At 44.9% G+C, this 72,089-nt stretch overlaps 1 protein-coding gene across 1 annotated transcript; it reads right to left on the bottom strand.

Annotated features, from left to right (window-relative positions):
- Positions 1-53,521: 53,521 nt before the first annotated feature.
- On the bottom strand, positions 53,522-71,694 carry GP1BB (glycoprotein Ib platelet subunit beta). Its single transcript, XM_088476708.1, has 2 exons — positions 71,623-71,694; positions 53,522-55,168 (listed from the first exon to the last, which is right to left on the bottom strand). Exon 2 carries the CDS (start codon positions 55,164-55,166, stop codon positions 54,540-54,542), a length of 627 nt encoding a protein of 208 aa, XP_088332834.1. The 5' UTR covers positions 55,167-55,168; positions 71,623-71,694; the 3' UTR covers positions 53,522-54,539.
- Between the last annotated feature and the right edge of the window lie 395 nt (positions 71,695-72,089).

Below are 72,089 nucleotides of genomic sequence, written 5' to 3'. Positions count from 1 at the left end.
AAATTAGGGGTAGGGGGCTGGGGAAGCACTTCCGCACTAGGTTTAGGTTTAAGAAAAATATATATACTTGTATAATGGCCCCAATTAGACAATTTGTGGTACATATGAAATCATTCTATGGGGGTGCTGCCAAAGACAATAAGTAGGAGTTTACAAAAAAGAGAAGAAAAGGGTATTGTCTCTTTGTTGGCTCACATAGAGGATAATTATATATAAAATATAACTTTTATTAAATAAATTATTTTTAAAAAAAATTTGCCTTATTAGTGAAATATTCCAAGAAAAAAATATAATAAAAACATTGAAACAAATGTGTGTCATCAATTGACATTAAATTATTAATAATTCATTTGTCTCTGTGTCCCTTTCAGTTATGTTTCTGAGTAAATATTCTATTAAATGTTGTTGTCTCCAGTGTCATTAATCATAACATATATTTATATAGTTGAAATCAATTAGCCCTGCATGTACTACCCACAATTGTAGTTAGATATACTGTGTTGAAACTAAACCAAGATATAAGTTCCATTGGTGATATTATGCTAGCACACAGTTATCTAGCACACAGGTTCTCAAACTAGGTCCTCAGGACCCCAAACAAGTCTTGTTTTCCAGGTCTCCTCACAGAATCGCAAGTGAAATAATTAGCTCCACGAGTGGACCTTTTAAAATGTGTCAGTGAGTAATGAATGCAACTGTGCACCTGCTGGGTGTCCTGGGAAATGTGCACTGTATGGGGTCCTGAGGACCGAGTTTGAGAACCACTGATCTAGCATTCTAAAAGATAATCGCTAGAATCTGATTGGTTGCTATGGGCAACCACTGCATTTCTAAAAACCTGCAATTTAGTAAATATACCCCTTAAGGGGGTATTCAATTAAACGCGGGGTTCAAAGCCATGCTAGAGCTATTCAATTAGTGGGGATTACCCCGTGTGCGAGTCCCCGCAATCAGACTGAACCTCGCATCTCATGGAGCAGCGAGGTAAAGACCGCAGAAAAAACAACAAATCGGGAATCCTGATTTTTATGTGCGGTAAACAGGGTAGTTTATTGAATAGCCTTAGCCGCCAATTATTTGCCGGGTAAACCCTGCAGCTAATTGAATACCCCCCTTAGTGTCTATCAAAGGTTGCTACCTAACTAAGAAGGAGCCTCTACATCCCCAGCAAGCATCAGTGACACAGAAGAGACTTTGCCACTGTAAACCACTGTCTTAATCAGAGGCGTCACCGGGTCTGGTGACACCCAATGCGCAATCTGACTGCCCAGTGTTCCCATGCACGAAGAGGAGGCATGGCCTAAAGTAAAGGGGGTGTGGCCTCGAGGGGATTTCGATTACGTCACTTCAGAGACTGGGCTGTCAGCTCCTCTTCTATAACAAGAGCCGGGTGCTGCAGGAGAATGTCACACTGCAGCGCCCGGCTCCTGTCACTGTAGAGGATCCGGCATTTTGGTGTCACCCCCTCTGAAGGTGACATCCGGGTGCTGTCCACCCTCCCCCGCACCCTTCTCATGATGCCACTGCCTCTAATAATAAAGCAATCAAAGAACAGTAAAAATACTTTGTCAGTGTTTCCTCCACTTTTGGTTTTGTTTTCCTGATTTGCAGCAGTGCTTCCACCCTTGGGGTTTGTCCCTGGTTCTCTTGGTTTGCAGCAGCCAGTTTGCAGAGAAATCTCCAATGTTAAGTTATAGTGTTTCTGTGAAACCCTACTGGTACTGTGGTACACTTACATGGAGTACCTGAATACTGTCTCTCACCTCTTCACGGTGACTCTTCTTTGCTCCGGCTATGGCGTGGGTATGGCATCCATGACCAGCAGGGCCCCCGAATACTCGGGTGCTTAGCACAAAGTACCTGATGGAGAGAACACATGTGGACAACAGGTGCAGTGCAATAAAGAAATGTAGGGCGCCAGACCATCTCAGAATGCAATAACCAGAAAACTTTATTTACACTCCTCCATATCCTCCAGCACAGTAAGCGTAACGGTTACAAGCTCTACTTCGACAACTTCCTCCAGCACAATTCTTGCAGCAGATGGTAAATGCTGTATTTTACGCTTAATGGTTACAGAAGATTAGTTACGTTCCACTCCAAACGAACACCTCCAGCACAGAGTTGAACATATGACACAGCAGTGAAATAGTAGCACATACCCGGTGTTGCTGGGCTCAGTAGTTCTACGTGTGTCAGCCCAACAAAACTTCATACAGCATACAGGGGACTCCAGATTCGAAGTTCATCGCACTCATCTCTCTCCTCACGAGAGACTGCTAACGTGCGGCACATCCTATTACACAGGGACCCTCTCTCCTACCATCACCCCGCATACACCTTCTTCAGGCATACTAACGTCCTGTATATTCCAGGACTCTGCCTTTAGTACAAGTCCCACTATCCAGGGACCTTTCATCTGATATGCTGGCAACTTCATGCAGACCATTAACCCTTTCACTGCTGGGCTTCTCTACTTCAGCACATGGTTACACAGGATTCTTCCATAGGACTCCCCTCTAGCCACACTGCCATTTTGCACTGACCCCTCCCTCATTATGGGGCACTTCTCCAGGGGCTATCAACCAGGGATCCAGCACTATGCATCACAGACACACACCCTCTCATCACATGGGCTGTCTCTTCACAGGAGATCTGTCATCTTCCACTGTGGCATCAGGAAGCACTTCCCCTGAGATCCTCTGCAGTGACTTCCTCACTCGAACAGGCACTCTGCTTCCAGCTGCTACCTCTGCTGCACTCCCCAATCCTCTTCTAATAAGGGAGTCTCATTATTAATAGTGCTGCTTCCTCATATAGCAGCTCCCTTGCAGGACTGTGGGGAAGGGTGACTCCCCCCCTTGTCTGTATCCAGGGACTTCAAGACCCCTTATAGCCTAACTGCTTCTCGCAGGGGCCCTTTCTGTATTACAGGGGCATTCCCCTGTACATATAACATGTGGCTCATGGTAGCTTGCCATGCACCCTCCCCTGAACCTCAGGGAACCACAGGACCTCCCGTCCCGCGACCCCAGCCTAAGATGGCCACCCTTCTCCCTAAGGAGCTATTCACGCTCCCGCAAGGCCACACCCCCTTTTCCCGGTGAGGCCATGCCCCCTTTGCAGCCTGCTTCCTCCTGTCCTCCTGGTGATTGACAGATGATGTCACTGGGAAGCGGGGCTTAATTACGGGGGCGGAGCTTAAGTCTGGCTCTGCCGGGTATTACATTTCCACTTTAGGATTTTTTTTCCCGGTCGGATAGACATTTCCTTTTCAATTTTGAAATTTTCTTGCCTGTAGTTACTTTTATTAGCTCCCCTGTTATGTAATTACCACATCATTTTATGGACAAAATTTGACAGGGAATTTGACCAGGAAAAATAGATAGAGACCAGAAAATCTGACCGTTTGAAAGTGGAAACACTGCTGTTAGGTGAAATCACACACAAAGTGCATTGGTTGGTGGAGCAGGAAGGATGAGTTGGGTGGAGCGAAATATTTTGTGTGAAGTTTGGAGAAGGTGCTCTGGTACATCTAGCTTAGCAGTGCATTGCAAAAACTATATTAGAAATTATATTATTAAAATCACCGGCAGCTGGTTGCTTCGTCACACGTTCTCATCTTGCTGCTGTTATATAGAAAATAGTTTAACTTTTTCTTAGTATGCTTAGTTTGCTTATCGTGTAAATTAGATTGTATTATTCTTGTGCTGCTCTATCTTGTGGATGTTTTGTAACTAACTGCATTTACCATGTTACGTTTTAATTGGTGCAGGGTTGTTGTCACTATGGTAACTAGACGCTGAGAGGTGTGTGTGAGAGGCGTCTGTCAGCCGGGACGGTGACACTGTGACGTCATCTCCACCTGACATCAGCAGTCATTTGGCACATGGATGAGTAGATATATATATATACATTTGTTATTTGTACTGTATTGTTTGTGGTCCATGAGGAAAGTCTCCTGCTGGAGATTGAAATGTTGGAATAAAATGACCTGTTGGTAAGTTACACAAACTTGGAAGTCCCTTGAGTGCCACTTGTATTACTTCATTAAAATTAGGTGAAGAGGTGAAAATAGCTTTTTTCAGGGGTGTTGCATTCTTTGTGGAAGGGCACTTATCCATTTTCACTCTGCAAAAACATATTGATTTTGTATAAGTTTGATCCTGTACTTGTAAAGTTGTCTGCATCTGTGATCCCATTTGCAGTAAAAATGGCTTCAGCACCTCAGTTCCTGCAGCCATTCTGTGTGACAATAGGATTATTCAGAAGGTCGATTATCCACAGATCTGCCTCCGATGCTGCGACTTTGTATGTAGCTGCTTGGATTTGCTAAGCTGCCAGGTGGGTGTCTCCAGGGGCGCCGAGAGCCGTTCTGGGCCTGGGGGGTAAGAAGGGGCGTGGCCTAATTGTGGGAGGTGTGCACTCCCCCTTAGGGAAAAAAACAAAACAAGCTCTGCGCTTGCGACTGGGTCTGAAAAAGGCCCTTTGTGTGCTAATACAAATACTTCATGCCAAAGATTTCGGATTATTGGACAGTTCCAAAATATATGAAAGATATCCCCCTGCTCCGAACAATTTTGCCAACAAAATTTTGACTGGGAGAGCCATATCTTGTGTAGCTTTTCAGGTGTAAAATACAACCTATATAATAGCTTGAATTGCATCTCTACATGGTTAGAACATGTAGAGAATCTGTGAGCTGTTAGATAAATGTTTTACCATTGTTGGGAAGTGAATACAATTTGTAAATCTGTTTCCCACCGTAATTGTGCAGGAGATTTAGTGAGGGTCTTGTCCTCTATATATAGGGAGTACCAAAATCTTATAGCACCTCTAGCAATACCCGATGACATTTTGGCTAAAATAGTAGAGGGAGGCAAAGCCAGAGAGCCCATGATTTGCAACACATCAGAGACCCAGTGACTAATACGTAAATTAGTAAAAAGTTCACTTGAGGGTAAATTGTATTGCGTCTGTAAATACGAAAAGGGACACATAGAATCACTACACTGTACTTCGGCAATTGTGTTTATACCTCTAGGACGCCATGGTGAAATATGTAAATCTGGAATTAAATGGGAAAGGGCCAAAAGAGAGATATTACGGGTGGGTAGAATCATACATCAAGAGACTCCTATAGTAGCATCCCATGCTGTAAGGGAATCCAATATTGCTCTAGGGGAGTCTGTCATAGATGGACACAATTGTCTAGGGGTCCAAATCATTTCTTTTAAGGGGAATGACCAGACAATATTTTAGATATTTAAATAATGGGGTTCCAAACTACCTCCCTGAGGTGGGTACAGAACATTGAGCACTGTGTTCCTGTGATCGGAGAGGAAGACATGTAACAAATAGGTTCCTTGTGTGAAGAGCATAACTAACCAATGAAACAAGATAGGCAGGAAGTTTTTTTTATTTACGTTTTTTTTGCAAATGTAACAGTATTTAGGGGATCATTTATTATGGCGGTCCCCGATAATTAAGTATCCAACTAGCTGCGAGTAGCAGTGGTGGATACAAAGTTCACAGGGGCAATTCATCTTTGCTCCAGCTGTCTCCGTGATCTGGCTGTTTGTGTGCAGGCAGCTGCTGCAGCTCACAGTGGAGGGTGACTCTATCTGTCTAGTCCTATTCAATATATACAAATACATTGATCCAGCTGCAGTAATAGTGGGGTCCGAGGATCTTAAGGGAAGGCTCTCCCCAATTTGATACATTGTGGGACAAGTACTTAACGGGGCTTTTACAAAAATAAAGTCTTACATATTAATTGACCTGCTTTATCTTAAAATAGTCACAATCCGCTGTGATGCGGACACTTTATTAATGTAGCAGGATATAACAAGCAGTGACCATGGTCAGCATTGCTCCCGTTATGAGGCAAACTGAGGCACCTGTCTCAGGCATCAGGTTATGGTGTGTATACAAATTCAGAGAATTATATTAAAAATGCAGATCTTCTTGGTGGACAGGCCAATGTATGTATTGTGTACCCTATTGTATTTATTTTATTAACTGTGTTTTGTATAGTGCACACCTATTACGCAGCACTTTACAGAGGATTTACAGTATTATACACCATTCCCTGCTCCAGTGGAGCTTACAATCTATATTCCCTATCACATAGACACTAGAGATATTTTTCTCAGTAGCCTATCAACCTACCTGTATCGCTTTTTGGACTGGGAGAAAACAGGAGCACCCGGCGGAAACCCACTTAAACACATAGAGAACATATAAACCCCACACATATAGTGCTTTGGTCAGGAATTGAACCCATGATCTCAGGGCTGTGATGCAGTAATACTAACGACTACATTAACCATCCTGCTGAAGTAATTAAAATGGGTTCACAGTGTTCTTTGTTTTTGCTGATTTAGCTGAATTGTGAGCGTGTGAGAGAAGCACTAGTGGCCACTTCAGGCTGCAGAATGGCTGGGCCCTCCCCTAACAATGGTAAATAAAACATAATACTAACAGATGCTGCTGACCTGCTTATATTTAGATTAGAAAGTTAATCTATTTGGCTACTAACGTTAATCTGAAAAACACCCTCAAGGACCAAATAGGAATTTATCTACTTTAGATGTTTGCTAGTGCCAAGCTTCAAACAGTCTGCAAACGCCAAAGAGTGAATCCAGATTGCAAATACTTTGCAAGTTCCTCCAGCATAACTGTATAACTTGTAATAAATGATTATCTACAGAACAGTGCCCCCTGCTGTTGTATTATAATATAACAGACTGTTGAATATTAAATACCCAACTTTAACTACGCATTAAATTCATAGCAGAGTTCATTCATTCAAAAGTAAATCACAGACAGTTTGGGCATCTCATACCCCATGGCACATGCATATTTTCATACAGTAGTGACTTTAAAAATAGAGAAGTAATCTTTATTATATCACCATTAAACATAGGCCAGAGAGCAACAGATTGGTTTTAAAGGCTGCTATTTCTAATTTTCTATTCACCATAATTTTCAAATACAATTTTGTCTTGCAATTTAATATCATATTAATATATGTTTTATTCGCTACCGTCCAATTTCATTCTACTATCTTTAAATGTTATTATGCTAAGATGAGTCTTCAAACTGATCCCCAAGCCAGCTGGCTTTAACAGCAGCCAAATACAATCAATGACGACAAATTCTTATTGTCGGCAGTTGTTACTTTTATTATTATTTAAAGGCTAAAACCAACATGATAGTTTTGTACGGTAATATAAAGTATTTGCTCTCAGGATTCAGAGTGTTCCCTGACGATAGAGCCCAAGGAGAAGATCCTCTGCCCTCCTTCTTTGGATTGCCTGTTGTACATAAAGTTGGTAAGTAAAACTTTGCACAGTATTTTATCTCAGGTCAACTAGTCACAGCTACAATAATATTTTGTTTGCTTTTGTGTGTACTTAGCTTTTAATCATATGCAGGGTCAAGTTTACATTCAACATGAAGTTCAAGGTGCGCCAAGAAAATGTATGGATTAGTGGGGAAAGAAAGTAACATCAAAAATAGGTCTTAAAGATATTCTCTCTAATATGGTTGTAAGTCAGAAAAGAAGCAATGTTAGATCTAATGTTCTCCCAAATTTCTGGATTCAGGTAAAGGGTTACTTAAAAGTCAAATGTGTCCCACCGCTAATTGATAAACTGAAATTTTTATGCTTCATTTAAATCATTATGCTGAGTACCAAATCTTCCGGAAATAACTCCTGATACCTGAAAAAGTATTTGTGCCATAAATCATCATTTGGAAGAATGAGGTATGTATATGGCTTCCATTTTGCAGGTATGCTATGAAAATCTGCCTCCCCTTAGTGCTACCAGTAACAATGGAAACATGTTTATAGTTCCCTGCTGTCCCAAAATAGTTGGTATAATCCTGAGTTGAGGGCTCTGTTCCGCCATCATGATTGGGCAGGAGATGTACTAAGGTCTGGAAAGTGGTCAATTAGAAAGGGATAAACTACCAACCAGTCAGCTCCTAACTGTCATGTTACAAGCTATGTTTGAAAATTGACCATTAGGAACTGATTGGTTAGTAGTTTATCACTCTCCAATTTATCACTTTCCAGAGCTTAGTACATCTGTCCCTGGGACTGCATTGCCCTGATCTGCCTGGCAGTTGGAAAGTTCCATTCACCATTGTGCGTGTGACAGCGAAAGAGTGATTGGGTGGGACCAGAGATGGATAAGGGGCAGCCTAGCATTGTTTAGACTTTATCACCCCACCCTCTGAGACGACCACATGCCCCCTTCTTAGTGTGACTACACTCCCTGTCCCGATCCTTGCACTCACAGTGCTGGAAGTTATGCATGTCTGAGTGCTGATATCCTATTTCAAGTTTCAACAGTTTAGCTGGGTACACACTAGACGATATATTGGACGATGTGTCGTATTGAGCTGAATTGGAACGACATATAGCCCACATCAACTAGTGTGTACGCACTTTTACGAGCTCCCATGCGTCGTTTCTCGCATCTTCTCATCTGCTGTACTGCACGCCAGATGAGAAGATACCTGTATTGATTTTAAGCAAATTGTGAAGTGTGTACGCCTAACCAGACGACCAGGTGATATGTCGTTCCAATCTGGGCTCTGAAGACATCACCTCAGCCACTCCCATATCCTTCATTTTCTCTTCCTACAGTTGGCTCGTCGCATGCTGTTTTCCAGAAATCATTAAGATGGTCATATGGTGTTTAAAAAGCGAACAATATAAATCGATAACGATCTAACGACCAAACGATGCAAGATATATTGTTCCCTCATTTGGAGGATTGCAAAGTGTGTACACACACTATCGTTTGTTCTAGGGATGAAGGAAAATCGGAACGACCATTGCGTTGTTTGCACATCATCTAGTGTGTAGCATGATTCTATTAAATGGTGATAATATTCTGCATCTGCTCAATGATATTAAATATTCTTTAACAGTATATATGGTGGAGTTATCAAGAGATTACTGTTCCAGTGGTTATTACAGCACTTTGCGTACACCAACTTTCTATATGAGTTAGACATGCACCTGAAGACCTACAGTATGTTTGGGTTTCAGAAAATAAATCTGTCAGCACCAAATTATAGCACACCAATACATATGTTGGATAAAAAGCAAAAAACAGCTAATAAGTAATGAAAAACAAAATACAAATTGCAATTCACATGACAAAATATAGACCTAAGCAATGATATTAGAAAGAAAATGTATTCACGTTTATTTAAAATAAAGATAAATAAAATATTTATAATGGTAAAAAAAGTGCACAAAACAATCCATGGAAGAAATGTAGGCTATGTGACTGTACAGAGAATGTACAGTAATTGTATGTGCAGTAAATGAGAGATTAATACATATGAAACTAGACCAAGAGCAAGTCACTAAACTAATAGACACAATGTCAATGTGAAGGTAATAACCAGAGCTGCACACATAGGATAACAGTAACAGGATATTGGTTTGAAGGAAAATAAATCTATCTCAATATATATGTAACCAATGAAAAGTGACACCCTGAAGAGCTTCTGACAGATACAGTAATAATTTACTGGGAAAGTCTTTGTATTTGTATGGTTCTCTTCCGTATGTTGCATATGTATGATTAGCATTGGTGACATATTGTCAGTCCTGAGGATAGGATGAGCCTGGATCCTATGCTCCATTCGTACATTAGAACCACTGGGTTTAGTCAGGAGATAGCAGAAAGTAAATTGTTGTATATTATCTAATGATAAAACGTTTCATTAGGTGCAGGTATATTTAAAGTCTCACTTGTCAAATGTAGGAAATCATTATGTTTTCAATACTATGATGCCTTTTACAATGTTGTCTTATTGGCATGTTGTTGTTGTTGTTGTTGTTGTTGTGCAACTGCTGTATTTTTCCTGTCCTAGCTGTTGACTTTATTTCTCATGTTGCCATATTCTGTGCGCCTATCTCTTGCATTTGAACTATGTTTATACAATATCTTTCAAATGTTTTTAATTATGTAAAACAATATATAAATCGGTTTTATGGATCAGCTGTACATCAGTGCCTATGTAATCTGTCACAGAGATGCATCACAGAAAGAGAACAGGCTAACTTCAGTGTGTATTATGATCAAATCTCCTATTAGTGTTATACATGACAGTTTATAACTCACCTAAACTTCTAAAGGTAAATTGCCATATAAATTGTACATTTCCAAAGATAAATAAAATATTTATAATGGTAAAAAAAGTGCACAAAACAATCCATGGAATAAATGTAGGCTATGTGACTGTACAGAGAATGTACAGTAATTGTATGTGCAGTAAATGAGAGATTAATACATATGAAACTAGACCAAGAGCAAGTCACTAAACTAATAGACACAATGTCAATGTGAAGGTAATAACCAGAGCTGCACACATAGGATAACAGTAACAGGATATTGGTTTGAAGGAAAATAAATCTATCTAAATTGCCATATAAATTGTACATTTCCATCCCCCACCAAAAAAAATAAAAAATTACAGAACTGGATCTCTACATTGCAAAGTATAGAGCAGGGGCTTGTATAAAGCGTGTCTTGAAATATTGCCATGGAAATCTCTAAATATAATCCCAGTGAGATAACTGAGATAGCACATCAATGTAAATAAACAATGTATTTGATTAAGATCAGAAAATAATGACTGGTTGAATGATTGGGAAAATGCTTCTTTAAAGTAATGAATAATAAAAAAAAAGAGATTAACTGCCGTTATGGAACTACAAAAGCCAGCATGCACTGTCAACCAGGACTCACAGAGTTTATGGTTTTCCTGCTAATGCTTATATTTTCAATTAAGCTAAAAGACACTACCCGCACAATCAATTACAAGTGGTTATCATGTAAATATAGCTTGTGATTGGCTGAGATTTTTCTATTAATCATTATGGGCAACATATTTAATGGGGCTTTTTGTGCCCATTGAAAAGGAATTGCCTATTTAAATGATTGATTAAAGCGGCAATATGCTCAAAATAAATTTTCGTGAATTTAAAATAAATCGATTTAATGATTGTTTGGAATGTTTTTGAAATTAACTAAAAATTTGTTTATGGTAATGTGGTTAATTTCTGCCCAATATCTCCCATTGATAGATATTCCCCTAAATTGACATTTATTATATTGTTACTTGAACTTGGTGTATATATAGGTAGATAATAAAATAATACACATAATGATGTTTCTCTAATCATTATTGATGTTAATAACCTTATTAAAAGCCATGCTAGAGAATAAAAATACAGAAAATAAGAATAAGTAATCCTGACTTCCCATAATTCCATTGTATTTTTGCTCTTTTGACATGCATGCAAAACTGACTTGAAATGATGTGACCTCCTAACAGTTTGTGACTGCTTAGACATAATTAAACAGATGAGAAACATTTATTTTTAATATTAAAGCCACCTCTATCACCACACAAGCACTTGCAGAAACCCCTGTTAGCTGGGCAGGATAATATCATATATTTAGGCTCTTTCAAAGCAGGACATATGTTTAATATGTGCATTACAGTACTGTTTACACTACCTAGTGAATGTATATAAATAAAATATTCATATTTTGATTAAAGGCAAAGTTTGAATCCCCTCCTATCAATATCCAGACCCTGAACTGCTGCTAACCACTGTTTACTAGAAATGGATGTATCAGCACTTCATTATTTCACTGTTCATTGCAGAGACAGAATAAACTAACAGCACTATTAAAAAACAAAACAGGTATCTGCAGTGCTGATTTCATTTATTCCTTTTATATAGAAAACACATTAATAAAACACACACACATTCCTTAGTATTGTAATGTGCTAGCCATTTTGCTGGATATGTTAAACACGGGATGTAGTTAATAGACCGGTGGACTACATGCTGCCAGTCTATATCCCGACAACTAAAGCCTGATGGGGGACTTAAGATAGGCGTAGAAATACTGACGCCAATCTTAATGCCGATGCCGGAACACAGAAGGACACTGTACCGATCGAGTTTAGTTCGGGCGTCCTAGCACTTAGCCATTAGGTACTCCCAGGGGGCTTAGGGTTAGGTACCCCCCGGGGAGGGTTAGGGTTAGGCTAGGGGGAGGGCGGGTTAGGCACCACTGGAGGGAAGTTAGGGTTAGGCACCCCCCCGAGAGGATTCGTTTTAGGGTGCGGGAAGGGAAGGGAGGGTTAGGTTTAGGCACCCCCAGGGGGGGATTTAGGATTGGGGACCACCTCAGGAGTCTTAGGGTTAGGCCCCACTAAAGGTGGGTTAGGGGGGGAGAGGGGAGGGTTAGGGTACTTACCAGCCCTAGTCGGGATCTTGTCATGTCAGGCTTCTGTAGTCTGTATTTCATACTCATTCCGTTAAACACAAACTGGCTGGAGGCATAATTTTTAAGAAAAGCAGCTCTGTGTTTACCAAAATAATATATACACACATCTTACATATTTGTTTTACATCATTTCTGGTATTTTAAAACACTGCTGACAATCAAAATAAATTACATAGCTACTGTATGTATATAAATATATATAATATATATATGTATTTATACTGTGCTGGCTGTCGACACAATATTTCTGATAGTGGCCCCACACATTCAGTTGTTTTCCCATTAATACATCTTATAACTACCAAGCTAATGAAATGCTTCAGTTTAGCAAATGTATGGGTTGCAGATGCAAGTTATGTACCTATGTGTCTGAGAGTTTGTCATCATGGGCATATTTATAATGGGTGCAGGGTGTACTGTGCGGTCCAGGGGCGGCCCATACTGCACTCCGTTAACGATACTTACCTCTCCATCAGCGCCAGAGAAATAACTGGAAACATGCGGTGGCGAGAGGAGGGGGCCACACGGAGACTACACAAGGGCCCCCTTCTCTGTGAAACCGCCCCTGACTGTCATTATTGAGAAAAGTCCAGTGGGAATTACATTTCGTTGTATATGTTCACTTGTTTATGCAACAGAATGTAACTATTTTAAAGGCCTGGTTTTGTTTCTTTAATATACTCACACATTAAGTAAATGTTTATATTGATAATAGTGATAGATGTTTAGAATGGAAAGAAGTGGACAATTGTCTATTAGACATGTAATGGGCTCAGAGGCAGTCAGTGCATATTAGGTCAGTAGAACACGCACACCCCCTGCTGCTGAAAGCTAGGACTGCACTCAGCTAGCCTACCAACGGGTGATGTACAATTCTATTTCAACGTTTCCTATATTTTCAAATATTTATTTTATAGGTTCTTCATAGTCATCAACAGCACATTTAAAGGGACCATTTATTTCAGTTACTACGGAGCCACCCTTTTTCTAACACGAGCAGCCCAAATGTACTGATACTGAATTGTTTCTAATAGTGAAGCTCTACTGCAAAACTGGAAGAGAGTTGTCCTTTTCCATGTCTGATGTGTCAGAGAGTTTTACCAAATGCAAAGAAGCTCCACTTGGGTGTCCATTCTGGGAACTGCTCCAGCTGGACATCCAAACAAAGCGTCAGAAAAGAGGCAAATACACAGACAACCAGTTTGCCTACTTATGGGCAGTTCTTGTGTAACATGCAGTTTGTGTTGGTTGTCTAGCCAGGATTAGAGAGAGTATTGGTAATCAAATTGCTGCATTGACCAGATGTGTGCTATATGTAGCACACGCAGATACCTGAGTAATCTTTTAAAGTACACCTGTCATCAAAAATGTATATTTTTGATGGTACAGTATACATTATCTGTAACAATATACAGAACATATGTAACATAGCTTTTATTTAAAAAAATCTTACTTCTGTTATTTACTTCTGTAGCTGTCTCTTTGCTGCACTTAAATTGGCAATCTCCATCCTAATGCAGTCACTTCATTATGTACAATACAATATAATGTGGACGCTCTTAAAAAAATGTGTTGACCATTTATGTGTCAACCATTTTCATGTTGACCTTTTGACCATGTCAACTATTTGTACCTGTGGACATTCTTCCATGTCAACCTTTATTGTGTCAAACTTTTGTCACTGTCGACTTATTGCCTGTCTAACATCTGCTGTCTATCTAGACATTATCAACCTTTTAACTATCTATCCATAGTCCTGATATCCTTTTTAGACTATACTCTCCATTATAATATACTAAATAAAGTATTTTCTATCCTGAATAAAATTTTATTAAGATGTAAAGTGGAGAAAGAGAAATATGTGTTACAGCTATAAAACTGCTATTATATGCAGTCTACCCCCAATACCTTATCACCATAATTTGAAGTAATCGGGAAAGTATATTCGCCTGAATAGGAGCCTGTCCCGTTGCAGAAGCTGGCCAAAGCAGAAAGTAAAGTGATCCTTAATATTTGTGGGCACCCCTTAAAACAGTTAGCCCACAAATATTATCTGACAAATGGGCCCATACAGTATTTTACAGCATATATTTACTTTTTGCATTGTGTTCATTTAGTTTATAACAATGTATCTTTAAAGCTTTATTTAAGAGCATACTTATGTTTCAATATTAAGCATTTAGGGCATGATTTACTAACAAGTTTTCTCACCAAAACAAGTGATAAATGTCACTGTGCATTATAAATGGTGCTCCAGCCAATCAGCTCCCAACTGTCAACTGTTAGAAAAATGATAGTTGGGAGCATTGGCTGGAGCACCATTTATCATACACAGTGACATTTATCACTCGTTTTGGTAATAAAACTCGTTAGTAAATGGGGGCCTTAGCATGATACAGATAAAGGGGTCTAGTTACTAAGTAGTGTTAGGAGACAGAGTGAAAAGTGATAAGGTGCCAGCCAATCAGCTCCTAACTGCCATCTCACAGGCTGTGTTTGAAAGATGACAGTTGGGAGCTGATTGGCTGGCACCTTATCACTTTTCACTCTGTCTCCTAACACTACTTAGTAACTAGACCCCAAAGTCACCCCACAGCCCTTGCTTCTGACTAGTAGCGTGCCAGGAACGGCACCCTGCAGCCAGGACCACTGCTGCGGTGCCGCCAAGAGCATCCTTTAGATGCGCCAGCATCCTTTAGATGCTCCAGACAGGCACCATGCAACCTGTACAGTTGATCTGGAGCGTCCTCAGATCCTGCCCAATCTTCTTTCAAACTGGGTGAGGCCATAATGATACAATTGGCTGTGAATTGCATTGGCTTGGTACCATCCCCCCCCTGAATGATGATGTGAATCACAAGAATTTAAAACCTGCTACTGTAGCCTGTAATGAAGGGAAATTTGGCATCTATGTACAGACGTTTATGAGAACAGACATTGGCCCTGATTCAGAGCCGGACGCTCTGACAGAGCGCTCGCTCTGAATCAGGGCCGTCCTTCCTGATTTTAGAGCGGCCTCCTGTACGCTCGCATAGCTGTGGGTGACCACCCACAGCTATAGCGAGCGGCCAAAAAGATGGTCGCGATGGTCAAGACCATCGCGACCATCGGGCTTGCATCGAGACCTTTGTGGTAGGGTCTCATTGCTGCAAGCCCTAGAGTGCTTTCGGCTATAACAGAGATGAAAGCACTCCCACTTACATCACTTGTAATGTCAGCGGGGCCTGCCCCAGACGGTAGGCGTTCCCATGGGAACGCCTCCGTCTGGCCAGCCACGCCCCCGGCACGCCCATCAAAGGGGGCGTGCTGTCACTCACCATCGACAGCACACCCCCTTTGTACCGAGACCGATAGCGACGGCTTGCCCGTCGCTATCCGGGTCTCGCGCATGCGCACGACGGAGCCGGGTCCAACGTGCACATGCACACTGGCCCAACATCAACCCGCTTGCGAGCACTCAGCGCTCGCGAGCGGGTCTGAATCAGGCCCATTGTCCAAAGCTCTTCCACAGCACAGGTCCAAAAAGGAGGCAAATACGTTGCAAAGTCCACCGAGATAGTAGTGCACATTACCTGTGTACATATTCGTCAGGTCAGCAGCAAAGTGTCCTTGAATATAATGAAATATTGGCATCTATGGTCAATTAACATTGACACATATCCTCCAATGTGTCCCACAGCAATATATGAAGGTGTACAACTAAAGAGTTATGTGTTCAATGCTGTAGGTTTTATATAACCTTTGTCTAATAGCTTTTACCTCAATAAATGTCCCTATATTATAATACAAAGAAATAAATCAAATATATGTATCCAATGCATCAAATGTGACAGCAAGAGGAAGTCCCTCAGATTGTTATCACACATACACATTGGGCCCTTCCCTTTCCAAACTTGTCCACCAACTTTTCTTTACCCACTTGGCTGTAATCAGGTGTCTGTCTTGTTTTTATCTGGCAAAAAATCACAGGTCAAATAGTGTAGCTGCTTTTCACCTTTGCTTGAACATGGTTTGAACTCTTGGTGACAGGGGACACTTACTAAGGGACCTGTCATCATTAGATAATCCCAGGATCTCTTCATGGGCCCTTGGGGTTTTATTCATTCCCCTGAAGTTTCCAGAGTCTTTTATAGCTGCTCAGCAGGGACAGGCTCTCTGAGCTAGTCCCTCATTGGCAAAAGCACCATATGGCTTTATGTTATGTCATGTCCTTTACACCTTATGTCATTGACTGTCTCTCTCTCTCTCTCTCTCTCTCTCTCTCTCTCTCTCTCTCTTCTGCCACTTAACAACAAACAGTATGAAAAAACGCTGCCAGAGTGCTTTGCGGTGGTGTTCTGCGGGCATGACTAAGCATACGTAAATCCGAAATCTATAGGCGCCGGTTGGCCGACTAAGATATTATCCGATTTTGAAAAACTAAACGGCAATCATCATCTCGAGTGGTGCCCCCAATTTTTTTTTACCCTTACAATTGATGCGGAAAATGTTTAATTTTTGACCCACTTTTCAACCCACCCTAATGTACATATACAATTTTATTTTACTGCGCTTGTCCTTGTACTGTTACAATAGCCAACAGACTAAAGACAGCACTTTAATCCATCCCTCGGTTGCCCTACAGAAAGCTAATTGTTCCTAAAAGTATCTTTCTGCCAGTAGGTTATCAGCTAGTATTCAACGATATGTAGTTGTCCTGTCAACCATTCCTGCCGACTATTCATCCCTCCACTCCGAGAGAAGATTCATCCACTTATCTGGGGGTCTAGGGGGGATAATGGAAAACTCGTGAGTCTCCTAAACCTTCCTGGAGTGTAGGTAGGTATGGTATCAACATTCAGAATGTCAAGAAGAACAGTTTGAAATACTACTTAAACCATTTCACTAGTTGCCAGCACTACAACTGTAAACATAATGAGTAACCATCAGATTTACAATTAGACTGCTGGTGACCCGTGAAATGCTTTATCGTGTTGATCTCCTGGTGCCTGCGTTCCAGGTCCCACATACATACTGCTTGTTGTCATTCTGAATTTCGCCTAGACTTATGTATCCTTGCAGAGCAACTAATAAAAAGATGCTGAATAAAATGCATAAAGCCCAAGAAGTACGAGCTGTTACAGATGTCAGTGAGGAAGCTTTGCAATGGCAGTGGTTGCCATCCTACAACATTGATGTGCAGTTGACAGTCAAAGTCAGTAAATCCCCCTGTGTCGTCCATCATTGACACATCCCATGGCCGAGCATGTACAATGTGCACAGTGGACCAGAACCAGAAGCGGAGTGATGCGGAGCCGGCTCCTGGCAAGAGCATTTTACTAAATTTGTGCGAAAATTTACATTTTCACGTTGCAAATTTAGGCGTAAGAATTTGATCACGTCCGCATTAAAAATGTATATTGTGGTAAATAGGGCCCTAAAAAAGGTACGTATGTAGACAAATGACCAGAAACTATGGCTAGTATGTGCTGCTTAGTGGTAACTAGAAGAGAGTGCTATATATATATATATATTTTCACACTGCAGACAGCGCTTGCTCTCTTAGCCCCGCTCCTTCCTATGGGAAGGAGTTCCAGGGATGCGAAGAGATATCCGAGCGTATCACTCCGCCGCATCCTCACTACCTCCCTGCCGGCTTTGCGCATGCGTGACCCGAGGTCACGCACGAGTAGCCAGGACAACATGGAGCAGGTAAGTAACACAGCTACAGAAGTAGCTGTGATACTAACCACGGGGACAACTGCTTTTCAGTGACGATGAATTGGTCCGGTGTGACGTTTCCCTCGATGCAAGTTGGATACTTAAGTATCCCTCGCAGCGAGTTCAATACTTCATCAGCGGAGGCCCTACGGCCCTCGTTGGTGAATAGGCCCCAGAGTTGGGAAAAGTGTTTGTTCTAGCTCACTTCTAAATTTCAGTGTAAAAACAAAGCTGCCCAGTCTTTGTGTGCTGCATGCAAAAGCAGCCCATATTTTCCCTGCATGCAAAATACAAATAAATGCATTTGTACCCCTTGCAGTGGTTTGTCAGGGAACAAAGTTGATTCTTTTTTGTAAATTTTTTTGCTTTGCTTTTGACCATGCATAAACCGCACAGTGGGTGTGATTCAGAGTTGTATGTTATTACACAGCTGCATAGAAGCTGCTGTGCAATACTATACAATATGCAAATGCTACAGGAGGCGTCTGGTGTAAATCGACACCTCCTGACAGCATTGCAGATATGAGTGCTGCGTCCTAAGATGTAACCCTGAGGTTACTCCAATTGCCCCTCGCAGCTCAAAGCCGCGGCCAGGAAGTCTGCGACAAGAAGACGCGGACCCTAGCCTCAGCACTCCCAGAATAGGGGGAGACACGCCCCCATTTTCTTTAAAGGAGGCTGACCCCAGAGCCAGCGCAACCCACTCAGCATAGTCTGCATTGCAGGGAAGTACCAGGCTGGAGAGGCGCTCTCCCTGCAGCTGCTGCTGAGTCCATTGTTAGTTCTGCCGGCTGCCGCTGCGCCTGTCAAATTGTATGACAGGCAGCGGCAGCCGGCTGCAGAGAAGCTCCCTGATGAGAAGCTCCCACCCCTTGCTGTGTTCCCCCTCCTGGCCAGTCCCACCCTTCCTCCCCACTTTCACGTTGCGCTGCCTGTAACTGCCCTGATGACTGCTGTGCTGTCAAACTGAATGATGTGCAGGTCTCTCACAATCGGAGTAGTAGGAAAACCATCGGGTATGCTTACATCTCTGAATCAGGCCCAGTGTGCAGGATTTTATTTATTCTTTGTTTATTTTCAGGTGATGATTTCAGATGTTTCATGAAGATATGACATGGGAAAGCTATAAATTATTTGTTCCCATGGGTACCACTGTATGGCAGGGTGTGTGCACAATTATATTATGTTATAGATTCAGGGCCTTATTCAGAGCCGGACGCTCTGACCACAGCGCTCGCTCTGAATCAGGGCCCTCCTACCTAAACTTGGAGCGGCCTCTTGGACGCTCTCATAGATGTGGATTACCACCCACAGCTTATACGAGCGTCCATGATGATGGTCGCGATGGTCAAGACCATCGCGACCATCAGGCTTGCGACGAGCCCCTGCGGTAGGGTCTCGCTGCCGCAAGCCCAGGAGTGATTTTGGCTCTATCAGAGCCAAAATCACTCCCACTGACATCACTAGTGATGTCAGTGGGGCCGGACCCAGACGGTAGGCGTTCCCATGGGAACGCCTCAGTCTGGCAGCCACGCCCCCGGCACGCCCACCAAAGGGGACGTGCTGTCACTCACCGTCGACAGCACTCCCCCTTTGGTGCAAGACCTGGTCCGGGTCTCGCGCATGCGCACGACGGAGCTCCCTCCGTCGTGCGCATGCGCATTTGGGTACCATCGACCCGCTAGCGAGCATCCTGCGCTCGTGAGCGGGTCTGAATGAGACCCTCAATCTTTACCTTAACAATACACACTACGGGCCTTATTCAGAGTCAATAGCAAACTGAATTTGAGACTTTTTTCACTCTCTAGTTGCAATTTTTCACACTGCACATGTGTGTCTTTTCACACCGCACATGCGTGTCTTTTCACACTGCACATGCCTGTCTTTTCACACTGCACATGCGTGTCTTTTCACACTGCACATGCGTCTTTTCACACTGCACATGCGTGTCTTTTCACACTGCACATGCCTGTCTTTTCACACTGCACATGCCTGTCTTTTTTATCTCAAGTCTGACTTGAGACTTAAGGCCCCCATACATCAGCAATTGATTGCAGCAATCGTGCAATTTGCAATCGATTGTGTATAAAAATCTTTCCCTTTTTCAATCGATTGCAGAATGCAGAATTGCCACAATCGATTGAAAAAGGGAAAGATTGCTGCAATCAATTGCTGATGTAAGGGGGCCTTTACTGCAACTAGGGGGCTGAGACCCAGTGGCGAGAACCAGGGTGAAGCAGAGATAGCCAGGGTGGCAGGTGGGGCACTGTGCTTCCTAAGCCCACCATTTTCTTCTGCTCACCCACCAGCCATATTGTGGATTGCAGCACCCTGTTCTCCTACACCCGAGGTTCCCAAACGCGGTCCTCAAGGCTCCCCAACAGTTCAGGTTTTAGCAGGGCTTGATTTACCACTATGGAACCTAGGCAGCTGCCGAGGGCCCAGCAGGTCCCAAAGGGCCCATGGCTGGGCCCCCCAAAATCCGACCCTGGAGAACCTGCTGTGCTGTCTGTGACATCACCTGCTGCTACTAGCACCAGCCGGGGCTAGAGGATTCGGGAACAAACATACAGGTAGTGAGTCTAGTTGTAGCAGCACGTCCGAGGCCCCGCCCCTGGGGGAGGAGGAGGTGTAGTTGAAAGCCAGGGCCGGACCTATCGTTAGGCAGGAAGGGGATGCTGCCAGTGATGAATGGATCACCGCTGCGCTCGCAGTCAGTGACAGTGACTCACTGTCACTTACTTGGTCCCCCGCTATGCCGCTATTATAGAGGCTAGACCACTGGAGCTACTCATAGAGCCATGCAGGTCTGTGGTATGCCGGACAAGTAAGTTTGCTGGAGCTGGCGGGGTGGGGAGAAAGGCGCTGAACTGTGAGGGGAGGCTGGGAGGTCTAAGCTGAGAGAGTTCTGTTCTGTGAGGGAAGAGAGTCTATATGCTAAGAGGGGTCTGTGAGGGCAGGGGGGTGGGTCTGTGCTGAAAGGGAAGGGAAGGTCTGCTGTGAGGGTCTATGCTGAGATGGGTGTGTTCTGTGAGGGGAGTGTACAATATATGCTAAGAAGGTTCTGTGAGGGCAGGGGTCTGTGCTGAAGGGGGGTCTGTGCTGTGAGGGGTCTGTGCTGTGAGGGGTGGGGGGGTCTGTGCTGTGAGGGAAGAGGAGTCTGTGCTGGGAGGGTCTGTGCTGTCAGGAGAGAGGGGGTAGGCTTTGGGGGGGTCTGTGCTTTGAGGGAAGGGGGTCTGTGTGAGGGGAGGGTTAGATCTAAATTGAAGTGGGCTGCAGGATCTGTGACCCATGACAACAGGGAGAGGAGCAGGGTTCAAAACATGGGGCCCAGAGTGTTCACTCGCCACAGGTTACTGTTCCCACTCTGTGTCCACATGGATAGTAAAAGTGGAATGAAAATATAGTTCTATGGATTGTTTGAAGGAGGGGGGCCCCAATCCGGTATCTTGCCTAGGGCACACTGATGTCTAAATCCGGCTCTGGGTTTTAGAGATATCCATGGATGAGCACAGGTGACTTAATTAGTACCTCAGTCAATTTGATATAACCATCTGTGCTCAATCATGGATATTTCTAAAACCTGAACTGTTGGGGAGCCTTGAGGACCGCATTTGGGAACCCTTCTGCTACACTGTAATGAATAGCGCACTGCAGGCACACGACTTTGCTCCTCCCACTACTTCCAGTACTAGCAGCACATACCATGCAGTCACGGAGGACTTGAAGTCACTGACACAGACAATGGGGCCTATTCATCATCAGAGGCCATATAGCCCCCGATGATGATGTATTGATCTCGCTGCTAGGGAAAAAAGCAGCTGTCCCCTCGGTTTGTAGTAGTTAGTTAGTAGAAGTAGCTGCGTTACTTACCTCTCGGTTAGTAGTAGTTAGTTAGTAGTAGTTAGTAGAAGTAGCTGCGCTACTTACCTCTCGGTTAGTAGTAGTTAGATACAGGGCCGGATTAAGGCTTGTGGGGGCCCTGGGGCAACTAAGTTGTGGGGGCCCCCTCCAAGCCACACAGCACCTATGCCTTCCATCCCCCCCAAGCCACAAGGCGCCTGTGCTTTCCACCACCCCCCCACCCCAAGCCACACTGCGCCTGTGCCTTCTATTTCCCCCGCACCCCCGCACTGCGCCTGTGCCTTCTATTTCCCCCGCACCCCCCGCAGCCACATTGCGCCTGTGCCTTCTATTTCCCCCGCACCCCCCGCAGCCACACTGCGCCTGTGCCTTCTATTTCCCCCCGCAGCCACACTGCGCCTGTGCCTTCTATTTCCCCCACACCCCCCGCAGCCACACTGCGCCTGTGCCTTCCATTTCCCCCCCGCAGCCACACTGCGCCGGTGCCTTCTATTTCCCCCCGCAGCCGCACGGCGCCTGTGCCTTCCATTTCCACTGCAGCCACACGGCGCCTGTGCCTTCCGTTTCCCCCAAAGCCACACGGCGCTGTGACCAAGTCTGGTCCTGCACTCCCTCCAGCCTCTCTTACCTTAAGTGTCCCGGCTGGCAGAGCTGCTCCTGGGTTCCCTCCTCAGCGTCACGGACAGGTGTCACATGAAGCTGATGTGGAGCCGGCCCGCTCAGAGTCTGTGCTGCATGCAGCCGCACTGACAGTGCGGCTGCATACAATAGAACAGCCGCGGCTTCTGATTCGGGAATAGGTTCCGCTGGACACCTGTTCTCAACAGGGTCAGATCGACCCTGTGTGGGGGCCCCTCTATATGTGGGGGCCCAGGGATGACCGCCCCTGTCGCCCTCCCCTTAATCCAGCTCTGGTTAGATAGTAGTAGTTAGTAGAAGTAGCTGTCTTACTTACCTCTTCCCAATCAGCCCAGCCGAGGTCACGCATGCGCAAAGCCGCCGGGGAAGTAGTGAGGAGGTGGCAGGGGATCCGCTCGGATCCCTCTTCGCATCCCCAGAACTCCTTCCCATAAAAAGGACCGGGGATCCGAGAACAAGCGCCATCTAAGATAAGTAAAAAAAACTTTGTTTTTAGAGTTTGCTGAACATCAGGTGGTCCTACCGGACCCCTGATGATGAATAGCCTAGTAATTATCGATGATGAATAGGCCCCAATGTCTGACTTGGAGAAGCAGACTCTGAATTACATTAGTAAGTTACTGTCTATTACTTGAGTGTAATATTTTAGAATTAGTAGTGACTCAGGCTGTAATTACCCACCAAAACAACTACTTATTGATATTATTAAGAACTTGAATTACAAACAAAATGTATATAAATTGATTGTTATAAATTTCAATTAACAGTTGACAGTCGCCCTTCTTTACCTGTGCCGTATCAATTCAGTTGGGGAGGGGCCTATTCATCATAACTAAAAAATCGATGGAGGTAATTAGGTTTAGAACTCGCATGGAGTTCTACCTAATTACCGGAGGAATTCATCATTCCTCCTCTCCATAACTATCTATTCCGAAAAGCTGTCATTTTTGCGATGACAGCTTTTCGGGAAATAGATAGTTTTCCCTATCTGCTCTAACTTACCGCAGCTGGAATCCGTGCTGCGCATGCGCAGTTACATGTGTAAAACCAGCGCATGTGCAGCACTACCTACAGCTGCTGTAATTTTGTGTCCCCCCCCCCCATCCCCGCACTTACCTACCTGCTGCAGCCATAGGCACATGCAGGGGGGTTCCGTCTGCCTGGAAACCCCCCTCCCCAGCCCACACCATGACCACAATAGAAATAGTAATATAATAGATTGTTACTAGTGCTGCATGTTATTCTCAGTATCACAAATTACTTAGCACCACCTGTGGATCTTTTAACATGTATCAGCCAGTAATAAATAACCTGTGCACCAACTAGAAGATCTGGAAAACATGCACTGTTATAGAGCCCAATATGTACATATATGTCCAGGGCAGTGCTAGGTTATTCTGCTGCTACCAGACTCCCGGACTTGCTACAATAGTCTGGAATGGTGCCCACATCTAAAATAAATACATTCAGCTCAGGCAGAATGGCCTACTGGCCCATATAATGGGTTACTGTGATCACTGGTCCTGTATATGCTGGAATTATTACACACAATACACTTTGTATGATGCTTATTAAAGCTGGTTAAGTACTAATTCTGCCCTTTTCATTGCCAGGCCACACTCACTCTAAAATTAAGCATTTGGAAACCCCCCTCTAGAAATCCTGCGTTTGCCACTGGCAGCGCCTCCGGCTCCGGTGGCTGTGCTGACACGTGTTCTCCCAGCAGCACACTGTACAGTTTAGTGAAAAAAAAAACTTGTTGTTTTTTTTTTTAAACGTTATTGTGGTCTGCTCAGAGAACACGTGTCTGCACAGCCACAGGAGCCAGATGACGGACCAGAGCGCCGAAGGGAGACGCTGGGGGACCTGCCCACGCTGACACAGGTAAGTTCTACCTGCTATTTGCCACCTCACAGTGGCAGATAGTAACTCCATCAAATTCCGAAAATACGTAATTTTCGGAATTTGATGAATACCATAATTTCCACATCCCCATACTAATGTATGGGGAGTGTGGAAATTAATGCAGGGGGACTTAACCAGGATCAGTGATATCTCCTGTGTTAAGACTCTTCATGAATACTAAAATAATGTTAATTAAGGAAAATGTCCTTAAAAACTCTGTTTTAGTGTTGATGAATAGGCCCCTGACAAATGGTTGTATCAGTTCTGGTTTAAACTTTATACCTTTAGTGCAGAGGTTCCCAAACACAGTCCTCAAGGCTCCCCAACAGTTCAGGTGTTAGAGATATCCATGGTTGAACACAGGTGGCTTAATTAGTACCTCAGTCAATTTGATTTAACCACCTGTGCTCAACCATGGATATCTCAAAAGGTGCATACACACAACGATTTTTTAAACGATTTAACTATAACGATGTCGTTATTGTTAAATTGTTTGCAAAATCGTTCATTTTTTAAAGCTGAACGATGAACGATAATCGTTCATGCGCGTTCACATTTGTAGTTTGTCTTTCATCGTCCATTCTAATGGAGCATACACACGGTCAGATTTGTCAGACTTGTCAGATTTGTCAGATGAACGATTGAACGATTAAACGATTTGAACGATTTGCACGATTTTACCAAAGTTTTGAACGATTTGAACGATTTGAACGATTGAACGATTTTTGACTGCATTAAAATGAATGGAATCGTCCAAGTCTGACTGCAAACCCATCAGATGTCAGAAATCGTTATCTGACCATCGGGAACGCGCATCGTTGATCGTCCATCGTTCAGGCATGTCAGATATGAACGCTTTTCCTTCAGATATGAACGACTGAACGATTTTTAAATTGTTATCGTTCATATCTGAAGGAAAAATCTGATCGTGTGTATGCACCATAACTGTCCAACAAACAATTTTCATACAGAAAATCGTTCATGTTGTGCAGAATGAACGATAAACGATGAACGATTTCCATTCACTGTATGCATGATTAAAAAATCGTTCATCGTTCATTGTTTTTGAAAATCGTTGATTATTTTAGTAACCAACGATTTTTAGTGAACGATTTTTGTTCACTTTTTCAAGGGAAAATCTGAACGAAAATCGTTCACTAAAATCGTTGGTTACTAACATCGTTGTGTTAAATCGACACCTTAAACCTGAACTTTTGGGGAGCCTTGAGGACCGCGTTTGGGAACCTCCGCATTAGTGTATAGTTTCCAGCTGATAGTCAGAAAATGGCTGTGGTTACAGCAAGGCAGTAAGAGGCGGTGTTGTAAGGCAGTAAGGCAGTGGTTTTAACTGACTTTTATATCAGAGGCACATATTAACCGATAAAGTTATGTTTTGTGGCTGTCCAGATGGGATGTAGTCAGGAAGCCGGCAGGCGAAATGCCGACCGCCGGCTTCCCGACAGTTAAAGCACAGCATGGGACTAATGATAGGCCTATCATTAGCCCCACGCTGAAAATCCAGAGTCTACTGTGCATGTGCAGGTCTCCGTGAACATAGCGCCTGCGCCAAGTTCCCGGGACATCTCTACTGCACATGTGCGAATCACCGGGGAAATTGCCGCGGTGGCCATTTTCCAAGTAATTTCTGCAGCCAGTGCTGGGCTGGTGGAGAGGTAAGTATATGAAATTGGGTGCATGGTGTGCGTGCGTGGGCCCCCCTGGACCCAGGGGCCTGTGTGCACCGCACATCTTGCACCCATTATAAATATGCCCCTGGATGTACTAATTACCGTAAGTCACCTGTGCCCAAACATGGTTATCTTTAAAACCCAGACCGTTAGTGTGCTCTGAAGACCGGGTTTGGGAACCTCTGGTATAAGGTATCCAGTGATATAGAGGTGTGGTACCGCCTTCATTTTACCTGGCTAGATAAGATTAGTGTAATTAAAATAAATGTCATGCATTTTTGTTTTTTAAGTAAACGTTAGCTATCGCCAAGTGGCATAACTTCCTGGGGTAGCAGGTGCAGCAACTGCTATGGGCCCTGACAATTGAAGGGACACACCATACTTTTCCAGATGATTTATCCCAAATACTTGGTATAATCTCAGTAAAGGGGCTCATACATCAGCAATCACACAAAAAAACTAATTACAGATTCTGTGCTTTTTTTCCCCAATTTAAAGATTCCCCAATCCACCAATCTGCACCTATAAATTACAGATATTATTCAGTGATATGCAGATCATTTTCAGAGCAGACAGAGCTGACAATCATGTTATTAGTAACGGTCTGAAAATCAGCTGATCGTTACCATACACTAGCAGTCTACAGCCCAGATTGGTCTGTGAAATCCAAAATGTTGGACAACCTGATTCGCCAATTCCAAACACTTTTTGGTCAGAATCTGCGATCTGTGAACCCCATACATTGCCGATTTTTTACACAATTATCTGCAAAATGCACAATTGCCCCAATCGATTGCTGATGTGAGGGGGCCTTAAGTAAAGGACAGATGGGTCCCATGAGATGTTTGGCAAATAAGCAGCACCTCATCCCTTTGATGTTCTCAAAATATGAAGAAAGACAATTTTTTAGAATATGGAATCATGGTTCTTTTTGGGACATCTTTAAAACCCCTACCCTCCCTACATCGATATATTTGGGAGTCACCCTTGGGACTATTGAAGATTCACTCAGCTGTCAGATTTTGTTCAGTATCGGTATAATTGATCTAATTTGCCCAATAGATGATTTGACTACATTTGAAAGCTTTGATACTGAATTATTGGATCTCTAATTTATTAAACATGTTATATGTAGAACAAAACAAGTCACAACCAAGAATGGGAGGCTGAACTTGAGAAAGATTTGCAGATAAGCAATGTAGAAAATCCTGACTCTCTCATGTTCCTCTCATTAGTTCCAGAATACAGGAAAGTCATTTCAAACTGCTGTCAAAGTGGTACTAGACTCCAAAATCTTAGTTTATTTCACCCTAACTGCCGCTTACTATGTTGGCAGGGCTGGCATGCAAGGCAGGCATAAGTATATTCAGACACACTGCAAAGAAATGTTGCATACTTGTAAGATTGTCTTAATTATAGACATTCCCACTTGCATAGCAGTAATAGCCCCACTAGGACATTTAAGTAGTCTCTTCCTCTATTCCTGTTCAATGCGGCCGAAATTCTTAGCTCTAAATATTGGAAAACACACTGACAGTATGTAAATTTAGGATTTTAGAGGAAATTACATTAAGAGAAGTATGTATAATGAGTACTATAAGCTATGGGGGACTTGGTTGTTTTTCTACTGCCTTAGGTATTCAGCGCCTGATTCATTGTTGTACGCTAATGCTCCCACAGCTGTGAATTTCGTTGCTGTGGATGTGCTAGAATATGCTAATGGTGCAGCGGCCGGGACTTGTACCGAGACACCCACCTGAGCCATCACAGCTGTCAGCAACTGCGTACACTAATACCTCTTTTCCACCAAAATCCCAGGTCGAACACAGAATTTTGAACACGGCCTGATTCAGACCCGATCACGAGCTTGTCGATGTTAGGCTACTGGGCATTCACACGCCGGAGCCGGCTCCGACGTGCGCATGTGCTAGAGGCTCCGGGTCTCACAACAAAAGGGGGGGGCTGTCGATTTTGATCGACAGCTCGCACCGTTTTGGAGGTGTGGCGTGGGGGTGGCTTCACAAACGGAGGCGTTCCCATGCGAACGCCTGCCGTTTGTGGGCAGCCCCACTGACATCACCAGTGATGTCAGTGGGAGAGCTTCCAGCTCTATTAGAGCCAGAAGCTCTCTGGGGCTTGTGGCCACGAGACCCTACCACAATGGTCTAGTCGCAAGCCCAATGGTCGCGATGGTCTTGACCATCGCGACCATCATCCTGGCCACTCGCAATAGCTGTGGGTGGTCACCCACAGCTATGCGAGCGGCCAGGAGGCTGCTGCAAAACCCCCCCCCAAAACGCCCTGATTCAGAGCGAGCGTCCGGGTCTGAATCAGGGCCACTGGTCCAACCTGGGTTGGACCCGGCTTCAGACACAGGGCCTGATTCATACACGCTCGCGAGCGCTCGCAAGCGGGTCGATGGTGCCCTAGTGCGCATGCGCACGACGGAGGGAGCTCCGTCGTGCACATGCGTGAGGCCCACATAGCGACAGCCAAGCTGTCGCTATGGGTCTCGCACCAAAGGGGGAGTGCTGTCGATGGTGAGTGACAGCATGCCCCCTTTGGTGGGCGTGCCGTGGGCGTTGCTGCCCATGGGAACGCCTACCTTCTGGGTCCAGCCCCACTGACATCACTAGTGATGTCAGTGGGAGTGCTTTTGGCTCTCCTACCGCAGGGTCTCGTCGCAAGCCCGATGGTCGCGATGGTCTTGACCATCGCGACCATCTTTTTGGCCGCTCGCATAAGCTGTGGGTGGTCACCCACAGCTATGCGAGCGGCCAGGAGGCCGCTCCAATTTTAGGTAGGAGGGCACTGATTCAGAGCGAGTGCTCTGGTCAGAGCGTCCGGCTCTGAATCAGGCCCACTGTTTCCACTGCACTTCGACCCAGGTTATTCCCGAGTTGTCCCCGTTTCCACTGAACCCGGGTCAGCCCTGTAAAACCCTGTAAATGTCATTAAAAATATACTTTTTTGAGGCATACAAAGATGAAGTCACAAAAGGACCTTAGAAGCTCCAATCACCATCTAGAAATGTTACCCGGGTCGCCTAACCCAGATAGAGTCCATTTCCACTACCATGTAACCTGGGTCCTACCCGTGTTCAACCCTGGTCAAGACCTGGGTAGGATGGCCGGGTAAATTAACCTGTGTTATTTTTTTGGGAGCCATTTCCACTGCAGCCTGACACGGGTAGACCCGGCAATAGCCCTGGATTTTGGGCAGTGGAAAAGGGGTAATACACAGCAGCGGACACAGGGCCTGATTCATGGATCACAATGCTGCGTTCACACGCAACTGGCCACTGCGAAAATATGGTAATGAATGCATACGCACTACCGTCGCAGCACTGGGTGCAGACGCCCAGCACTACGTAATGCCGCCCCCTTACCCTCTTTTCACATCCGTACTAATGTGCAAGTATTCAAAATCATCGGTAACATCGGAGCTGCATGCACACTTGTGGTTGACATGACTGTGCCTCAGAAGTTGCTAAACGTCCTGCATGTAGTGAGTACTCAAGCTGCATATGGGTTCGCTGTGAATAATTTATGCACGCCCCTGCAATGGCGTTCGAACGCACTGACGCCTGCGTTCGCGCCCCCCTGTCACCACACACAAACGACACTTCCTGTCAATCAGTGAGTGGTGGGTCTGCGTACTGCCTGCGATCGCATTCCCGATCACTGTGCCTGGTTCGCGCACGTGCACTTCATCTTATACAAAAACATTTATATAACGTGTGACTCTGAATCAGGCCCTTAATACCATGAATTCCATTTCCCCTTATGTGCCTCTGGCATATTGTATATTTGTTGGTTGCCATTGTGCATCTATTTTCCTTGATGTATCTATTTTTGTGTTTGTTTTCTCAAACCCAATTTTGTACCTGTTATTAGTATTTTAGTCCATGACTGTAGAGTTATTTCCATAAATGGCATCAAGCTCTTTCATTGCAATTTGTGCACAGTACACTCTGTATTGTTAAAATGGAAAATGTGATTGAAAATATGTGTTTGTATGGAACAATATTGTATGTATTTAAGTTGTTTGAGCATATAGACTGTAAGTGGATGCCTTTAAAACACCTAAGTCTTTTTGTAGCATTGGCCATCTCTTTGGGTGGCTTAGAGAAGTTGTGATGCTCTTGTATGGAATAGGACTCTACCTGCATAGCTCCTCATTCTCATTACCATGACCCAAGCTATCATTACTCAGAACTCAAAGCTTCCATGCTTCACTTTCATGAACACCATTACAATATGTCAATAAATAAATAATGCTTTTCATGGGAGAGACTAGTCGATTGGGAATGGGGGTCCTCATCGCAGGACTGCCGTTTCCCAGAGTCCCTTTTCTAACGTTCTACTGACAGATTGGTATCCTAGACAGGAACAAGAAGCATATTTTTCCCACAATAACAATGACACATTGACAGACACGCTTCCATCAGCATGTCCCCTGTTTGTGTGTTCCTCTGCTCCATACCGTTATGCAAATTGTGTCTATTTGAAGTTAGTGCCCAGGTGCTGAAGTTAAAAGCTGCAGGAGACGATGAGCTGGGAACTAGCCCATCCTAGTGCTGAAAACCCTCTTGTGTTAGAAGTCAATGGCCGGCTGGAGCAAGCCTGCATTAGAGAAGGTGATGACAGTTCCAGGTAAGGAGCTGCCACACAGGTGACTAGGTTTCAGCATAGGTACAAAAAAAGGAACTTTAATGTGTAGTATGTAGAGGAAAAGCGCCTTCCCTTTATTAGCCTCTGACCTCTGACACCAAGATATCATTTAGCTCCTTGCTTTCAGAGGTATCAGCTGTTGTCTTCCTTATAGAACAGTTTGGCAGGTACACTGCACTGTGAGAACAAATCAGATTGAAAGTAATGGACATAGGGCCTGATTCAGCTTGGATCGCAGTTGCTAATATGCAAGCAATCGGCCAATTGTTGCGTTCTGCGCATGAATATGCATCGCAGTGCACGTGCGCGAACCAGCCACTGCGATCGGGCCTGCAGTGACTATGCAGGCCCATCGCAGAGTGACTGACAGGAAGAGCCGTTTGTGGGAGGTGATGGGGGATGGTCGTCAAAACGCAGGCGTGCCAGTGCGTTTGAACGTCGTTGCATGGGCATGCATAAATTATCCACTGTGATGCCCTACGCAGCCTGAGGCCTCATAATGTGCGATGAAGTTAGCAATATCTGAGTAATGGCTGATATTGTGCAAGAGTGCGTGAGGCTGTGATGGTACTCTATTGTACCGATGATTTTGCAGTCTTACTAAACATTACAGATGTGTGTAAGATAAAGTGGGTGTCCTTACGTTGTGCTGCGGCAGCATAGCGATCGCAATTAATTAGCATACTATCGCATTGGAACTGCGTGCGTAATTGCTATTCCATTTGCAGTTGCGATCAATAGTGAATCAGGCCCATAGGGCACTCCTCTCCTGTTTCTCCATCTATATAATTTATAGTGTGTAAAATAGGCACAGCAAGATGCTAAAAATCTGTAGCAGAGTATATATATATATATTTATATATATATATAGATATATATGCAGCAGCTGTCAGCTATGTATTTCACAAGTGTGCCATTTTATTGCTGCATCTAAAGAAGTGTGCATAGTATAAATCATTCACTGTGGCATTTTTGTGACCACTTTGCAGGTGTATTTTCCCTGGCCACTCCTCAATTAGTTCTTCTGGCCTGAGGCCATAAATCAAGGCAATAATAGGATGCCTGTAAAATAAACACACACTGTCCCTCCTTCTCCTATTCAGATGTAGTGATCTGGGAAGGGCTCTTTCTGTCTGAGTGGCTCAGGGATCTCCTGCTTCATTGCTCCCTCAAGAGGAAGCCCAATGAGGCCAGTATCTATACAGGTGAGCAGGTCACAGAGGGGACCAGTGATTCCTAGGAAAGAACATTTTATATTAGGGTCAGCATAAGGACACTGGCCCTCTAGTTTTCAAGGTGACTGAACTAAGCATCTCCATCATTTTTATACTATGACTCCATATTATATATACTGTAGTTTATAGTGGTCTCTTTAAATTTGTTATTCCAATATAAAAGAAGAGCTGGTACAACTCAGCATAAGGGAGAATAGATGCATTTACTTCATTATGTGGGAGCAATTACGGTGTTCTTGCATGAACAATGCATTAATAGATAGGAAAAAACAAAATGTATGTGCAAAATGAAGAGGGAGTAGATTGAGCGTTACTAATAATGATACGGTTGCAAAAGATCTCAGAAAATAATATCATAGATACATATATAATAAACTATCTTTCGCCTGCAGCTTTTCCCACCATAAAATCGCTTTTGACATTTTTTCTATTTGAGGTATTATAGTTGACAGAGCCACGTTCAAAGCCAATGAGCCCTTAGTAGGACCCATTCTATTGTTAATGTTTACTATGGAGATTGCTCTATGCTTGATTTTATGCAGCTGTTGCCAATAGATGGAGCTGAATTGGCCAAACACACTAATTAGAAAGGAATCCAAATACTTTTGGCCATGTAGTCAGGGCTGTATTAAGGGCCACATGGGCCTAAGGCTGAAAACTACCAAGGGTCTATTATGAGGAGCTGTGGACCAGCACTGTGTGACTGTGTTATGTGGACATTCTCATCCCCTACTACACTATCAGCCCCAATGTCTCCCTAAACACTTACAGTAGAAAAAATTTCACCATTTTGTGAGGAAAATAGAAATATACAGTTTTAATATTTATAATGTATGGTCATCATCATGCTGCCATGAAGATGGGCCTCAGGACTACAGATCCATCTACCCTATTGTTAAGCTGGCCGCAGATCTACCAACTTTCATTCAACTAACCAACTGTCCAAATTTTTGTCACACAAACCACTCGTCTGCAGAACAGCTTATCATTTAATCACCCATCCTGCAGTGTCAAAGACAAAAAGAAGGATAGTGGGTCCCCGAAATCAGCAGCAGGTAGAGGTGGTGCAGTGATTCATGTCTCCTGCTTCAGTGAGCTACTGCCAGGTAGTGAGAGGCTGGAGAGCAGCTGACAGATATGAGGGAAAGGTGACAGCAGGGCTGCATAGAACAGGAGGAGCAGTTACAGTAGGGCCTTGGAAACAAGAAGGAGATGTTACAGAGGGGTAGCAAAGACAAGGAAGAGAGGTCACTGCGGAGCAGCGAAAGATAAGAAAAGAGGACACAGAAGAGCAGCGGAGGACAAGAGTAGAGGTCACAGTGTTGCAGCAGAGATAAGGAGGAGAGGTCACAGCATGACAGTGGAGACCATGAGAGGTCACAAAGTAGCAACGGAGGACATGAGGAATGGTCAGAGTGGGGCAGCAGAGAAAAGGAGGAATGTTCACAAAGGAGTAGCAGAGACAAGCAGGAGAGGTCACAGTGGAGGACAGGTGGAGAGGTCATAGCAGAGCAATGGAAGACAGGAAGAGATGTAGTAGCAGAGCAATGGAGGACAGAAGGAGTTTGCAGCGGAGGACTGGAATAAAGGTCACAGTAAGGCAGTGGAGGACAATAGATGTGAGACAGCCATCGGCAAGGGCTCAGAGCACCAGATGCCTATAGAGGGTGAATCACATGTGGCAAATTAACAATTACTGTTTGTTCTCACACACCAGCCGATTATCGTACCAAACAGCCAACTAGTTGGTTAGTGACAAGAGTCCTTCAGAATAATCTGAAAGGAACAGGAATGGTACAGCACAAAGGAAAGATCCAATTAAAGTGATACCCCTTTTACACCAGAGCTAAAACTCGGGTTATTGCAGGGTTAACCCGGGTAGCTTCTTGGTGTAAAAGGGGACAGGGTTAGATTCCCAGGTGGAGTGACCCGGCAATCCAACCCAGGTAACTTGCAGGGTTTAACATGGGAATGACCCGTGAACCCCTGCAGTGTAGACGGCTCGACCCGGGTCACTAGGCTGATGTGCTGCTGTCTCTAGCGGGTAGCGCCGGAGGGGGGAGTTAACGCTCCCCCTCTCTGGCCGATGAGATGTTCTTACATCTCATCGGTAGTGCTTCCTGCATTGCCTCGGTAAAGAGGCGAAGAGGGAAGCGTTATAGCGGCACGGTAAGTGCCGCTATCATACATCTACCCCCATGTGTGGGTGGTGACAGGGGCTGGCCATTAATAACGTGGGGGTGGAGATGCGAACGCAGGCGTGCCTGAGCGTCTCAACGCCATTTCAGAGGCGTGCATAATTAAGAGGCAGCGTCATTGTACACGTCACATGGCTGATTTTGACACTCAAGTGATCGCAGTGCTTGCAGCAGGGTATAGTCAACCTCAAGCGATGCGTTCGCTTCCGACGGTACCCGATATACCGATGGTTGCATACACTTCCTGGAGATGACGTCCGCAAGTGGGCATCTTAAGACAGGCTGGTGGGCATCTGCATACACAAAGCGAACGCACGCCAAGACATAATGGGCGTGGTTATGCATTGCCATGCAATCGCCTGCCTTGCCGTCACATAGCCGAATTTGCATACGCTGGGTGTGAGCGTACACATCTAGCGAGCGGGTCTGAATCGAGCCCTCAGTCCCACCAAAGCCATCCATATATGGCTATATACCAGTAAAATAAGATCTCTATCCCCCTCTATATCAGACTCTCACCTTACAAAACTTCAAACAGGATCTCAAGACCCACTTTTTTATCAAAACCTTTCTTGCTCTCATCCTAACCCACTGCTCCATGCTCCTTGCTCATTGTCTCTCTCCTCACAAGCAGGGCCCTCCTCCCTCATGTGCTTTGCCTTCCCTCACTTATACCATAATTTCATCCCTACTGCCTACAACGACACTTAACCCTTGGGTTCTGCCACCCTAAAACTTATTTTAGTATTATGACTGCTGATGCAGCAATGTTTGTAAACCTTGTCCATGTTCTGCAATGTTCTGTACTACTGTATAAGTTACTGTTTTCTTGTTTTGTTCATATTGTTTCTGTTTTTGAATGTTGCAAGGCGCTGCAGACTCCTTGTGGCACCATATAAATAAAGGATAATAATAATAATAATAATAATAACTTCACTTCAGTGAATGTACTGTATGCTAAAACTCGCTATTTGCATGAAAGAAAAGACATGCAAACTCAGGGCCTGATTATTATTATTATTATTATTATTATCCTTTATTTATATGGCGCCACAAGGGTTCCGCAGCGCCTTACATAGTACATAAACATAGTGCACAAACATAGTACATAGACATAGTACATAGACAGTTGAGCTGAACAAGAAAACAGTGTCATACAGTTTAAGACAATGCAATACAAGTACATGGTATATAAACACTGCTGCAACAGAAGCAGGATGGCAAAAGTCACGGGTTAGGTGCTTTTGAGTATAGAGCAGATAATATAAGTAAAGAAAGGATGAGCACAAGAGGAAAGATTCAGCTTCGCTCACAAGTGCTATGCGCTGTGGTAACCCACAGCTATGCGAGTGGCCAAGAGGCCGCAACAAAAAAAACCCCACACACCCTGATTCAGAACGAGCGCTCGGTTTTTGCGAGCGGCTCTGAATCAGGCCCTTAGTCAGCCCCTGTATGTATTTAACTGTTCTTAATAAATGCTGAAACAATGATATCAGTAGGCACTGTTTTGCAATATTATTATTATTACTTTTTATTTATAAGATGCCACAAGTTGTCCACAGCGCCATACATATGGCAGCAGTAGGACAGTACAGGGTACACAGAACATTATATTAGAATACAGTAACCGAGCATAAACATAGCACAAATAACAGCACCACAATTCTCGGCGAAGAGTGGAACCTGTCTCCAGTAGTGCCGGCACGACTAGCTGTAAGAGACAAACGGCTATGAGCTAAAGGAATACTAAATGGCCACTGAGTAGGTGAAGGCTGTTGTTGAAGTGCTAGAGAAGAGGGCTGTGAGAACAGGAGGGCGGGGGACCCTGCTCCTAGGAGCTTACAATCTAATACATTTATTAGCAGGAATTTATATAAATATTAAAGGTTAACATGTAGGAATGATATACCTTTGTATTCATGAAGTATGTTATTCAAACATAATAGTGAATGTGTATTTAGCTATCAAAGCAAAGCTTAAAATAAATGGCTGTAAGTGTATCTTATGAGTGCCGGACATGAAGCTGGCGCTTATACTACTGGTGCAGAACTGTGCTCCTCTTGTGCTGTCCGATGCCGTTACTTATCGTGGAAATTTTTCCGGACCTGATGTGTCCCGAAATAAGTGACGTTTTTTCACCACCTAAATGACGAAAACACATAGGACCCGCAATATGCTCGCTGACCTATGTGTTGTGTCATCGGGAGAATTATCCTATTATTTCGACCTAAATAATAGGATAGGGTGGACATTTTTTTTTCGAAAAACCTGGATAATCCCCATTTTTCGATGATTGCGGCTATCCGTTAGCGCCCGAACTATAGCCCTGATTCAGACCCACTCGCGAGCGCTATGCGCTCGCAAGCGGGTCGATGGTGGCCCAGTGCACATGTGCACAACGGAGCCGGCTCCGTCGTGCGCATGCGCGAGACCCGGATAGCGACGGGCAAGCCGTCGCTCCGGGTCTCGTACCACAGGGGGTGTGCTGTCGATGTTGAGTGACAGCATGCCCCCTTTGGTGAGTGGGCCAGGGGCGTACCGTCTGGGGCCGGCCCCACTGACATCACAAGTGATGTCAGTGGGAGTGCTTTCAGCTCTATTAGAGCCGAAAGCACTCTGGGGCTTGCAGCAACGAGACCCTACCACAAGGGTCTCGTCGCAGGCCCGATGGTCGCGATGGTCTTGACCATCGCGACCATCTTCCTGGCCGCTCGCTATAGCTGTGGGTGGTCACCCACAGCTATGCGAGCGGCCAGGAGGCCACTCTGAAAAACAAGGACGGCCCTGATTCAGGGCGAGCGCTCTGTCAGAGCGTCCGGCTCTGAATCAGGGCCTATGTTCGGGGCTAATTGGATACCGCCCTAACAATGAGCACCTTTATGTGTATTAATTATCCCATTCTTCGGATTTCTATTTTGCTGAATTCAATGATGAAGCCAGTTTTATGGCAATATGCATCGGCATATCTGTAATGGGTGCAGGGTGTGCGGTGCACACAAGCTCCCTGGTCCACACCCTGCACCCATATTATCTAAATCTTACCTCTCTGAGGTCCCGCGTCGGGTGTCTCAGCGCTGCTCAAAACACCGGAAAATGGACGCCGCGGCCATTTTACCGGTGTTTTGCGCATGCGCAGTGAGGAAATCGCCAGGAAAATGGTGGCCATGCCACTTCCCCGACTCTGGGTAAACGCTAGTGCCCAGAGTCTACTGAAGTTTCGGTGGCCGGCCAGCCACGTCAGCCGGCTGGCGGGGAGAGAGGAGGGGGCCCCGGACGGGGAATGCACAAGATGCCCCTGACAAAATGGCTCTGCCTGTTCAGGTAGGGCCTGCTGATACACAATGGATGGTAACCCTACTAGCCAAATACAGCCCTGGGCGACCCTCCCTACAATTGCAATATGCACAATGGGCTGATAAGCTATAGATTAAGTGTAGGAAAGGAAGCAAAGGAGAGAGAAAACCCTTATTTTCACTGTGTCATTCCCCTATACAGACGCAGCAAGTGTAGCAATGCACTCGTGGTTTGTCAATTATAGAACAATACTGGTCTCGATTTTGATGGATTGTTGATCTACAAGATGAGAACTTGATTAGACCAATAATAGAGAGGACTTTACATGGCACTTGCTGAATGGGTTCCTGACTTTTCCTATTTGCTCAGAGATAAAGGCAGAATGCCATAGTTATCAGTAAACAGGTCCAGCTCCACCCTCTGGAGGTGGAAGCGCAGGCCTGAGACCTTTGTAGGTATATTGTACATCCATGCTGTTGGACGAAGATAGTGATCTTTGAGGTGACATCCACAGGCTAAGGGACAATGGACAGAACTGGACTGGGAAGCTATTCATCATGGGGGACAAAGCAACTGTCAGGTGGGACAGGAGCATCCTGCAGGCATGTCAGCTGTGGAGTGCACTAGATGACAGGACAGGCTAGATCACCAGGACGAGGAGTGTGCAGGGGTGACATGGAGAGACTGGCTAGTGGCTTCTAACAAATGTACACACAGATATGTATCATCTGCAAACACTTGCATACAGACAGATACATACAAACATATTGTATGCAAACACTTATGCTAACTGGTACATGCAAACCTATTGTACATAAACATTTGCACACTCCTGATACACACAATCTGAAATACAAGTATATTACCAGTCCCAGATTTGAAGTTTACAAGCATTACTTAATTTGCACGATACATTTTTCTTGGTTTTACCAAAAATCTATCTTGTAACATTAGTTACACACTATATAGGATAATTCTTCAAATATTTTGCCAATATATGCTAAATTGGTCACAACATTATTTCAAAGTTGCCTTAACTATGGCTAGATTAAATAATTGATTCAAAATGTGCAGATTTTGTAATGATGATTTTACATATGCATGTGCAACTTTTATTCATTGACTGAACAATTTCATAAAAAGCAACAGTGACACCACCAGGTTGTATTATCATAAACTATCCAACGTTGTAAATTGTATAATTTACTCTGAAGGGACATTGCAATATCTGGTGAGTGTGGCAGCACTTGACAGTAGCAGGGCATACCTTGCTAAAGAGAACTGCCAGGATTGGATGTTAGTGTCACTTGATCAACTCACAAACTAACCTTAGCACTTCCTCTTTGGCCTGGTTCCCACTAGGGATGGCCATCGGTGTGGTTAGCATCGATGGTGATATAGTAACAACTATGCAATGGATGACCATCGATGGTTTCACCAACCAATGGTCGTCCCTGTGGTCATCCCTGTTATTTGACTGACTGGCCCATAGGCCGATCAGAACCTGGGGGTGGGGCTTCGTGGGTGTCGGGGGGGAGGTGCAGAGCTATGCTCCATGTCCTGGCACCTTGTAAAAAAAATAAAAGCATTTGCTTATGCTGTGCCATCGATGGAGGGAAACCATCTGGTTTTCCCCCATCGATGTTAAAAGCATTCAACATCGGCCATAAACCATCATGCTTATGAATCATTGGTGGTCGATGGCCATCACTAGTCCCCATTGCTGAGTCACCAAGCAAATTGTAGTAAATATTGTGGTGTGTTTTCAAGCCCTTTACAATTATTCGGAAATGTACACTTATTGATACACACAGTGCAGTTGAATTATAAAATACAGACGTTGAAAAAAAAATAGATCAGGCACAATTCTTTTTCTGTGAAAAATATTTTTTTCACCACCTATGGCATTAGCTTGTTGCTTGTCGCATCCCCGGAAGAGTGACTGGATCTCCCACATCCCGTAAATGCGTAATTTAGCCCCGCCCCTCTGCACAGACCTGAGAATTGCAGCATTTTGCAGCACCAGGGTTGGGGCCTAATGGCATGATAGCTCGGGGCCACCCCTCCAAAGTAGCAAGCTGCATCTCCTCTCTGGGAAAAGCCTGGAGAGGAGATTTTTAAAAATTGGCAAGTATGCGTATAATATATAGGCACAGGCTGTTATGTACCAGTGGGGGAAGAGTAGTGTGTCGGAGGATCAACTATCACACTGCACCTGCACTGACAGTTACTAATTTCCTGCAAGCAGAAATAGACAAATGCAAGTATACACTCTACCATGCTGAACCTAATAATAATTCTGCTAAATTGCATAAGAGGTTCTTGGCATAATATTGGCAATAATTATGGGCCTGCCCACCGTGTCCAGGTGACCTCTATCAGGCAGATCCCTAACACTCCTATGGATCAAATACAGGGCACGGGACCCCCCAGGCCAACCCAGAAGAACCATCTCCTTATGTAGGACTTAACACATACGCTTTCTTTATTATTCTTTAACCTTCACTTTAAATCTCACACTATTGTGATGCCATGGGGTGGTTCTGCTGGGTTGGCCTGATAGGTCCCAGCATGGTAGAGTGTGCACTTGCATTTGTCTGTTTCTGCTTGCAGCGCTACAAATCTCAGCAGGTAGCACCTCACATTGTGCTTAGGGTGTGCAATCTAGGGCCCCTCCCCCTATGTATTCTGTACTTTGTGTATGTATGTACACTGGAAGGACGAGACTCCTTCCACCTTGATTAGCACCCCTCTCACCTGTTCCTGGGTGTTTTTAATTAGCAAGGAGTCCTTGCACTCCAGACTGCACATCTAATGAGGCACACTGAGGGTAAGACCAATCATATACTGTATATATGCGGTGTGTCAGTTTTGGGACTGGTATTGGGGTGCGGGGCTCTCTGGGCTGGTGTGGCTGGACTGCTTCATGGCATCGTAATGTATACTTTTCACTTTTTCACTTCTTTAGTTTGTTTTTTATATATGTAGCACTTTATACACTTTTTATTATAATCTCCTACTTATGTAGGACTTAACACATAGGCTTTCTTTATTATTCTTTAACCCTCATTTTAAATCTCACACTATTGTGATGCCATGGGGTGGTTCTGCTGGGTTGGCCTGGGGGCTCCCGTGCCCTGTATTTGTTCCATAGAAGTGTTAGGGACCTGCCTGATAGAGGTCACCTGGACGCGGTGGACAGGCCCATAATTTTGGCCATTATTATGCTAAGAACCTCTTATGCAATTTAGCAGTATTATTATTAGGTTCAGCATGGTAGAGTGTGCATTTGTATTTGTCTGTTTCTGCTTATAGCACTACAAGTCTCAGCAGATAGCACCTCACATTGTGCTTAGGGTGTGCAATCTAGGGCCCCTCCCCTATGTATAGTTACTAATTTCCTCCAAGCACATATACATGGATGGATAGGTCTTTGTTAGGGCTAAAACCATATCAGCAAACACTGGAGTCCTTTTCAGGATCAATGGAATGGGGTTATAGGCGAGGACATTGTACAAAATGAAGGCTGCAGATGTACTTCAAGATCCATTCTTCAACCTGGGCAACGCCGTCTATCCCAGCTAGAGGGTTATAAATCATATGCTATCTGCATTTCACGATATCTATCTATCTATCTATCTATCTATCTATCTATCTATCTATCATTATTGTCATGTATCATATTTAGGTTGAAATAGTCATACCTTACACTGTGACATGTCATATCAGCAGATACAGTTGATAACTGACTGTCCTATACAAAATGGTGACCTTTCTACCAAAGCTGAGTGACATCACAAAGGCTGTTTGTGATGTAACAAGTCACATGTTTAGTATACTCAGGGGAAAAATTACCTGCCTTATGCATGCATTTTGACATAGATACATATTTATAATGTATTATCTATCTATCCTATCTATCTATCTATCTATCTATCTTTTAGGTTAAAATAATATTACATTATAAGGTCAGTAGACATATTAACAGATACAGTTGATAACTGACAGTTCTATAGCAAGTCACATGTCAGTCTATATACAATAAGCAAGAAAGTGTGTGTGTGTCTGTCTGTTTGTTCTTTATGCATGGCCAGAGATTTATACCTAGCTCGGCCAAATTTGGCATGGTTGTGTAGTTTGACCAGGATTAGGTTTTTGCCTAGGTTTGAAGTTCGTCAGGGCCACACACTGTCACACAATCCCATTAAACCAAGACACTCTTAAATTACACAGGTTCTGGGGCTGGCTTCATACACACACTGGGCCTGATTCAGAGCCGGACGCTCTGACAAGAGCGCTCACTCTGAATCAGGGCCCTCCTACCTGTTATTGGAGCGGCCTCCCACAGCTTATGCGAGCGGCCAAAAAGATGGCCGCGATGGTCAAGACCATCGCGACCATCGGGCTTGCGACGAGACCCTGCGGAAGGTTCTTGCTGCCGCAAGCCAGGAGTGCTTTTGGCTCTATCAGAGCCAAAAGCACTCACACTGACATCACTAGTGATGTCAGTGGGGCCAACTAGGCGTTCCCATGGGAACGCCTCCATCTGGGCAGCCACGTCCCTGGCACGCCCACCAAAGGGGGCGTGCTGTCACTCACCATCGACAGCACGTCCCCTTTGGTGCGAGACCCATAGCGACGGCTTGGCGTGATGTCAGTAGTGAACTTCCTGCTCTATTAGCCCCCTTTGGCTTGGCCAAAGGGGACTAATAGAGCATGAAGTTCACTACTGACATCACTACTTCACTACAGACATCACGTGTGATGTAAGTAGGGCCGCCCACAAATGCCAGGCGTTCCTTCGGGAACGTCTCCGTTTGTGCAGGCACCCCCCCGACCCGCCTACAAAACAGGGTGAGTTGTCGATCAACATCGACAGGTGCCCCATTTTGCTGTGAGCCCCGTGTGCACTGCACGACCATCGACCCGCTTGCGAGCGCTATGCGCTCGCGAGCAGGTCTGAATCAGGCCCACAGTGACAGGGATAATGCAGATTATCGGGAACCTGCACATGCACGTGACCTGTACACAGTCTGGCGGCAGACTGTCAGTGATTGACAGTTTGCTGCCATTTATGGGTGGGGAGTGGGCGGCAACAGCCTCCGTTTCTCAAAACGGTGGTGTGTTGCCGCCATTGAGTGGGAGTGGGGAGGCCAGGATCTCTGTCGGCTGACGGAGATTTCTTGGCCTCTTTTACTCATCTGCGGCGGCCGGCTTGCGTGACCCCATGGCCATTCAGCCAGCCGAAGGGATTGTAGATGATCCGATACTGAGTCCTTGGATCAGTAATGCATGCAGGAGGTGTAACGTCTCCTGCTGCACTTACCATATTACGGTTATCACAGCTGCTAACATATTAGCAGCTGCGATAGTATATCCATTCGTAGCTGAATCACCCCATCTGTTTTGCAGTGATTTCTGAAATTCAAGTGATTTTGGAAGCCATACTGATTTCTGGGTCAGATTCAGCAGCGTACGCAATAGCAATTACGGATGCAGTCGAGCGATTGTTTACTATTGCTCATGCGCACAAGCCACACTGCACGCGTGCAGTGATTGCACACACAAATTAATCCATCGCAAAGTGAGTGACATGCTGTCAGCATTTGGGGGTGGTGACTGGGAGTGGTCTGAAAACGCAGTTCCATGGGCATTCATAAATTAGCCCCTGCGATTGCCTACGCAGCTTGAGTACTCACTGCGTGCGCCAAGTCTTGCAATTGCTATGGCTGCTCAGACCTACTGTAAATTCTTCGTGATGGATCGATGTGTGCCGATGGTACAAATGTATACGCAGAAAAGCGAGGCTGGACGATATGAGAAAGCAGCTGTCCCTATGCCAGCTGTGCTTTGGCAAGCATTAGCATATTTTTTCTGCTGCGTTCCGTACTAAATCGTAGCTGAGAACGCTATTTCGTACCCTGCTGAATGAGGAGCTCTGTTCTATAAGTCAATCTGCTGCTGATATACCCTGTTTCAAACGGTACGCCTGCCTGAACTTTCATTTACTCTTAATTTGTATAGTTATCCAGGTTATAGATGAGGACAATGTAAAAAAATTAATGCTGCAGGTGTACTTCAGGGTCCAGTCTCTACCCCGGCAAGGCCGGGTATCCCAGCTAGTCTATATAACAAACAAGAAAGTGTGTGTGTCTGTCTGTTTGTCTTTTATGCACGGCTAGAGTTTTGTATCTATCTCCACCAAATTTGGTACGGTGGTGTAGTTTGACCAGGGTTAGGTTTTTGACTATGTTTGAAGTTTGCCATGGAGGTCTACCCACCAAGTAGGCCGTGGAGTCTCTGATTTGAAATTTTGATTTAAGCAACTTTGCTCAGGATGTCTTCCAGTGCCTAAAACTGCACTGATATGAAGGCAGCATCTGATATGTACCAGTGGGGGTCAGGCAGAGCTCCAACTTAAGAGCAGTGAATCAGAGGATCAACTGTCACCCTTCACCTGCACTGACAGTTACTAATTTCCTCCAAGCACATATAAATGGATAGATTTTTTTAGAGCTAAAACCCTAAACTTTGCTCATCTCTCTGTTATCCACAGTGGCATATCTAGACTTTACTTTTAGGGGGGGGGGCGGTTTAAGAATTAGTACTGACTCCTCCCCTTTTTATTAATTTACTCCTCCCACTTAGAGTTCTGCCCTTCCTATTTTCAACAAATACTGAAAAAATACACAGGAAAAAAAAAACACATATAGCACCCACATGAAATATTACTCACCAGTTGCGCAATCTTATCCACATTACACCGTACATAGTGCCCCTGATTCACATTACACTACATAGTAGTGTCCCTTATTCATGCTATGACACACAGTAGTGCCCCTTTTACACAATGCCCACAGTAGTGCCCCTTATACACAATGCCTCCAGCAGTGGTGCCCCTTATGCAGTGCCCCCAGTTGTGGTAGTACCCCTTATGCAGTGCCCCCAATAGTGGTAATGCCCACAGTGGTAGTGCCCCTTATGCAGAGCCCACAGTAGTGGTGCCCCTTATGCAGTGCCTCCAGTAGTGTCAGTGCCCACAGTAGTAGTGCCCCTTATGCAGAGCCCACAGTAGTGGTGCCCTTTATGCAGCGCACCCAGTAGCAGTGCACCCAGTAGTAGTGCCCCCAGGAGTGGTGCCCCTTATGCAGTTCCGCCTATGCCATGCCCCCATTAGTAGTGCCCCCAGTAGTAATGCCCCCTGTGGTAGTGTCCACTGTATAAATGCCCCCAGTTGTAGTGCCCCCAATTGTAATGCTCCCTGTAATAGTGCCTCAGTAGTAGTGCCCCAAGTAGTAGTGCCCCCAGTAGTCATGCTCCAAGTAGTAGTGCCCCCAGTAGTCATGCCCCCAGCAGTCATACCCCCTATGGTAGTGTTCCCTGTGGTAGTTCCCCCTGTATAAATGCCCCAGTAGTAATGCCCCTGTATTAGTGCCCCCAGTAGTAATGCCCCCTCTGTAGTAGTGCCCCAGTAGTAATGCCTCAAGTAGTAGAGCCCCCTGAGTAATGCCCCCAGTAGTAGTGCCTCCTGAGTAATACCCCCAGTAGTAGTGCCTCCTAAGCAATGCTCCCAGTAGTAGTGCCCCATAAGTAATGCCCCCAGTCGTAGTGCCTCCCAAGTAATGTCCCCAGTAGTAGTGCCCCCTAAGCAATGCCCCCAGTAGTAGTGCCCCCTAAGTAATGTCCCCAGCAGTAGTGCCTCCCAAGTAATGTCCCCAGTAGAAGTGCCCCCTAAGCAATGCCCCCAGTAGTAGTGCCCCCTAAGTAATGTCCCCAGCAGTAGTGCCCCCCAAGTAATGTCCTCAGCCGCTTGCACACAAAAAAAACCTAATACTTACCTTAAGCTCCGCTCCCACGTCCGCTGCTCCAGCTCCAGCCCTCGTCTCCGTCTGCTGCTGTGGGGAGAGGGCTGGGCGCCCGCTGGTAACAAAATCTCAGCAGGTGTCCGGAAGGAGGACATGGGGCCAGCAACAGTCTGCCACTCAAATCGCACTGGTGCTGCGCCATGCGGCTGCACTGCTGACAGGCATCAGCTTTGTGGGAATTGGGGCTGTGTGTACGGGGAGCGATCGCCCTTATCGCCCCCCACCCTCCTGGATCCGCTACTTGTCTTCCATGTGTCCCTTCTGCTTTCTCTTATCTGTTTCCTTTGTCTGCCACTCTCCTCATGTGCCCATATCTTTATCCCAGGTTACCCTCTTACTGTCCACATGCTCATATTTGTGTCTGATCACCTGCATATCTCTCTTCTTTACTTACCTCCTGCACCTCTCACTGCCTGCTACTTTTTCAGCCCCTGCTTCTATCTCACCTCAAGTACCTCTAACTTGCTGACACCCTCTCTCACCCCATGTCCATCTCACTGATTCCCTCTCCCACCCTCTCTCACTAACTGATTCCCTCTTTCATCCCAGTGCCTCTCTCACTGATTCACTCTCTCACCCCTTCCCCTCTCACTAACTGATTGCCTCTCTCACACCCTACACCACTAATTATTACCCCCCCCTGCCCCTCTCACTAACTGATTCCCTCTCTCACCCCCTGCCCCTCTCAATGATTCCCTCTCTCACCCCCTGCCCCTCTCACTAACTGATTGCCTCTCTCACACCCTATACCACTAACTACCCCCCCCTGCCCCTCTCACTAACTGATTCCCTCTATCACACCTTATACCACTAACTACCCCCCCCTGCCCCTCTCACTAACTGATTCCCTCTCTCACCCCCTGCCCCTCTCACTAACTGATTCCCTCTCTCACACCCTATACCACTAACTACCCCCCCCTGCCCCTCTCACTAACTGATTCCCTCTATCACACCTTATACCACTAACTACCCCCCCCTGCCCCTCTCACTAACTGATTCCCTCTCTCACCCCCTGCCCCTCTCACTAACTGATTCCCTCTCTCACACCCTATACCACTAACTACCCCCCCCTGCCCCTCTCACTAACTGATTCCCTCTCTCACACCCTATACTACTAACTACCCCCCCCCCCCTGCCCCTCTCACTAACTGATTCCCTCTCTCACCCCTGCCCCTTTCACTACCTGGTTCCCCTGCCACTCCAACTAACGACTTACCTCTCTCACATGCGCCAGCATGTACTAACAGTGGCGCTACTTACCGCCAGTCACTGCATCCCTACTGATTGCATATGTACTAACATATGCGATCAGTACCGCAAAGAACAGCTCTTCCGATAAGAGCTGTCCTTTACGACCCGCTCTTCACCATGGACTTCTGGGTTTATGACCCGGGAGTCCATCTGCGCTGACTGACACGGCGGCCATGGGGCATGCTGGGAGGGATCTGATCGGATCCCTCATACCAGCGCGATGCAGTAGAGGCCCATAGGCTTCTATAGGGTAACGCCAGCAAAAGCTGTCATTACCTCCGTATCGGAGAGCCGGCGGGCAGGTGATGGTAGATACGGAAAATGCGGTAAAACCCCGAAAACGGGGGTTTTACCGCATTTTCTGTTTAGTACATCCCGGCCCCTGAGCAATAGCATTGTGTGGAGATATGTCTCACTGGAGACACATTTCTGATATGCACTGGGAAGGAGTATCGAGTATTGGCACCTGTCAATGCAGATTGCGGCGGCACTGTAGTTTAAAATTGGCAGGCAGTCTCTTGAATTTGGCACCGGCCGCAAGCGCAACACTAGCCAATGAGAAGCTGCCATCGCTGCTACAAGTGATTGGTTAATTGTCCGTGAGCCTTAATAGTCTTGCGGCGGGTGCCAAACTCAAAAGGTTACCACTTCCCTTTGATTGGCCGCCGGTCTGTGTGCTGGGATTGGCCGGGTGGCCAATGTATAATATATAGAAGGGGGACAATTGGGAGGTATGCATTCTGATGTATAGATAATGGGCAGCTCTCCTGACACGCAGTGAGCGCTCGTTATAGCCCTAAAGAGTTTGCAATGCCTAATTTATGCACGCCCCTAAAATGTCGTTGAAACGGTTAGACACGCCTGCATTCTTGTAACCATCTCCTGTTTCCACCCCCAAACGCTGACTACCTGTCACTCACTTTACGAATGGATCCTTTGTATGATCATAGTCGCAATACAATTGCTGGGCGTGTGCAGTGCGGCATTCGTGCATGCATATTAGCAAACAATCGCTCGATCTGCTTGAAAAAAAATCGCCATTGCGTCCGTCTCTGAATCAGGCTCAGTGTCCATGTATGTGTAATCTAATGATATATTTTACTGCCATTCACTCACCTTTCCTCTCAGGCCTGTGGAACAACCTCACACTGAAGAAGCTCGACAAACCAGCCAGCTGAGTGCTTCGATGTGCAAATGGAAAATAAAAGAGATGTATGCAATGGTATGAAAAGTAACTGCAGGTACAAGATAGCATATGCCAAATAATCAGGAATTCATGAGAAAGTGTTGGTATAATATGGCAATTCTAGATCCCAGTGAGAACAACCAAATATGAGGTAGGTGGATAGATATCTTATATTAGATACACTTACAATATAATATACTATAAGTAGGGGGTTTTATTTCAAATCAATTACCTTTTTGGCCTATTTAAGTCAACTTAAGTAAAAAAAAACAACCTAGAAAAGTGGACATATCACTTAAAAGAGATTATGTAAATTATTGATGTCTGCTGCACTCTAGTGGCTTCATGAAGTATTAAGCCCTAATTTATGTGATGGACTGTGTAGCATTAAAGGGTGCATGTAGTGTCACATGTGTGTCTGTTTTCACATGACAGCCCTCATTTGTGCCAATGGAAATTGTTATGTTTCTTATACAAGTATTATGATTTAAAAATTGAGATTTATTACATAATTGTTATCCCTTAATTTTCATAGTTACCATAGGAGCCATGATTGGGGATGCTCAAGTTACAATACACTCTCACAATACACCACTAGTTAATGCAACTTATGACATGAGGTGATATAAAAAAAAATGTTTCTAATGTTAACAAACCCCATATTTGGTAGCATTCAGGGATAGAAATGCGGGGGGGGGGGGGGGTTGTGGTGCTGTGAATTGCGCCATCATGGGACCCCTGCTGATGCTCAATTCCGTGAATGTCCATTTGAGCCCACAATGGTGTGATTCACCACATATTGCATCATCAAGTTCCCAAATCTCCCACTTCACTCTGGGAGGCTGGTCAGTTCTCCTGGGTATCCAGGACACTTCCCCAAGGAAGCGGCTGTACAATACCGTCCAGCAAAATACTGTAGGAGGCGTTAATAGGCAGCAGATGCTCCCTGACAGCAATTGCGATCCAAGCGCAGTGTCCATAGACGCTGCATCAGATCACCATTGCGAGGCCAGGAAATATGTGCCCACTGACGCAGACGCTGGCCTCAGCACTCCTGGAATATGGGAGGCGGTACACCCCGTTTCCAGGAACGCAGCCCAGGCACACCACCACAGCAAGTTAAGCATGCTGTGGCTTGGGGGATCTGCGAAGGAGATCACAGGACCCGTTCTGCACATGCTCAGAACAGGTCCTGCGCATGTACATACCCCAAACAATCGGATTAGTACGTAAATCTTTGGGTTACTAATCTAAATCAGACCCAATGTGCAGGATATGCAGGCAAAATAGAAGCAGACACAGACCCTTAAATGTACTTAATCCTGCACTCAGAGATAAATTCCTTTTAAATTAAAAATATTTAGATTGGTTTTCAAGGTTTTTCTTATTTAGCGGCATCACCCGGGAGGCTCAGTATCACAAGGGGCTAATTCAGAGTCGTACTTGTGACCGATTTAGTGTTTTTTGCCATAGTTGTGTCTGCTACTTTATGCTAATGCCATAGCAGAGCCTTGGCTGTAGAGAGCTGGCCCAGGTCCCATTACTAGCGGGGGGCGTGGACTAATTGTGTAGGCGTGGCCATGTCCCCTTAGTAAAAAACAAAACAAAAAAACTTTACAGTGCTGCAAATTGGTGCTGTGTGTTGGGGAGGGGACGCTGCTGTGAGCCCCTCAGCCTGGCACAAATCCATAGGGCATGTGATCAGTGTGACAGAGGAGAACAGACTGCTGCTGCTCAGGAGTAGCGAGCAGTCTCCCACTGCAGCCCAGCACACAGCAGTGTGTGCTGGGCTGCTGACAGGTAAGAGGGAGGGGGGCAGTGTCAAAACCGGGCCACCGCCAGGCCCCTCCAAGAATCCCCGGCGCCCTGAACAGAGCAGCAGTTCGAATAGATTGCGATTGTATACGCACGGCTTCTGTTCACAGTGCAGGGAGAGCCTGTCAGTGCGCTGTCTATCACTTTACATCCTAATCCACAGTATGACCTCCATTGCAAGACCATGACGGCACATGCGCAGTGTGGCTCAGACGCATGCGCAGAATAGAAAACATCGGCCATTTGCAAAAAAAAACACGTTTAGGGGCATATTCAATTGGCCGCGAGGCTTAGCTGAAAACCCTGCGCCACGTGAAAAAAAAAATCTACACTTACCTACCCGGGGGTCTCTGCTGCTCCCAGTGGCCTCCCCTCCCTCTTCTCACTGGAGAGGGGGCTGCTGGGAGTCCCAAGAGCTGCTGAGAGGCTCCAGAGGCTGGTGGGAGGAGCAAGGGCTGCTGGGAGATGTAGTTCTCCCAGCGCCCATTACAGGGTTGGCACACAGACACTGCGGGGGCCACACACCGGGGGCCACACACACAACACTTCTACACACACTCACTCATACACACTTACAAACACTCAAACACACATGGACATACCGGTACTCTGCAGCAGCAGACCCGGCTTCCGACGCTGGATGCAGAAGACAGCACTGCAGAAGGTAAGAAATTAAGGACTAATTAAGCAAATTGGAAACTTCCAATTGCTTAATTAGTCCTCAGAGGGGTGCCGCCGGGCGGCCCAGAGCAAGTCCCACTGATTTTTCCTAAAATTAACTATTTTTAAAAAAATCAGATTTGCTCTGGAGGTGCGAGAATAAAAAACTCCCATGGCTCAAAATAGAAAAAAACATGCACCTAATTGAATAGCAAAAATCCTGAACCTGCAAGAAAAACCTCGCAGGTGCAGGATTTTTGCTTTTCTCGCCCCCAATTGAATATGCCCCTTAGTGTGTAATGCAGTATTCTCAGCACTTAACTCAACTGACACACTTTCTTGGAACTGTAGCATTTTTGCCCCTGACAGTCTCTGTACATAGCTTGGCTGTATTAGCTTATAATGCTACTACTAGGAAATCAAATTCAGGTGTTAAGTAAGTTTGGTAGCATTGCCATGGCAATCTCCTTGTCATCGACTTGGACTCCTACAGATGTTAATTGCTGGGATATGAACATCATTCTAATCAATTTAGTCACTCATACTTATGCATTCATTCAACTTGGTATTATATAGTATGAACCTCACATTAATTCTTCTCATCAGACCCTTATCCTCTTGTCTTTAGCTGACACTTTCCAATGTATGATAGAATAAACATGTTGTTCAACACTTAAGAATATTGTTCTCATGAGTTTTTCTACATCATCTGGGCTTGGGCTGTCACCTGGGTTAATTGTAACTTTCCACAGCCTCTCATGCTTAAGTTGCATTTCCATTGCAAATTTCCACATGGTATAATTCTTTGAGCCTTTAAGTTTAATAAAAGCCATCATGAATGCAGCTCCTGTGTACATGCTGTGCACTGAAACACTTATGCTGCCTCACTGATTAACTTTACTGATGCATGTTGTTTCTTTGGTGTCTGGTGTGTCCAGGGCATTTAGATGCCTGGGTCCATAATGTTTTTATATGTGCATACTATTTTGTAATGGAACACAGGTTATAAATAGTAAACACCAGTGGAATCATTGCATGCAGTGAGCACACAAGCTGCGCAAACTATTGCAGTTGCTAATTTATGCCCATGCAACGGCGCTCCAACAAACAGGCATGCCTGTGTTCCTGAAACCACTCCCCCGTCACCACCCCCAAACATTCACGGCCTGTCACTCATTCTGCAATGTATTCCACAGTGCATCCATTATCACAGTGCGATCGCCATACATGAGCAATGCAGTGAATACGCAATACGCATCAATTGGCCAATTTTCACACACAGTTGCAATTGCGATCCATGCTGAATCAGGCCCAAAATACGAACAGCGGCCTCCCGACATTCAGAATCCTGACAGATTTTTGCACTATAAACCTTACCCTAAGCGACCCTTTCCACAGCCTAACCCTAATACTCTCCTCCTGCAGCCTAACCCTTAACCCTTCCACCCCACAGCGTAACCCTAACCCCCCCTAGTGCCTAACCCTTCACCTATCCCTAAGTCTCCCCCTGACCCTAATCCTTACCTCCACAATCTGTCAGTATTCTGACAGTCGGGATGCAGCTGTTGGCTTTGTCACCGACGGCATCCTGATTGTCGGGATGCTGACTACATCCCATGCAGCATGTATGTTAGGGTTACCGGAGCTAAGTAGTACACAGCTGTGTACTACTGTGGCTCTCAAACACAGTGGCAAGATGGTGCCGCATATGCATAGAAGACCAAACTGTGGCCATCTTGGAAAAGGAGAATGCTTCAGTTATGGAGCATTCATGGAGGAAGCACAATATCGCACTCCATATCCCAATACACAACTAAATTTTGTATTGAGTAGAGTTAAATAGACTAAGAGGTGCAAAGTTTTACTTACCTGGGGTGCACTGTTCACCTGAACTGCCAGACCCTTGAAGACTTCATCACACTAGTGCTGTTCTTATTTTTATTAATAGTGTTGGCTCCAGTGGCGGCTCTTACCATTTTGTTAAGAGGGGGACTGTCGGCCATGCTGTTTTCTGATCCATCACTGTAGTGACCAATGCCCGTGTCTTGCCCACGTGCAATGGATCTGACAGGCACTGGGACCGGCGCATGAGCACAAACACAGGCAGACCAGCACATGCACACAAACCCGTCTTCTAGAGCCTGCATCAGCTGCAGCCCCTAGGAGCCTGGTAAGGCTGACAGCAAGACAGGAAAGTGACTTCCCGCTGGAAGCATGCTCTCTGTTAATCATGTTCCGGACTAGCAGTCCCAGGGGGAGAAAACACCTTCCTCTGGGACTGCATGTCCTGGGTGTAATTAGCAGATAGTGCTTCACATGGGAAGTCCCCTCCAGTGTAGTCAGTGCACACAGACTGCAACTGGCTCACTGGAGGTGGGGGATTTTACTATGGGGAATGGGGGGACTGCAGCCCTTAGGTAAAATTCGCCACTAGTTGGCTCTTGGTGTTCCCGTATTCACTCCCTATGAATTTTCCGGTCACAAATGAATGGGTAATACAGAGGGGTGGTGCACTGACAACACTGCTGCTTTCGGAGACAGCCCAGCAGTAGTAATGTGCTGTAGTAGAGAGCAGAGCATTGATGGTACATGAAGACTTCATGGAAGCCAGAAGTGTCAGTGGACAAAGCACAGGGAGGGACATTGTTGTCTATTTTATAGAGTCCCAGCTCATATTTAAGATTTTGGAGGAGTTACATAGTTAGTGAAGTACATCAAGGTCAGCCTTTCATTAACTATAAGATAAGTTGATTCAGAGGAAATGAAGCTAAACTCCCAGAACCATCTGTTTTCTTAATCTCATAGGAGAACAGACTTTCCTCCCTGACCCATAAAATAATCATTTTAAAAGTCATCCAAGAGTATAAAGGTTGGGGGATATCTCGTTGAGTCACCTGTATCCTGATATTATTATAATAAAGCAGATGCAAAATAATTTTCTGTCTCCAAAGGCGAATGCAGCAGAGGTATAGGGCAGTAGCTAAATAATTAGAGGAAAAAAGATCTCACCATCTGAGGGATCTGAACTGAGGGAGAAGATTTCCTCTCAAATTCAAGTAAATTACTAATTTCTTTTCCTGTACTTTTCTGAGTGTGAATATGAACATACTAATTTATGATGAAATGTAATTGTTTTTATTGCAATCACACATACACATTGTATATATATATAACTGATATGTTAATGATTAAACGTTACTTGCCCTTCAGATACTGTTTCTCACAAACAGGCCCATTTGTCAATGATTATTTGCGGCTTATTCCCCGAAAACACCAGTTTTCGGCGGGTAACCACAAATATTTACTATCCCCCAAATGTGTGGCAGAGGGACTGCAGCAGATATATCTGATACCTGCTGTTATCCCTCCATGCCCGCCGGCAGCCACAACCCCTATAGGTTTTTAAGGGGGATGCGAAGCTGTCATATTTACCAGCTTCCAGAATGTGATGCATTCCTGAGATTGGCCCCCGCAGCTAATGCCATCTGAAGATGGCGTTAGCCACTGTAGCCTATGGGCTACACATCACAGATTTAGCCTATGGAGGGTTCCTATGGAGCCCGCCCCAGCAATGGTGGCCGCGCATGTGTGGTCTACGGGACTGCATATGCACAGTCTTCTGCACCCTACAGCACTCAGATCACATAGCAGGGATGGGCTCCTTTTGGAACCCCTGTCCCTGCAGGTCCTTCAATGCGGTCTTGGGCAATAACATTGCACCCAGATCGCATTGGAAATGTGATTTTTGATAATTGCCGCCCATATTCTGTTATGCTGTCCTCTTACTAAGAAACTCCATTGCTCATGGTATTGCAATCACAAACTGCTGCATGTTATTTAGCTGTGGTGATAGTATTGTGATGTCTATCAATGACTGTAATCAGACGAAGCAGCACAACATGGGAATTACAACAGCAAGGAGAGGAGCATCTAGGCCAGAGCACAGGCATTATGCTGATCGACCGTCCGAGTGCTATTGCAGGTTATCTACTCTCTTTGACAGAAGTCAGAACCACTGCATAACAATATACTTTACATACTTTATACATTCCAGCAATAAAACAAAACTAAATAGACATTCCCTTTAATACGGTAACCAGGATTCGGTGCAAGAGTATCTTAAATCTATCTATTACCACAGTTCTTCTCAGCTTAATAAGGTGACAGCCATGTATACAAGGATATATGTATGTATGACTACTGATTTGTCTCTAAGTTATCATTGTCATTATGTCCTATCGTAGTTGGATAACGGTGAGTTGCTATAGACGTAGGTCTCAGAGTGCTGCTGCAGTTCTTTGGCTGTACGCCGGGCCTCCCTGGCAATACTCTGGAAGCGATGCAGGGAAAGAATGACAAAGATGAGCAGGATACCTTGTACTACAATGAAGATAAAGAGGCAGAGCTGAGAGACCAGGGCAAGGTTACAGTACCAGTACTGGCAGGTGGTCACAAGTTCATCCTCTGTCAGGTACATGATAATTCTGCCCTTCATTGGCTCAGGAGTTACACAAGTGACATCACGATATAGTCCCCTCTTCTGCTGTCCTTGCAGCCAGCTGCGCAGGTACATGATGTCGCAGTCACAGTGCCATGGGTTATGCTGCAAGTAGACCTCCCGCAGGTCTGGCAGGTTGTCCAGGAGACCATTGGGAATTGAAATGAGGTTGTTCTTTTCAAGTCGGATCACCTGCGTGGAAGAGGGAAATGAAGCCGGCAGGTACTTGGTGAGAAGGCCATTATAGCTGCAGTCCACAATGCCAGCACTACAGCTGCAAGGTGAGGGGCATGCAGAGGCCACAGGAGGCAAACAGAACAGCAGTGGCAAGAGCCAGGAACAAGGGTTCATCTTCATGCCTGAAATAATGAAAAGTTTTTGTTAATAATACTTAAGAGTGACACCCTATTCTGTAAATATCTCTATTGGCTCTTTCATTAAAAGCAAGGTATATACAAAATGATTCTAGGGTCTAGTTTAATCAGATGCAACCATGACTGAAAGCCAGATAAACCCTCCACCTACTGTCTTTAGCAAGGAGGCCCATGTCCTGTGCAAGCTAAGATGCCTCCTCAGGAATATCAAGCTTTACTCACACTCATAAAATGTGATTGCTACAAATCACTATGACCCTGAAGTTGTTTTCTGTTTATCATGTTTATCCTTTTATAACAGCTCACTTTCTGCATAGCTGCTAACTCCTGAGTTTTAGATATTGTGGCTCAGCCATCTGTTTGCAGTACAGACAGAACCAGAGGAAACATTAATACAGGAAGGGGCACCAGAAGGGACCATTATGAGATCGGAAAGAGATTTTACTCTCCTAATGCAGGTAGTGATCACTACCATTACACTTATGACAACTACCTACCTACAAATGGCCCCATGCAAGGAAGAAACATTAAGCACCGATTAAGGGCTACAATTCCCTCTTCTGTTATTAGAGGGATCTGTTCAGACATATGGTCACTGTGGCTATGGAGGTTATATCAAGAGATTGGGGATCCCATTCAGTTCCCTGTGGAGGATTGTCTGCTCTGTTACATTGTCATTCACAGACATAACGCATTGGCTCTTCTGCACAGCCGATAGACATATGTCTGCAGACATATCTGTCCATCGGCAAGTGTGTACGGGCGGTCTATAGACCGCCGTAAACACAGCGTCAGCCGCGAGGAGGGGGGGTGGGACGCGCCACCGGCCCCTGGGACCCATGGCCAGACACAGTTGATGGCCGTTCAGTGTGTATGAACGATCATCATCTGCAGATATATCTGTATAGTGTGTACCCACCATTAGGCTTGGAGAAAGAATTTAGTTCCAGATGCTGAGAAAAATATTCAATTAGCTGCGCTTTCCTTACAATGTCTGATCCAGCGGCTGCTTATGTCATGTTTTCATCGGTTTCTTTGGAAATATGGATCTGCACCATATATCTGAAGAAATTGCAAAAATGTGGCATCAGGGCCATATATCTAAAGAAATTATCAGAAAGGGATACATACGGCTTGGACCTCGGAGGCAGGTGCCAAAATGTCGGCAAGTATAAGATGCTTCTTTAAGCGCACTACTTTCCACCAGAAATACAATGTACAGTCAGGTGCATAAATATTGGGACATTGACAGAATTTTCATATTTTGGCCTCTATTCACCACCACAACGGCTTTGAAATGAAACAAACAAGATGTGCTTTAACTGCAGACTTTCAGATTTAATTTGATGGTAGTTACGTCCAAATCAGGTGAACGGTGTAGGAATTACAATGGTTTCTATATGTGCCTCCCACTTTTTAAGGGGCCAAAAGTAATGGGACTATCAACTCAAAAGCTATTTCATGGACAGGTGTGGGCTATTCCCTCGTTATTTCATTATCAATTAAGCAGGTAAAAGGTCTGGAGTTGATTCTAGGTGTGACATTTGCATTTAGAATCAGTTGCTGTCGACTCTCAATATGAGATCCAAAGAGCTGTCACTATCAGTGAAGCAAGCCATCATTAGGCTGAAAAATCAAAACAAACCCTTCAGTGAGATAGCAAAAACATTAGGCGTGGCTAAATCAACTGTTTGGAACATTCTTAAAAAGAAAGAACGCATCGGAGAGCTCAGCAACACCAAAAGACCCGGAAGACCACGGAAAACAACTGTGGTGGATGACAGAAGACTTATTTCCCTGGTGAAGAAAAACCCCATCACAACAGTTGGCCAAATCAAGAACACTCTCCAGGAGGTAGGTGTATAAGTGTCAAAGTCAACAATCAAGAGAAGACTTCACAAGAGTGAATATAAAGGGTTCACCACAAGATGTAAACCACTGGTGAGCCACCAAAACAGGAAGACCAGATTAGAGTTTGCTAAACAACATCTAAAAAAGCCATTACAGTTCTGGAACAACATCCTATGGACAGATGAGACAAAGATCAACTTGTACCAGAGTGATGGGAAGAGAAGAGTATGGAGAAGGAAAGGAGCTGCTCATGATCCAAAACATGCCACCTCATCAGTGAAGCATGGTGGTGGTAGTGTCATGGCGTGGGCATGTATGGCTGCCAATGGAACTGGTTCCCTTGTATTTATTGATGATGTGACTGCTGACAAAAGCAGCAGAATGAATTCTGAAGTGTTTCGGGCAATATTATATGCTCATATTTAGTCAAATGCTTCAGAACTCATTGGACGGCGCTTCACAGTGCAGATGGACAATGACCCGAAGCATACTGCAAAAGCAACCAAAGAGTTTTTTAAGGCTAAAAAGTGGAATGTTATGCAATGGCCAAGTCTATCCCCTGACCTGAATCCGATTGAGCATGCATTTCACTTGATGAAGACAAAACTGAAGGGAAAATGCCCCAAGAACAAGCAGGAACTGAAGACATTTGCAGTAGAGGCCTGGCAGAGCATCACCAGGGATGAAACCCAGCGTCTGGTGATGTCTATGCGTTCCAGACTTCAGGCTGTAATTGCCTGCAAAGGATTTGCAACAAAGTATTAAAAAGTGAAAGTTAGATTTAGGATTGTTTAGTTTGTCCCATTACTTTTGGCCCCTTAAAAAGTGGGAGGCACATATAGAAACCGTTGTAATTCCTACACTGTTCACCTGATTTGCATGTAATTACCCTCAAATTAAATCTGAAAGTCTGCAGTTAAAGCACATCTTGTTTGTTTCATTTCAAAGCCATTGTGGTGGTGAATAGAGGCCAAAATATGAAAATTCTGTCAATGTCCCAATATTTATGCACCTGACTGTATGTACAGAAAATAACAAAGACTCTGACACTGTTCTAGAGTGTTTGCTATCTTCTGCATATGTGGTAGTGCCCAATTTCCAGGGGTGAGTGAACTGATTAGTCTTATTCCCCCAATCATTATTCAATTTAAAAAAAAACAGTGTTATCATTAGGACATGGAACCAGGGGCCTGCGATGTAATTAAAGCATTTCAAAGCAAACACTACAAGATGAAGACAAAAGAATATTCCAAGAAGATCCGATACAAAGTAATTGAGAAGTAACAATCAGGAAAAGGGTAAAAGAATATTTCCAAAACATATACCCCAAAGCTTAGTCAAGTCAATCATAAAAAATCTGCCGTCCTCCAAAACTGATTGTCCTAGCAGAAGAGCTGTAGCAATGGAAGCAAACGTCTAAAAGAGTAACAGTCACCCATGACAGAGATTGGAGTCACTGTGCATGGGACAATGATAGCCTGCAAGCCTTGTAAATCTGGGTTTGTATAGGATGATGGCAAGAAGAAAGCCTTTGTTGAAACAATCTCATCAAAGCCCAGATACAGTTTGCCCAGGGAGAAGTTACCATATGGAGGAAGATTATATGGCCCTATGAGATAAAAAATGTAACTCTTCAGGTACTGTACAGCCATGGCCAAAAGTTTTGAGAATGACACAAGTATTGGTTTTCACAAAGTCTTCTGCTTCAGTTTTTATGATGGCAATTTGCATATACTCCAGAATGTCATGAAGAGTGATCAGATGAATTGCAATTAATTGTAAAGTCAATCTTTGTCATGACAATAAACTTAATCCCAAAAACAAAATTTTCACTGCATTTCAGCCCTGCTACAAAAGGATCAGCTGACATCATGTCAGTGATTCTCTCGTTAACACAGGTGAGAGTCTTGACGAGGACAAGGCTGGAGATCACTCTGTCATACTGATTGAGTTAGAATAACAGACGAAGCTTTAAAAGGAGGGTGGAGCTTGAAATCCTCTGTTAATCATGGTTAACTGCAAGGAAACACGTGCAGTCATAATTGTTTTGCACAAAAAGGGCTTCACAGGCAAGGATATTGCTGCTAGAAATATTGAACCTAAATCAACCATTTATCGGATCATCAAGAACTTCAAGGAGAGAGGTTCAATCAGTGGCATAACTAGGGGGAGTCGAGCAGGGCTTGTGCCCTGGGCACCATCAGACCGCCGGGTTGTGGGGGGGGGAGGGGGGCGCCGGCCGATGTCCAGGACACTGGTCACGGTCAGTGTAGTGTGCACCGCACTAAGGGCCTGATTCAGAGTCGCACGTAAGCGGCCGCTTGTTCGCTCTGAGTGATGTTCGCACAACTGCGCATGCATATGGGTCATAATGCGCATGCGCAAACCAGTCATTGCGGTCGGAAATCGTGTGCTCGCAAAACAGCGAGGGGCTGCTAATTTGATTGACAGAATGTACCGTTTGTGGGTGGTAACAGGGGAAGGTGCTTGAAAATGGGAGAGTGGAGATCCGAACGCAGGCGTGCCAAACGGTCAAAAGGGCGTTTAATGGGAGTGCATAATTAGTAAAAGAGCGTCATCAACCACGTCACTTGGTTGTCTTTTAGCCTGAACTGCTCGCAGTGATAGCGGTAAGAAAAACCTACCACAAGCACTGCGAGCAGTTCAGATGCCTTTCGATGTACCAGATTAATCTAATAAATACCGGAGATGACGTGTGTTGCAAACGGCAAAGGGGCGTCTTTACAAAATAGCGAGCGCATTTTTCGTTCGCTCGCTCAGACATACAGGTGTCAACAAACCGCAAAGAGCGAGCGCTCAATTTAAATAGCCGAACCCTTTTTTGGAACGACCATCCGCAAATAGCGTCCAGCTCTGAATCAGGTCCAAAGTGCGGTCCGCACCACACAGTAACAAACACAGCCGCCGGCTAGTACACTTGTACTAGCCGGTGGCAGTGTTTGTTTTGGCAGCCAATGAGAGTCAGACAGACTTTCACTGACTGCTGCGGTGAGCCCACTGCCGGAGCCAGGCCGGAGCTCACCCATGAGCTCCATCTTCCGGCTCCCGAAGTGGGTGTTGGGAGAGATGTCATGATGTCATGACATCTCTCCCATAATGCAGAGCAGGCCAGCCCGGGAAGACACAGGAGTGGGGATTCAAGTAAGTTTTTTTGTTTTTTTACGTGTGTGTCTTAGGTGGGACCACTACTAGTGGCACTGTATAGGAGAGGCTACTACAGGGTACTATATAAGGAGCACTGCATAGGGGGTACCACAACTGGGGGCACTGTATTAGGTGCACTACTGGGAGCACTGCGTAAGGGAGACCACTACTGGAGGCACTGTATAAGGGGCACTACTGGAAGCACTGCATAGGGGGGCAACTACTGGAGGCAACCACTACTGGGGGCACTGCATAGGGGGGACCACTACTCGGGGCACTGCATAGGGGGACCACTACTTGCGGCACTGTATAAGGGGCAATACTGGGGGCACTGTATAAGTGGTACTACTAGGGGCACTGTATAAGGGGCACTGTATAAGTGGCACTACTGGGGCACTGCATAAGGGGCATTGTATAAGGGTTCATTACTGGGGGCACTTTATAATGGTGCACTACTGAGTGCACTGTATAGGGGCACTACTACAGGGGGCATAAGGGGCACTGCTACTGGGGACATTGCATAAGGGGCACTACTACATTGGGCATTGCAAGAGAGGCACTACTACTTAGGGCATTACGATGCATATGGAATGGAAAGGAACGTTCCCAGAGTGACGACAAATGGTGGTGTGTCATGTTGCCATGCCCCCATTTTTAGTGGACACGCCCCTTGTGGCATGTAACCACGCACCACAAGGTTATGAAGAAGGCTTCAAGGTGCCCAAGAACATCCAGCAAGTGCCAGGACCATCTCCTAAAGTTGATTCAGCTGTGGGATTGGGGAACCACCAGTGCAAAGCTTGCTCAGAAATGGCAGCAGGCAGGTGTGAGTGCATCTTCATGCACAGTGAGGTGTAGACTTTTGATGGATGGCCTGGTGTCAAAAAGGGCAGCAAAGAAACCACTTCTCTCCAGGAAAAACATCAGGGACAGACTGATATTCTGCAAAAGGTACAGGGATTAGACTGCTGAGGACTGGGGTAAAGTTATTTTTCTTTAATGAATCCACTTTCAGATTGTTTGGGGCATCTGGAAAAACGCTTGTCCAGAGAAGGAAAGGTGAGTGCTACTATCAGTCCTGTGTCATGCCAACAGTAAAGCATCCTGAGACCATTCATGTGTGGAGTTGCTTCTCAGCCAAGGGAGTGGGCTCACTCACAATTTTGCCTAAGAACAAAGAATGGTACCAAAACATCCTCCAAGAGCAACTTCTGCCAACCATCCAAGAACATTTTGGTGATGAACAATGCCTTTTCCAGCATGATGGAGCACTTTGCCATAAGGCAAAAGTGATAACTAATTGGCTTGGGGAACAAAACATCTAAATTTTGGGTCCATGGCCAGGAAACTCCCCAGACCTTAATCCCATAGAGAACTTGTGATCAATCCTCAAGAGGTGGGTGGACAAACAAAAACCCACAAATTATGTCAAACTCCAAGCATTGATTAGGCAAGAATGGGCAGCCATCAGTCAGTATGTGACTTCAGACCAGAAGTTGATTGACAGCATGCCAGGGCAAATTGCAGAGGTCTTGAAAAAGAAGGGTCAACACTGCAAATATTGACTCTTTGCATAAACTTAATGTAATTGTCAATAAAAGCATTAGACACTTATGAAATGCTTGTAATTTTACTTCAGTATACCATAGTAACATCTGACAAAAAGGTGTAAAAACACTGAAGCAGCAAACTTTGTGAAAACCAATACTTGTCTCATTCTCAAAACTGTTGCCCATGGCTGTACTATGCTTGGCAGAAACCTAGCACTGCACATCACAGTGAATACACTTTCCCTACAGTGAACCGTGTTGAACTCAATAATCCTTGAGGAAAACATGCTTCAGTCTACAAAATCACATGAACTGGGCAGATTTATTTTCCAACATGGCCCAAAGCATACAGCAAAATTAAAGAGTGGAAGAGTTTAGAGTAAATATCAACTGATTGTGATAGTATCCGCTCCCACATGTGCCTATGCGTCTACAGTATATGTAGACCACTCCATTTGGTAGGCAAGCCAATACATATACATTAATCACTGGATTAGACTATGAAAATTTTCTTATTTGTTTGAGCCCATATTAGATCAATAATCTTGTTGGGTCAATTTGGAAGGAATGTCAAATTATTTGTGAAACCCTTTCAGCGCCGTAGGATCGAATTGGTGATATTGCTTCATTATCTAAAAATTGCTGTCCACTAACAATCACCATCCAGCCTGATGGTTCTTGAGCAATTTTGCCAAAAAGAATGGGCCCAGATGCCAGTGTGTAGGTGTCTGATTCAATAGTGGACGGTAATGCAGCCACAACGGGATGTAGTCAGGATGCCAGCGGCCGGAATGCTAACCACCAGAATCCCGACACTGAAAGCCCGGCATGGGAATCAAGATAGACGTCTAAATACGGACACCTATCATTAACCCCACGTCAAAATCCTGATGCCCGGCATACCGAATGTAGGTAAGCCGGGCGTCGAGAGCTGTTAGCCGCGCTGTTAGCAGCTTTTAAACAGTCAGATTTCATACCCAACCCGCCACAACTGCATCTTCTTACGCAGCACGACTGCGTCTTTATGCTAATGCCACAGCTGATGGGATTCATACAGAAACGCCCACTGACTGTGACTCAAATACACTGTATAGTTTAATAGATTACACCACCGGACACATATCAATCGCAACATCTGACAGTAGAGCAGCACTATGGTTGCTCAGAATGTCAGTCAAAATTTGGCCACCAGTGCCAGTGATACTGCGGAAACAGATGCAATCGTTGGCCACGACACACAGGTCTAGCTAGCCACCTCCTATTACCACCAAATTGTCTCTCTCTGCTTCCAAATTTGTTTGCCGTCTCCTGACAGTAACCATAGAGACGCTTGCGCAAATTGAATCTGAATCCAGCCTTAGGTGTGCAAAACTAATAGACACTTACTATAATTGCCGCCAAATGTGGTTTTACACAATATTACTGTTGGGGTATGAAGACTCATGCAAACATTTATTTTCAGTTTTTATTCCTTATTAATTTTGACAGCTGGTTGGATTCAAATATTTATTGGCACATTATTGAGTACTTTGCTTTGATTAGTGGGAATAAATTTCAATGAAACAATGTTATAACACAGACAAATGTGAAAAAGCCCGGGGGGAGGAGGGGGCGGAAAACCTTTCATAGACACCGTATGTAGCCTAAATTATAGCTGCAACAAACATGGTAAAGCATTTTATTTGTATTAAAAAATAAATTTGTATTGCGTTGGATTGTTTTTATATATATTTTTTAAACAAAACAATTTTATATATCTAGATATATATATATATATATATATATATATATATACACAATCTATTTGATTGGCACTCCATGTATAATGTCCAGCATCCGGTGTGCAAGGGTCCCAGGAGGTAAGCCTTGAAGAAAGATGCAGTAAAGCATCTGAAAAGTTGCTACACACGTTGAAGTCTCTGTCTCTTTTTTGTGGAGTGCTGCCTGTACTATTGGATTATATATATATATATTGTGACACAGTCAGATTAGGAGGTCCCTCTCCTGGGTAGGGGACTCCTTCCTTACACACACACACAGCAGCAGGGAAGCAGCACACCAGTCTGGATGCGAGTACAAGCTGCTCGGCGCCAGTCTTTATTGTATAAATGTCAGAAATAACATAAAGAAAACATAAACATAAATCCTAGCCCTGTCGGGGCACTAACTTCACAGGTGGTTCCCTCACTACCAGAACCTCGCAGGGCCTAATGCCCTCACCAGCAACAAAAGGCACAGCACAACACTCACAGTTAGGTTTTCAAGTGTCTCTGAGCAAACTCCCTGTCTGCTCTCCCAGGTGAGACATTCAGCCCTAAACACACTAGGCTTATATTGCCCACTCTCAGGTGGAAAACTAACAAGCCTGTTACCAGGCTGCGAGAACCAAAACCTGGAGTGGCCGTGGGTGGAGCCCTCCCTCTCCTCTCACCCACAACCCCCAGGTCCCAAACCGGCTTTTCAAAAAGCCGAAACTCAAGCCTGCTACACTGCAGACTTTCTCCTGGGGGTTTAAAACACAAAAGACAGGAATCTGGGTCAAATGTACCTGCCACAGACCACTTTACCAGTGATCCTATCACATATCCCCCCCCCTTTGTTTCGACCTGTGGGGCGGAACAACTGAAGCCCCGAAACAATGAACACGTGACAACGCGTCAGCCTTGGCCAGCTGGCTTCCTGGCCTGTGTTCCACTGAAAATGTAAAAGTTTGTAACGCCAAGAACTATCTTGTAATTCTTGCATTACTGTCCTTATTTTCAGACATCCACTTCAGAGGGGCATGGTCAGTGATCAATTTGAACTTTCTTCCGACCAAGTAGTACCTGAGAGCCTCTAACGCCCACTTTATGGCCAACGCCTCCTTCTCCACTGTGGCATAGTTTCTCTCATGTACATTCAACTTTCTGCTAAGATAGAAAATAGGGTGTTCCTCACCCTCCTTGTTCTGGGACAGGACCGCTCCTATACCTACTTCTGATGCATCGGTTTGTACTATGAATTCCCTTTCAAAATTAGGAGTCATCAGGACTGGTTGGGAACACAACGCTACTTTCAACTCCTGAAAAGCTTTCTCTGCCTCAGGACTCCATTCTACCATGACTTTTTGTTTGCCTTTGGTCAGGTCAGTCAGTGGGACTGCCATGGTGGCAAAGTTGGGTATAAACCTCCTGTAGTACCCCGTAATTCCCAATACCCCGTAATTCCCAAGAAGGCTCTCACCTGCTTCTTATTCAGAGGCCGTGGCCAGTTTTGTATGGCATCAACCTTATTGAGCTGAGGCTTTATCAGGCCTCTGCCAATGGTGTATCCCAGATATTTTACTTCCTCCATGCCTAGACAACACTTTTTTGGGTTGGCTGTCAAACCTGCCTTATAGATGGAGTCCAATACTGCTTGTACCCTGGGTAAGTGAGACTGCCAATCAGGACTATGAATGACCACGTCATCCAGATAAGCAGCCGCATACCGTCTATGGGGCCTTAGAATCCTGTCCATCATTCTTTGGAAGGTAGCAGGTGCCCCATGTAGCCCGAAGGGCAACATCTTGTACTGAAACAAGCCCTCTGGCGCTGAAAAAGCTGTCTTTTGTTTGGCGCTCTCGGTTAACGGTACTTGCCAATACCCTTTGGTTAGGTCAAGAGTGGTTAAATACCTTGCCGTCCCTAGTCTCTCAATCAGTTCATCCACTCTTGGCATCGGGTAGGCATCGAATTTTGAAACGCTGTTCAACTTTTGGAAGTCATTGCAGAAACGCACACTCCCGTCGGGCTTTGGAATCAACACAATGGGACTTGACCATTCACTATGTGATTCTTCAATAACCCCTAACTCTAGCATATTTTTAATTTCTTTCGACACCGATTCTCTTTGTGCTTCTGGTAACCTATAGGGCTTTAGATTAACTTTAACCCCTGGGTCAGTGATGATGTCATGTTTAATGACCGAGGTTTTCCCAGGTACGTCAGAGAACAGCACCCTATTTCTAATCAGAAACTCCTTGACCTCTTGTTGTTGAATTGCCGACAGGGTTTTTGCCACGGTCACTTCGGGAACTAAGGGCCCTGGATTTACTGGAGGGGCTCGGTCGGCCGACAGTACCGTTCTATCTTTCCAGGGCTTTAACAGATTTATATGGTATATCTGTTCCGGCTTTCTTTTCCCCAGCTGGTAAACTTTGTAATTGACCTGCCCCACTCTTTCTAAGATTTCAAAGGGCCCTTGCCATTTAGCCAAAAGTTTATTTTCCACAGTGGGAACCAATACTAACACTCTGTCCCCAGAAGCAAAGCTGCGTAACCGAGCATTGCGGTTGTATACCCTCTGCTGTGCCTGTTGAGCCTGTTCCAGGTGCTCTCTCACTATCGACACTACCGCAGCAATTCTCTCCTGCATTTGAGAAACATACTCAATCACCGTTTTGTAAGGACTAGACTGCCCCTCCCATGTCTCTTTGGCAATGTCTAGTAACCCCCTTGGGTGTCTCCCATACAACAAGTCGAAGGGTGAAAACCCGGTGGAGGACTGGGGACCTTCTCTTATGGCCAACAATAAATACGGCAATAAGTAATCCCAATCCCTACCATCCTTGTCAACCACTTTCCTAAGCATGTGTTTTAACTTCTTGTTAAACCTCTCGACCAGCCCATCGGTTTGGGGGTGATAAACCGAAGTTCTTAACTGTTCAATTTTGAACAGGCGACATAATTCTTTCATGACTTTTGACATAAACGGTGCACCCTGGTCAGTTAGTATCTCCTTAGGTATACCCAGCCTGCTAAAGACATGAACTAGCTCTCTGGCAATGGTCTTGGTTGACGTATTGCGCAACGGGATCGCTTCCAGGTACCTGGTAGCGTAATCCATTATGACCAGAATATACTGGTGTCCCCTGGCAGACTTCATCAAGGGTCCAACCAAATCCATCGCTATTCTTTCAAACGGCACCTCTATAATAGGCAATGGAACTAGTGGACCCTTAAAATGTGGCCTGGGAGCATGATACTGACACTCAGGGCTGGATTCCCAAAAGTCAGATACCTCTTTATGCAGCCCGGGCCAGAAAAACCTCTGCATTATTCGCTCAGTGGTCTTCTCTACCCCTAGATGGCCTGCCGTTATATGACCATGGGCCAGATCCAACACTGTTCTTCTGTAGGCTTTGGGAACTATTAGTTGTTCCACAACATCTTCCCCCTTCTTAGTCACCTGATATAACAAATCCTGTCACATTGCCATGTGGGGATAGGACAAAGGACTATCAGGGTCTACGGGTTTACCATCAACTACTTTTACATTCTCCCTGGCTTTTACCAAAGTAGGGTCATTCAACTGCTCCACGGCAAAGACCTCTCTTCTGACCTCTAAATCAGGCAGACGATCACCTGGCCCAACAACACTTCCCACTTCAATGGGAGGCACATCAGTTGGCGGGCCACCGTCACGCTCCGCATTCTCTAGTTCGCCAATCATAGTAGAAAAAGGGAATAACTCTGACTCAGAAGAAACTCCCTCCTCCACTACATTGACAACCTTCTCAAATGGATCGGGGTTGTTCACCTCTGGAACAAAACGGCTTTCCCACAACTTCCAGAAGTGAGCAAAGTCTCTCCCCAATATTGCATCGTACATTAGACCATGCACCAAACCCACAGAAACTATAGCAGAACCACATGGTGTCTCGATGTTCACCTCGGCAGTAACATAATATCGAGTATCCCCATGTATGCAGGTCACACCAACAGTTTTCCCCTCACGCCGCAAGGGGTTCACCAGCTCAGCTTTTATAAGTGTCACCAAGCTACCAGAGTCTAACAGTGCCTCTACTCGGTTGCCATCTACAGTGAGTACACACATGTGCTTATCAGTCTCAGCCTGCCGGTCAGCCGTACAGGCTATCTGTCCAAAGAAAGACCCCCTGCGGTAGACATGAGTAGTATCAAATTGCATAGGTTCAGTTGTAAGTGAGCAATTAGTGGCAATATGGCCGAAGCCACCACATCGGAAACACTGAGTCATATTAATGTCTAGTCGTTTACGGGGCAAGAACCTTCCCGGCCTGGCAGGCCTGTCTCCAGGTTCTACACCCTTAGTCTTAGGTACATTCCACCGCCCAGCACCCTTCTCCCCTGGAACAGTCTTACCAGTGTCTGTGGGAGTTCGCCGGTGCGCCATCGGGGCTCGGTGGGGCATACTCATCAGCTCCTCAGCCGCCATGTACCTCTCCACCAGCTCGACCAACTGGTCCGCGGACTTAGGGTCTGCATGGCTCACCCACTTGCGCAGAGTCACAGGTAATGATCGCAGGTACCGGTCCATCACGACCCTTTCCACGATCTGTGGTCCCGTCAGCGTCTCGGGCTGTAGCCATTTTGAGGACAGATGGACGAGGTCATGCATCTGTGAACGTGGAGGCTTATCCATATGGAACTCCCAGCGGTGAACCCGTTGGGCACGAACAAAGGTGGTGACTCTCAAGCGAGTTAGGATCTCCTGTTTTAGTTTTTTATAGTCCTTGGCATCAGCCAGGCATAAGTCGAAATAGGCCTTTTGTGGCTCCCCCGACAGAAAAGGTGCCACCAGACTTGCCCACTGCTCCTTGGGCCAACTCTCCCTTTCGGCCGTTCTTTCAAATGCGGTGAAGTCATCTTTTGGAGGAAGTGACTGGCTCATATGGAGTGAGTGGTGGTGGGAGGACCAGTAGTAACATCTCTGGGCTGGGCGACCAGGTGCTGTAACACCTCTCTTATGGCCTGACTGTTTTCCGCTAAGGCCTGGCGGGTTTCCTCAATGGCGACCTGTTGAAGTCTGTTAGTCTCCTGCTGAGCTCTGGTAGATTCCTGCTGAGCTCTGGTAGATTCCTGCTGAAGTTTGTTTGTCTCCTGCTGACCTGCTGTAGCTTGAAGCAAGGCCTTAATAATGTCCTCCATTTTGACCTGGGGTGTAGGTTGGAAGCTGAACCTTGCCTCTCTGAGCATTGGCTGACGCCTCCTCTATGGGACTCCAAGGACACAGTGTTATTTCCACACTCACCAATTGGGTGTCTGTCCCTTTAATTTTTAAACGGAAAGTTTTCCTCTCGCTGCAACTTTAGTGTGTGTGGTTGCCCGCATTCTCCACCATATTGTGACACAGTCAGATTAGGAGGTCCCTCTCCTGGGTAGGGGACTCCTTCCTTACACACAAACACAGCAGCAGGGAAGCAGCACACCAGTCTGGATGCGAGTACAAGCTGCTCGGCGCCAGTCTTTATTGTACAAATGTCAGAAATAACATAAAGAAAACATAAACATAAATCCTAGCCCTGTCGGGGCACTATCTTCACAGGTGGTTCCCTCACTACCAGAACCTGGCAGGGCCTAATGCCCTCACCAGCAACAAAAGGCACAGCACAACACTCACAGTTAGGTTTTCAAGTGTCTCTGAGCAAACTCCCTGTCTGCTCTCCCAGGTGAGACACTCAGCCCTAAACACACTAGGCTTATATTGGCCACTCTCAGGTGGAAAACTAACAAGCCTGTTACCAAGCTGCGAGAACCAAAACCTGGAGTGGCCGTGGGTGGAGCCCTCCCTCTCCTCTCACCCACAACCCCCAGGTCCCAAACTGGCTTTTCAAAAAGCCGAAACTCAAGCCTGCTACACTGCAGACTTTCTCCTGGGGGTTTAAAACACAAAAGACAGGAATCTGGGACAAATGTACCTGCCACAGACCACTTTACCAGTGATCCTATCACAATAAATATATACACTCATCCAACATGATGCGGCACTCAAGGTACTTGAATCCAACTGTGTTCTTTATTCAAAAAATTCAGCAACGTTTCAGTGCAACGTTGCTGAATGTTTTGGATAAAGAACACAGTTGGATTCAAGTACCTTGAGTGTCGCATCATGTTGGATGAGTATCGTTAAGCTTTGTATGCAGGCACCGGGCTAAGTTATTTACCTGTGAGAGACGGACTTGCTGTGATTGTGTATATATATATATATACACAATGTATATGCTTATATTCTTGGAGAGGAATACATGTAAATGTTGACTTGTAAACTATACTTTCTATTGTCATTTCCTGTGGTAAAAAACAACAGATGCATTGTGTTATTGCAGATTAGCTAAGAGTGCTAAGGAGCTTTGTCACACGTCAGCAAGTTGATAATTCACTACGTAAATGAATTGAGATAGTGATTTTGTTGGCAACCTCTAATAGGGGTATTCAATATGAAACGTTAACTTCACTGTCGAAGTTAACGTTTCATATTGGAGTTTTTTTCTGCGTTAAGGTATGGTGCGCGCTCCCGCTTATCCCCGTATTCAATATAAAATTAACGAAAACGGGAAACTCCGAAGTTGGATTTGCGTAAAGTTACGAATTTTTCCTTAAAATAATTGTAAGACCCCCCTAAAGTTGTAAAAACATGGGGGAACACTATGGGTACCTCAGTTTTAGCCTTTAATTAAAAGTTGGGGATTTAAATAGCCGCAGCAGGTGCTTTTTTCCAGACATTGAAGAAGTGATGCAGAAGAGCACTTAGGTTATTTTTTTCGTTTTTTTAAGTGGTCCCATCAAATTTGGGGTACATGAAAATGGGTACTAGCATATTTTTATGTCCCTAAAGTAAGTTTTTAAAAATTCTGCATTTGTGCACCTGCAGCTATAATTCTATTCTTCAAAACACCTGCCGCATACTTGCAGAATAGCCCTGAACCTATTTCCCTATTCTTAAACTATTTTTTCCCTTTTTTTTTTATTCACCCCAATTTTTAAATTCATTTTTTGGGGTGTCCCTATTTTTTTTTAAAACTTTTTTTGACACAGTTCTTTTTTAAATGTCATTCCCAGGGGTGCAGGCTATTTTTTTTAAGCCTGCACCCCTAAACCCCAATTCTGCACTTTTTTTCAACACCTATTCAATGGTGAAAAGTTATCCCCGTTTTTTATCAAAGACTTTCAAAACTGCGATAAGTCTTTGAAATTGAATACGGTGTAAAAGTAAAACCTGCGATAATGACGTCATACCTCCGATATTAACGCAAAAACGATGTTATCGCACCCATATTGAATACCCCTATTAATGAGTGTTAAATGACTGATGGTAGGGGGCTTGGCCAACAAATATAATATAAAGCTATATTTATGTCCCTGCTCTGAAGGGATGTATGTAAGAATAATAGAACATTACTGTTATACAGATTAGGTGGCAAACTCTGGATTTCACATGAAGCTTTATTGTATTTTGTATTTTCTATTTCACAGGTTCTCAAACTCGGTCCACAGGACCCCAAACAGTGCATGTTTTCCAGGTCTCACAGAATAATTATCTCCACCTATGGATCTTTTAAAATGTGTCAGCAAGTTATGAATACACCTGTGAACCTGCTGTGTGACCTGGAAAATGTGACCTGTGTGGGGTCCTAAGGACCGAGTTTGAGAATCACTGATCTATTTGTATAAAAAACAAATACACTGCACATACTCAGCATTGCTAAATCGCATACATTGTATTTACAGCTGTGGAAAAGACTATACACACTCCACAGTGCTAGCAGGATTAATCCAATGGTTCTCTGCATATTTTAAACATCATATTCAGTATTACTTATCTACAGAGGGATTTTATACACCTGTAGAGGGCCCACTTCAGGTTCTTATTTATGAAGAGAACACATATCAGTTCTATTCCAGTTTATGAGACTAGCAAGTAGCAACTATTTTGTAAACATTTTCCTGACATCTGCTGTTATTTACAAAGTGACATTTGATTTGTGCACCAGTTTAAATAAGAACTAGGTTACCAACGGTCATTCATACTAATTAGAAATGATGACTCTTATGTGAAATATAGCAAATACATTCAAATAGCTATGTGACTTACCCCGTGCTATACAGATTTGCCGGCCCTAAAGGACAGTCACTGCGCAGGCGATGACACTGGCGATCCTAAGCTGAATGATAACAGCAGAGTGTCAGGGAATGATAAGAGTTTTTAAGAGAACCCAAAGCAGGAAACAAAACTTAACTCTTTTCTGCACAAGTCACTCCCACTCTGCACACCGTAGAAGGGCCAGAGGCGAATAAGATAAAGGACAATAGTTTGGCAATGTCACATGACAGTAAGATACACATTTGTAGATATACTATATATTAGGGAACAAACAACAGATATCCCTTTCTGTTGTATATTGTCTGTTCTGTAGTCACTATTATGGATACCAAAACACACACAGGTGCGCTTAAAATCTAATATATTAAGTATATTTAGCACAATAAGCACTTTTAATGTGGATGTGATACATATTTTTCACATAAATTTGCAAATGGAAAATTAATATTTTCACGCAA

The sequence above is a fragment of the Taudactylus pleione genome, unplaced genomic scaffold (assembly GCF_031769625.1).
Source record: "Taudactylus pleione unplaced genomic scaffold, aTauple2 ptg000191l, whole genome shotgun sequence".
NCBI lineage: Eukaryota > Metazoa > Chordata > Amphibia > Anura > Myobatrachidae > Taudactylus > Taudactylus pleione.
The sequence above is the reverse complement of the archived record's forward strand: the minus strand, read 5'-3'. Positions and strand labels throughout refer to the sequence as shown.

Coding starts and splice junctions, on each gene's coding strand:
- GP1BB (XM_088476708.1), bottom strand. CDS start 55,166: ATGAAGATGAACCCTTGTTCCTGGCTCTTGCCACTGCTGTTCTGTTTG.